Here is a 72089-nt window from a genome sequence, read left to right on the forward strand (position 1 = left end):
AGCTGAGCAAAAGAAAAGAAATGTTGATTCCTATAACTTCCACTGACTATCTTGAACTCCTGCACTTTTTAAATACCAGAATATTATCTATCTATCTACCTATCTATATCAGTGGTGGAATTGTCATTCATATCTGGTTCTATTAAGAGCAGTGTTTGTCATCAAGATATGCCATCAGCTCCAAAATGGTCATTGTCTTCACGATGACTTACAGAGAATAATGTGCATATGCAAGAGCAATAGGACAAATTAGGGCTGTACTGGCATGACAGAGTTCTACTGTCATCATTGCTTGTTAATTATTTCTTTGCTCTGCTGTGTAGAGGCAAGACTGTCATCAGAATGGGCATAGGTGGTGAGACAATTCCGGTTTAGTTGTGGCTTTACCATTAACATTTTAAATGACCTTGGGCAACTCATGAGCTGTCACAGATTGTGCTCCAGCTTCTATGAAACTTGAAACATATTCAATGTGAAACATATTCAATACCAGGGCAGACCAAGACAGAAGAATATCAAGTGCATTAGATCAGGACAGAAGTCCATCTAAGACAGTACCTGCCGATCCAGAGTGGATGTCTGGAGCATAACAGGCAAGCAATCATGACAGGGCTTTTGACTACTCTTCCACAGACATCTGTGGCCCGGTGACTTCTCACGGCAGAGGTGGCTTCTGTGTATGTACTAATCCTAGTCTGACCTTGGCTGCTCTGGTAACAAAACCAGTCTACTCACCTACAATACCAAAAAAGTGGTCCTCCTCCTTCTTTCCTGTCTTCAACTAAAAGTGTTCTAGAATTCTCAGTGAAGTTTTCTTCGTGGGTACTGGTATGCTTTTTAAGTCTTTGCTAAATCTCTTCTTTTGTTCTTGGAAATGTTCTGCTTTCTAAACTCATGGCCTTGGCAGAGGCTTTGGTTTTCTCACTGAAATGTTCTCCTTTGCAAGACGCTCAGCCCTAATGTTCCTAATGTTTTTCAATTAAATAGCAACCAGTGGAGCTTACAAGGTCTGGGAAACAAATCAGACCATGCTACTGACACTAGGTAGATGTGGCTAATCTATAATAAACCAAATTAGTATCCATTTCATAATGCCCGGGCCTTCTGGGATGCTTTATTTGTTCCCAAACAGCTGTCTGTCTATTGAAACATCTTTGCTCCTTCTATCTCATTTGCAATTTACCCTTTCCCTCCTTTATAGCTCTAAATACAGGATCAGAGAGGGCTTCAAGCCAGTGTTAAAAAGCTTAATCTGACTTCAGCAAGAAATCTCATAATTTTAAACTTTAAAAAAGACGGAGCCTATATCTAGAATTTTCTAGAGATTTAGAAAAACGGCTGGGTATCTTATCAGAATCCTACAGTTCATTCCCCTTTGCACAGTCTCCATGAATTAAGTCAGGTTTTGAACTAGGCTGAACCTAGGCAAATCTGCTGTAGTTTAACTGGACTCATTAGCAGTTTGCCTGGTTGTTGCCAAGACTGCTATCTTTGTATGTGGAAATGCCTACAAGCACTGTCCTGTGATGGAGCTGCAGGCAGGCCTGGTGAGTAGCAAAGAGCCACTCTGTGTACACAGGAGAGAAAGAGCACAAAGTTTAAGTCCTTTTTCTTTTTACTCCCTTGACAGATTTTATCAGCTGAGGAGGAAAATTTTGGATGGTGTATCACAATTTTGTGGCTGCTTATAGGTTCAGTGACATGTACTCCTACCTTGTGTATCTGAGCATAAGAGCTGCACAGCTAAGCACTCTGCTGAACTCACTGCAGTGCTAACAGTTGACAACATTAGGACAGCACAGGACTGGAAGCAAAATAACTGAGCCATGGTTATTTTGCAATACTCACTCAAGGAGAAACTATGACTGAGCACACTTTCAGTTTCAGAACAAAACAATGCAACTCTTCTCGTTATTGGATAATTCCAGTTACAAAACAGCTTCAGCATGGCTTTCCTTCAAATCAGGTCTAGCTTTGACATTCATGATGTGTGGAAATAACGACATTTTTCCTTATTATTGGTAGAGGATATTTCTTGTTGTAGTTTCATAGGCCACTACTCTTTTTATAATCACTGTTTCCAAGGAAGAAGCTTCACTTCCTCGTGAGTCGCAAGGTCTGTTCATTGGTTTCTGTAGAGACATCTGTCCCTTGCTTAGGTTTCGAAGTGCCTCAAGGCCATGACGGTAAACCTAAAGATATTGAATCATAGAATGTTAGGAGTTGGAAGGGACTTTTAGTTCAATAATGGACATGTTTGACTTGTTGCATGAAGACATACTGAAATATGAACAGAAATCCTCAGAGTAAAAATACTGACACATTTTCCATTTTGAAGCAGAACCAGGGTAAGGAAGACTGAAGGAGCCGGGGCCCTTTTCCTCCCGTCTAACACGCGTGTTGCCACCAGAGGCCGACGTGGCTGGATTACCACCTTTTTTTTTGGATCCCTGTCGGAAATAAGGTTTTTTAAAGCCAAAACGGTTGAAACCCGAAGGTGGGGAGGTGGTGTGAGACCCGCGCCCACAGGGTGCAGCACGGCTGAAGGGGCGTGCGCGGGGCCTGGCGGACGACGGGCGGTGCCGCTGAGGGACAGGAGCAGCGCGAGCGCTTCCTGCTCCGCCCCGCCCCCGCCTCCCGCCCCGCCCCGCAGCTCGCGCATGCGCGCGGGCGGGGGCACCTGAGGGCGAAGGGGCTCAGCCATGGCGGCCTCCGTGATCTGTAACCGGGTGTCGGCCGGGCTGAGGGGTAACGGCTTCCGCGCCGCGCTGGGCACCGCCACTGCGAAGGTAGCGGCCGCTCGGGAGCGGGGTCGGGCCGGAGGGGGCCGGGGCCGGCGGGGGTCGGGGTCGCTCCCTGAGGAGCGGTGGCGGGAGGAGCGGCCGCCTTGGGCAGCTCCCGCCGCCGTCCTGCCCTGCCCTGCCCTGCCGTGCCCCGTCGCGGCGGCGGGGCTGGCAGCCGTGGGCTCGCCTTTGGCGTACGCCCATCCGCAGCTGCTGCTGCTGTTCGTGGCAGATCTCCTTTTCCTTGCTTTCCAATCCCCCTTCTCCCAACCTTCTTGGAAATCCTAATGTTTCCATCTCTGTCGTCACCTTACTCATAGGAGGGGTCAGTTTACTGTGTCAGTAAGCTGTTTTTTTCCAGTTCACATCTTCCCAGTCTCATGTTTCCTGGGAATGCCTTTTCGGGATATGGCCTTGTTTTTGGCTGCAGAAGCGCTGGAGAGCAGTGCAAGGAAAAGAGCTAGGGAGACTGCAGCGGGTAACTGCGTGCGACTTACTTCTCCTTCCCCGTACGGAGGAAGGTCGTTTTGAGTTCCCCTCTCGTGTTACGCACAGCCTGCCAGGGCCCGGCGGGTCGGTCAGCGCCAGAAACGGCAGCTATAGCGGGCAGCGCGTCTCACTTGGGTTTGGTGCCAAGGAAAGGGCCTCCTGTTTGCAGAAGGGATCCCTTGGAGGTTAAATAAGCTCTGTCGATTTGCTAGCTTGAAATGCCATAGTAAAGCTCTTGCATTGTCTGCATTCTTGCTTTATTCAAAATGAAACAAAACCTTAGAAATGCAGTCTGTTGGAAACTTCCTAACTTCACCACTGATTTTTCTGGGGTTTGTGCCAATGGTATGTGGTAAAACCCAAAAATCTAAAATTTTGTTTGACTTTGGTTTGTAGTTGTTTTACATTGAATCGTTCAGTTCTAATCTATATTGATGGATTATCTGAATTCACTTAAGTCTGCTGTTTTGTGTCTATGTAAAATTAAGGTCTTGTTTCTACAGTGAAATACGAAAAATACAGCAAACATTTTTACTTTTACTGTTGATAATTTTCATGTTAGGAAATAACATTACTTTGGAAGATAAGTCTTTGTCATCTGAAAGTCCTTAAATAGCTATCCCTTTTAAAGAGGCATTGCTCGTGTAATACCACTTACAATGTTTTATAATAAAAATTAATTTATTCCTGAATTACTTCAAGAATTTCTGATAGGTATAGAGTTCTATACATCACTTCTGGGAGTGAAATTGAGACCCATTCACTATTCCCACACTGGAACTTCCTAGATTGACTGTTGAGCATGTTGTATATTACTTGGCATTTGGATCATAGCTAGTTCCTTTTGTTTCATAGTAGTTGTATGAAGGTAAAATGATCTGTTTTGTAGCAAACTACATTCACCACCTACAGGTACTGAAAGTAGTGTAGCTTAGTTTCTGCTGCTGCCACCCTTCCTGCCCCTCCTTCTTTGTCAGATGAAGACAGTCTACCAAAACTTTTGAACAAACCTATTCTGTGTGCTTTTCTCTGTTCTCTACGTTTCCAGAATTCCTTAAGGTTCTTTTCCCTACAGATAGATTCCTTTAAGTATTTAAACGCTAACTAAATATTTAGGGATATTTTAACACTGCCAGACCTGGTCACTGCTTGTGGCTTCACCAGCTCTGTGCCGCAGCCCCAGTAAAACCTCACAAAACCCAATACCAGACCTGACGTGAATGGCTAATGTGGAAGGGTAATGTACAACAAGTATAAGATTATGTGTTTGCAGGTACAGGATGAGATGTTTGCATTAGTACACTGAACTGTGCTTTTTTAATATGTAGGCTTTTATAACCTAAACAAAGAGGGCAGTTTTCCACAATGCAGTCATATTCCTTGTTCTTTTTTTTGTCTTTTTCTCTTTTGTTTTTTTCCTTTTCTTTTTTTTCAGGTGTTTGGTGGAAGTCCAGGAATACTCAATAATCATGGATTTCAGGTGCAACAACAGCAACAGAGGAGACTGTCATTACATGAATACCTGAGCATGGGACTGTTGCAGGAGGCTGGCATTTCTGTTCCACACGGACTAGTTGCCAAGACACCAGATGAAGCTTACAAAATAGCAAAAGAAATAGGTATAATATTAAAGAGAACATATACAGTATAGGCAGGGGATTGATACAAGGTGTTACTACTTTTTCTGTCTTTCCTGGTAAGACATTTCTTGGAGTTCTGAATATACCTTCTCTTTAAGAGAGCCTTTTGTCTGAAACAACTTTCTTGCAATTTGAGCATTTACTTTGGAGCTGCCACTTTCTTAATTTGAAGTTTGCTGATGCTTAAGATTTACTCAGTGCTCAAGCACATGGTGAAGTCAGTTAAGTGACCTAGTTTTAAAGACACTCTTGGTTGTGTATAGAGACTTGTTTATGAAGGTAAACTGTCCCTGAAATTCTAATGGGGAAGGACTTGGTTCTACTTCCGTTAAAGGCTGTGAACATGTATTTCAAGCATCATCATTCCCATATCCCAAGTGCTGCAGATACTTTTCCTGTAACTTGTGAGTCTTGTTTAGAATGAGTGTAACAGGTGTAGATCATATTAGCCTAGACTAACACAACTACCTAAACTTCTTTGAGACGAGTAATAGACTCAACCATGTGCAAATCCTGGATTTCCTTTTGCTCTCAAGCCAGGTTAGAGGAAATCTTCTGAGAGTTTCAGTGGGGGTGGCGGCAGGTAAGGCTTCTATAGTCCCAAGTTCTCATCTAGAGTGGAAGATGCAAAGCATACTTACCTTTAGGCTGCAGAAGGAGAGTAAAACCCTATTCCTCTGTTCTGGTAGAATGCAGCTACTTTGTGCAGGAGGGGAGGAGAACTCTGATGGCTTGTTAGATGCTAGATTCCTGGCTTGGTGAAAAAACATCCATTCTTCTTTGCCTGGTGCTTAAATACTTTAGAATTGAGCTTTAATTTTGGACTTGACCCTGTTGATTTGCCACTTCAACTACTATGTGTCTTGGTAAAATTATGTAATTTAAATGTAATGTAGAGATCAGCTTGTATCATTTGAGGCATTAATACTGATTTTTTTGTTTTTACCCTCTGGTTTAAAGCTTTTTTCCCTCCTGGAAAAAGTTCAGTAGACTTGTCACACAATTTTAATGAAGAACATTGTTGTTGTATTCCACACTCCATATGCAAATGCCTAAATCTCTTTTCACTTCCATTTGTAGTGATTCCTGAGGTTATAGGTTTTTTTAGATTAATTTCAGTTTCATGTGTAAATTTAATGCAAGAAATGAGATCTGGAAAAGAAGGTATTTTTTTTTTTCTAGAGCAAGTCATGCTGCTTTGTTATGTAGAAGGGAATTGAAAGGCTGCTTTTCCTTCTCATCTTCTGTTCCAGAAATTCAGATATTGTCTACCTGCCTTTGTTTTGATACAAAATTATGACATCATTAATATGAAAGAAAAGTGTTAAAATACTTCTGAAAATGGTTTAAAATGCAGACCCTCACCTTGTGTTTGCTGTGAGCATGTGAGCATGAACTACAAAAATAAGTTATACCCCTTATTAATATCTGCACAGACTTTCTGCAAATGAAACAGGCTTTTGCCTGTGACTCCTTAATAGGCAGCAGGGAAACTCACAGGTCAGGATTTTTTTTTGTTTGTTCCTTCTTCAGAGAACAGTCCTATAGCAAAGCAGGTATGTCTGACTGCTGGTTTAAAGCTCTGTCTTATCCATGTGATGTCATAGGTCTGCCTTATATCAGGAGTATGTGACCCTGTGCAATTTCTTGGATGTCAGAAAAATAAACTTGTGAAGTGTATGAGTTGGCATCCTTTAGTAAGCTAGAGTAAGGGAATTCAGGACTTCTGGTTGTCTGCCATATACTTTAAGTATCTAAATGGTGGGTGTCAGAGGGTTGGGACATCCCTTTTTTCTATAGTAGCTAGCAACAGGACAAGGGGTAATGGGATGAAGCTGTAACACAAGAAGCTCCACTTAAACATAAGAAAAAACTATTTTACTGTGAAGGTGACGGAGCCCTGGCACAGGCTCCCCAGAGGGGTTGTGGAGCCTCCTTCCTTGGAGGTCTTCAAGACCCGTCTGGACATGTTCCTATGCAACTTGATCTAGGTGACCCTGCTTCTGCAGGGGGGTTGGACTAGATGATCTCTAAAGGTCCCTTCCAACCCCTACCATTTTATGATTCTATGACTTTCTTTGGTACTTGAGGAAGGAAAGACTTCCCAAAAGGAGAACACACTGAAGGAGTTTGAGTTTTACAGGCATTGCTCAAATATTTGTCCAGAACCCATTTTGGATGGTGACAGGTTATCCTTTGCTGCAGTGTTTTGGTTTTCTTTGTTATTGTAACTATTTCCCCACTAGTTTTCATTTACTATGTACTTAGGAAAAAAAAACCCAAACCAAATGTCTTGCAGAATGAAAACTTTTCACTTTCTCTTTGTCTACCTGCTCAGTGTTTGTTTTCAGTTGTGTAAGAGTTGTTGTCAGTAGCTATAAGATTATCTTTTGTTTCTTTTTATGTGTGAAACTGGTATTTCCAATGTTTGTCGAAACTGTTAGAGAGATAGTTGGTGATACTGCTTGCTATTTTAGTGCTGATCTATGTGCTTCTGATAACCTTTAGTCAGAAACATACTGTCTGCAAACTTGAGTTTGCCACTGGATATTTTTCCTTCTGCTCGTACGTCACCTAAGTTAGAAATGGGTAATTTTTTTATCCTACTGCACAACAAACACAACCTTCTCATTAACAGATATTATCATAGTTGAGCTGTGGCTGTAACTATATCAATATTAATCCTGTTGTATGAACAAAGCCAGAATTTAACCACACTTAGGATTGTTAAGCCTGCAAGGTAACTACCATGTGGTAGAATCAAACTGAGGCTTAGGAATGTTGCAGTTTGTCTTAGTGCACCCTTCTAACTAGGCTCTAAGTATTCTTTACATAACAACAAGAGTGTCACTTGTTAGTGAAGAGTGAAACTTGTTAGAAATTTATTCAAAATTATGCTTACCTTGAGGTCTGAAGCCAAAAGGTTGCTTGTAGTCTTGTACTAAATGTTTTTTCTGCTAAAGACTCAAGTGTCCTGAAGGGAGCAGATTGTTTACCTCTATGTGAAGTAATCTAGAAATGTAAGTGAAGTAAAATACAGTATTTGAGCTTGCATTTTTTCTTCCATATATATATTTTTTTAATATTTTTAAAGGAAACTGAGACTAAATCAGATGCTGTGAGCAACTGTTGAGCAATGATGGCAGATCTCTTATGATTTGCATCTTCAGGAACCTGCCTGGATGTGTTCCTGTGTGACCTGACCTTGGTGGCCCTACTTTATAATAGCAGGAGGATTGGACTAAATGATCTCTAAAGGTCCCTTGAAATCCCCAACGTTCTATGAAGGGAAATTGAGGGGTTTTTTTTCCTATTTAAAATAAAACCTTTCTACCACAGGCAAGAGATTCCTTAAAGTGCTGTTTTCCACTCATTTTTCTGTTCTAGGATCCTGCAAATAATTTTTTGCTTGTATTTTTTTTGCATCTTGGGAAGGTTGGCCATTGTGATTATTACAACATTTGGTTTGCATGTAGCTCTTTCTTTTCATGTTTGTTTGGCTGTTGAGAGTCATTACTGAAATTTGTTACTTAGCTGCTTTTCCCTATAAAGAGCCCTCCATCTTATTTCAAGTAAATAATTATCACTTACTAGTTGATGAAACTCTTACTCTTTAAAGTAACTACTACTGAGTAATTCAATCACAGGTAATGACATACTTTTCCTCCAGTAGTTTGCCATCAAGACCTCTAGATTTCATTTGTGCCACTAAAAGAATGCATTCTACTAGAAGTTCAGAAGACTTGTATCTCATGAAGCCTTTACTTTTTTTTAAATCAATATTTTTGGTCCATTGTGGGCTTTGCAATATGTTGTACCTCATATGTTACACCAGTGTGTCACTTCAAATTTAGAAAATATGAGCTGAGTAAATTCTGGTCCAGAGTGTTGCTAAGAGGCTGCAGCTTGTGTCGATGTTTGCCTCTGAGTTTATGGTTTGCTCTCAGCCTGTGCGTGCATTCCAGCTACCACTGCTACCAGTGCTCATTGAGAAGCTGATGGGTATTTGTTATTAAGAATGTGACTAGTGAACCTAAAGACTGAAAGAACAGGTGCTTTGTCAGTGTGACAGCAGAAAGCTCAGCAGAACACACTCTTTGAAATGTATGGTGTTGCTGTTTAAGACAGAATCATCACTGTAACTGAAGTTTTGATGCTTCCTGACACCTTCCTCTGTTAACAGTTGTCTGGAAGGGAGTGACATATTGTATGCCTGTTAAAAAGCATATATTTCTATTCTTGATGATTTGAGAGGTAGACTTAGGAAGTGATTAATATCTTGAAGCAGCTTTTGTGTTCCAGTAGTCTTGTCAGGTTTTAGGATAGTGAATCCCATGTCTTTATGCTCATGGCAGAGTGTCAAATTTTAGTAAAATAGATGTGTAGAACAGGTGTTGAGAAACTTAAGTGTGTAACATTTCACCTTTCTACACCAAAGTTCTTGAAAGAGATTGAAAGCAATGAAGTCTGCTATTGCAGTTTGAGATGTAGTCCATCTTGTCAGTGTGACATAAAGAATCATCTTTTTTGGTGTACTGTCTGCAGAATTACTCAAGTAATTGGCTCAACTATATTCTTGCAGACAGTTCTGTGATTAATAGATGTTTCTTTTCAGACCTTTAAAGTTCTCTTCTATGTAATTAAGACCTCTTAAGTTATTTTCGATGTTGGTATTTTATATTTCTGTTGCTTAAACATACAACCTGTATCTGTTAAAAAAAAGTAATGTGTAAGTTTGAGTAGAGTTATAAATAGATTTATTTTTGTTTTATCTCAAGCTCGATTTAGTCAGAAACCAAAGTTTAGTGCCACATGTGCAGTGATTTTTCTTGGGCAGGGTATGTACTTTTTTCCTAGCTCTTCAAAAGAATAGGTATTCCAAGTGGTGAGGCACAAAAGCAGGAATGACTTTCTCTTTAGTGTATGCCACACCTTTCTTGGTAGTCTGTGATTAAGTTTTTTTCTTTTAAGTTTTTTCTTTGTCACACTGAAAGATCACATCTAGTTTTTGTCTCTAATTTTTTTATGCTGTTCTGCTGTTATCAGTTTTCCCCATTTGTGAATTATCTGCTTGACTCTGTTAACTCATGTCTTTTAGGTTGTCTGTAGAATCTGAAACTTCAGAGCATTTGTTCAGAAGCTCTAGGACATTGATAATGATCTAAGGTGGCAAACTTGTGCAGAAATCCCCTAGGTGTTTTTCTCCCCTGCCCTGCTGTAGTAGTCAGTGTTAAGAAGTTTTTTTTTTCCAGTTCTCTTCCTACTTAGAGTTTAGCAACTGCGCAGCAACTTCTTCTTGGTGTTTCCTCAATTGCTAATTGGCCTGGCCTTGGTCAGTGGTGGGTCCATCTTAGAATTGACTGGCCCTGGCCCTATCAGCTACAGGGGAAGCTTCTGGCAGACCTTTGTTTTAAAGAAGCCACCCCGGTAGCCCCCTCCTGCCACCAAAAACTTGGCCCAGGCAAAACCACTACAGTGGTCATAATCACTAGAGAACTTGCAGTAGAAATCTGGAAAGCAATCACTTGAAATGTGGTGAACACTACTTTTTTTGACATGTGAAGTTTATATTTTGCTCCAGCCTTTGCTTTCTTCTATAGCACTTCAGTCCTTGAAGTTCTGATACCAAAGCATGATGTTGATAATAGTCCAACTAATTCAAATACTGACTGCTGTATTTTAATTGCTTAAGCTGTTGCAAAAGCAGACTTGTCTTGTTGACTGATGAAGAAGTTGATGCTGTTGATTAATGTCAGGAAGTATTTGTGTAGAAAACAGTGTTTTGTAATAGTGAAACATCTTGTTCACTCTCCTGACTGGCACATAATGAAGAGCATGACTGCTGAAGTAATTTGCATGCAGTGATTCTTCAACCATTCAGAAGTTTCAAAGTATAATTTTGAAGACAAATTTTCAATCACTATACTTCTTAACAAAAGACACAGTATACTCTGAACAAATCCTCTTCTTGTGTTGGCAGAGTTCGGGTAGGCATACTCTATATGTTGAGACTTCTGTTGATAATACATAGTTACAAGCCAATCTTTTCCCTCTCTAATTCCATTATATACAACTATAATATTTAAAGTTAGACCTTTTTATTACAGAAATTATTATACTATATACCATTATATATATTATATATTAAATTATAGAATATATACAATATAATAAATAATTATAATATACAATACACATATACAAATACATATAAAGTATAAATTTATTATATACGTTAATATAAATTATAAAAATGATATATTACATAAACCAAACTTTTTCTTGTTTCACAATGTTATGAATGGAGAGATGTTCTTCCTGGAACTAAAACCTGTTAAATACAGAGTAAACAAGGCAAAAGTTACAGGTCTCTGCCTACCACCGAAAGTAAGTTTGCAGTTGAATTGTAGTTGATTATTTGATTGGCACTCATGTTATTAACCTATCACTTGTGCTGTTGTTGGTTTTGTCAGAACACATTAGGCTTCTGTAGTTATCATGATGTTTTCAGAACACAGAAAGAAAGTACTGCTGCTACAGTCCATGTTGGGCAGAGAAGTGGCAGTTAAAGCAAAATGACTGAAAGTGGAATGGAAACTTTAAAAGCAGAACACTTTAATAAAGTCTGTCTGCCTGCCCTGATCATCAGACTTTCAACTTGCACAGAAAACTTCAGAGATAAAACAGAACAACAGGACTCTTAATAAGCTTGTAAGATTGTATCTTACATAGGTCAACACGTGTGCAAGGAGAAAGAGACCTTTGTCCCACTTTGAAAGCTTAGATTATGGAATCAGAAATTATTCCTTTCAATAAATAAATACCAGTAGTGCTAGAAATGAAGATCAGGCTTTTTCTTGACTGTATTACAATTTCATTGTCTAGTTAATAAACCATTGTGGAAGGTGGAACTTGTAGTGTTATTACTGTATAGTTTTTTGCTGTCTGGGACAGATACTAATGTGTTGTTCTGCTGATTTTAGGGACCTGTTCTCATTGGTATCTACTCTTTATTTTCTAAACATTTCCTGATTCTTTTCAGGCTATTTTATTTGCATATGCTTTTAGTGATAACTGCCATTAATATGGAAATACAGCTCTTAACAGATGCTTGTTCAGAGTTTTGTGCATAGGTCTGTAGCTTGCTTGCCTTAGATGTTAGCTATACTAAAGGTTTGTTGTTTTGTTCAGTGCCTCATGTTAAGGCTCTACAGTTTCTTACTGCTGCTGAAAGAAGATGTTCTACTTTCTGTCTAGCTCACTTCAGTGTCCCTGTGCATGTCCTTGCTACATGGTGCACAGGCTGGCAAAAGTACTGTGTGCTGGATTAGCTTTTGCCTTCAGTGGAGTCACTTTTCTGATACACTTCAAAGCATGGCTATGCAAATGCTTACGCTGGCACAAGAAAGCAGACTGGAGTGAAAAGCTGAGGACAAGAGGTAGGATTGGACTTACACTGTTAGTGTAGAGTTGACTGGTGTAAACTGCCCTTGCTTTGTCTGTTGATATCTGCTGTAGGGCAGAAACAGATGTTTTTCATTGAAACAAAAGCTTAGCAGTATTTCAAAACAGCATAAGCAACAGAGAAGGGCAAAATTGTTAATACTGAGTAGAAAACTTGTTAGCTGCTGGTTTCCAAATTTCTTCTTGTCTTACTGTTTATCAGCAGTTCTGTGCTTTGTCAGATTGTGTGACAGTGCTGCAACTGTAATGCTGCAGATGAGGTATGTGAGCAGTATATATGTCCTCTTCTTTTAGGGTCATTTCAAATAGGAGCTATAGGAGAAAATCTTTATTGAACAGTAAAGTTTCTGCATGGGTTAAGTTAAGGTTTACTTGGACCATGTTATTGTAAATTTTGTTTCAGGTACATCTGTGCAGCATAAGTGCTTGTAAACATAACTGGTCAATTAACTCATGAAACTTGTTTTGTGTTTATGCAATCAACAACCAGTTTCTTGAGTGCTGTAGGAAAACAGCTTACGAATCATTGATATCCTGCTCATTTAATGCACAGTTGTTGCATTCTGTTGTGTAAGGAATAGTCCAGTGACAACTTTGGTATGGCCAGAAGCAATTGCAAAAAGATTTAAGTTGGCACTTTTTTACATCTATCAAAGGAGGAAAAAGCAAGACCATGATTACAGTCTTTAGCCATGCAAACTTTTTCATATGCCTTTATATGTTGCCAAAGTGTAATCATGCATGATAATTAATTCTTAAATGCCGCATGGGATTGGGTCCGTGGGGTTTCTAACCAATGCTGTGCCTCTCATGCGGTCAAAAAGAATGTGCTATTTAGGGAGTTTGTTAGTCTGGCTGTTTTCTGCAATACATACCCCTCATTTCGTTCCAGAATTCTTAATTGTTGTCTTTTTTTATATCAGAGGGAACTGTTGTAAACTTCTTTTTCAATCTCCTGTTCTTCATGTCTCTTGTCAGGCTTCACTATGTTCTGTGTAACAAAGAGTCTTTTTTCTCTTGCACCTTTTTACAACTATCTTCCTTTGTTAGGTGGCTTTTGGTTTTGGCTGAAGTACAATGGGAAAGGGAATGTATGATGTAGTTGTGTATTCTTGCTCTGTCCCTTACCAGGTATGGCTAAAGACTATAATCATGTTCTTGGTTTGTTCTCCTTGGATAGATTTAAAAAATTGACAAGGTCTTTTTCTTCTTGTAAGGGAAGCTCTTTGTTTCAGTTGTCATCCTAGTTTCCAGTCTTTCTCATTGCAAGCTACTTGTAAGATCACAGCTGGAACATTACGTTTAACTGGGTATGATCTTAAAAGAGCGTTACTTGGCATCTGGTTCTGACTTGTTCAGATCTTGATCTTTACTGCTACGACAGATAATCGCTACAAAGAAGATGCCTGTGCATCAACTTTATGGCTTTCCTGAAAACTTCTCTGCAGAAGCAGCTTTTACCTTCTAGACTTGTTGTAGGAGATAAAAAGTAAAGTAGAGAAATAGGACTCTTTCTTCTGAAATTCCTAGTGCACTGTAAAATAAACCTCTTAGTCCTCAATTCTCAATCTATCATATGTAAAACTTCTGTAGAAATAGTAAAATAATGCTGTGAGTATTTAAATATTTGAGTCACTTCAGAGCCATATGAAGGAGCCCAGATGGGTTCTCTATGAGCAAAGGGGCAAGTGTGGGGTTTGGTGTGGTTTTTTTTTTTTACAGCTCTTCACAGAAATGAAAGTTGTGCTTCCCCAAGTTTTGTGTTTACGTGTACATACAAATAGATCAAACATTATTTTTATACTTGAATGTTACAGGACATGGCTTCATTTACCTATAAAGCTACTATTTATCATCTTATTCATACATGAGGCTTAGTGTTTCCTAAAGCAAAACTAATTATTTACTTAAATATTTATTTACTTAAGTATTTATTTAGAGTTTTGTTTTGTGCGGTTTCTTTAAAGCATGTTTACTTACTTTATTGCCAGTACTTATCATATATAAAAATCAATTATCTCCAGAAACTGAATGAAGGTCAGTGTATTCTTGTGTGTTTATAGCTTTCATGCTGCTTATGCCAAAGAACTTCATATCAGTTGTGAATTCAAAGATCTGTTCTTGGGCAGACAGTCAGGAATTGAAATCTACAAGTAGCTAGTTGGGGGTAGTAACTTGAACATTCCCTTCCCTTCCTTTATAGCCACCCTAGCTTGTAGTATTATGCAAATTTCGTTCTATCTGGCCAGGATGCATGCCAAAATAGGAACTTACACAACTCTTTTGTGTCTGCCGAAATGTTTTTCAGTGTGCATAGCTAGTTTTGCTCAAGTACTGTAATTTTCTGTAGGATTTATCCTGATTGCCTTTTCACATCCAAGAGAATAGCAAGTTCTTCCTTTGCCTGGAAGGACGAGAGTGGCTCTGCTAATGGTGATGTGAGGAAAGATGGGATGTGCTGCACAAATGTGAATGGGGCAGCTCTTGACATCTTGCAGTATAGCTGCATGCTGTAGTGTATTTAGTGTACGTGAACTTGAATAATAACTGTGGACTTTGTTTTTCTTCTTTCATCACCTTAAATTGCTTGATGAACTTCTTTTTTTAATTTGCTTTTTGTCCTTCAATGACACTACTTGATTTGAATTAGATTCCCATGCTTTGCTGTTTAAACCTTAATGCATGGTCTCCTCTACCTAGAAGAAGATTTTGTAAAGGATTTTCAAACAGTTAGAGTCAAATAAAGGGCTTACTCTACCTACTCTGGGAAAAGTAGAGATTTTCTTAGGCCTCTGACTTCTGCAAAGGACTCAAGCTTATGCATCAGCGCTCTGCTGAATGGAAGCTGTAGTGGAGCTGCAAGTTTACTTGGTTAAGTGCTGTAGTTACATATAATTGCTGAGAAGACACGTTGCAGAATATTTGTATTTATTTGAGGAAAATCTTGGATTATGATTTGTCAGACCCTCAAGTTTCATCTTGTTAATAGTTCGTGAGATACCATTTCTTATGAGGTGCTTAATCATTTACGATGCAAACGTATGTTAAAGATCTATCAAAACACTTGGAAGTGTCTACACTTTTGGATACTAACTCACCAAGGTCTGTTCACAAAACAGACTAAAGCTACAATTTGTGGATGGTTTGAGACTTTTAGAATAAGCTGTGTGAGTTACAATGAAGTCTTTGATTCATGTATTTGGACATTGAATGGGAGATGGGGTGAGGGTGGAGAAGGGGGGATAAAATGAAGACAGCCTATATTATTCTACCTGGGGTAATTTGTTTTGGTAGTCACAGATGACAAATTTTGGGTTTTCTTTTGTTCTAGGTTCAAAGGATCTTGTGGTAAAAGCACAGGTTTTAGCTGGTGGTAGAGGAAAAGGAACATTTGAAGGTGGCCTCAAAGGAGGAGTGAAAATAGTATTTTCGTAAGTTGTTTCTAAATTATCCAACCAAATGGAAAAACTTCAAAGTTTCACGTGATTGAACTTATTGCTTAGTTTAAAATCAAGCGTTTTAATTATTAACCTTAAAAAAGAAAAGATTTCTTTAATGCTACTTCTGTTTTTCCAGCAGTTTCTGTGTCACATTCTGAGCTTCTTTTATTCTAGTCCAGAAGAAGCAAAAGATATCTCCTCCAAAATGATTGGAAAGAAGTTGTTTACCAAGCAGACAGGAGAAAAGGGCAGAATATGCAATCAAGTATTTATCTGTGAGCGCAGATATCCCAGGAGAGAATACTATTTTGCAATAACAATGGAAAGGTCTTTTCAAGTGAGTAATATTAGAAGCAGAAGTAAACTAATTAACTGCTTAGAGCTGAATTTAAAAAAAAAAAAACCAACAAACCCACAACCCACATCAAAACTGTTTACTGTTCTGGCTGCTTGCTTTTGATAATCAGAAATATACACGAGCTACATTTTGTTTCTTTGTATCTCTGACTCTATGATTGCCTTAATGTTTAAATACTTTAAAAATGTAATGCTACAATTTAAATTTAAGGAATAATAAATGAGTATGGGTAGGTTGAACTGAAGTTCAGAGTCATATGACTAAAGGGGAGATGGGTGGAATGACGGGATTATTTTCATTTTGGTTTTAGTTTGTGCTTATCTAGCAGGTGCTCATACTAGAGTATAGTTTAAAAATGCAACTTTGTGTGTGTATGTGTACACCCTATTTAAGAGTGTGGAATAACATAAAAATCTTTTGGAATAGCCAATGGTTCTGGATAAATCAAACATCCTTTTCCTCCAACGTGTAGAGGTTCCCAGAGGTGCACAGGTGTGTCCCTCGAGTTTGAGAGTGCTGGTAGACTTCTCATACCAATACTCTTTAGGAACTGGTAAGAAGATTTGAGCCTAGAGGTGTATCTTCAGAGCTTCCAAGAAGATGAAAGCCATAGTGTCTCCTGCTTGTATGTTCTGCATGTGTGAATGTATAATATTTAAGGCTTCATCTTAAGCCCATGTCAGTATTTGCTGACAAGCTAGTGTTCTATTACAGAACATAGAGCATGAATTGTTAAATAACTTCCAAGACCTACTTTACCCTGGCTTTGAACTTTACTTTCTGAAGCTCAACAGAAAGTGATTTTGGTCTATCCAGATGCTGAAGAGATTGCAGAGATGCTGCTCCTGGTAATTAGAGGGCTGTCTCTAGCATGAGTATGAAATAATTTTTCTGTGGAGAAATAAGGAAACTATTCTCTTATTTTTGTTGTTGTTGCAAAATTAGTATTTAACTGTTGTATTTGTTCCTTCCTCTTTAGTCTTCTTGCTGATAGGAAAATATCAGTTGTGTTGGGTTTTAGTACAATTATGTGACTTGGGCACCTACATTCTGTTGTATTCGGTAACAGAGCAGTGATGATCCAAATGTTATAGTAGGCACCCCAAATATACCACAAGGTGGCATTCAAATACTGGAAAAGGCTGGATTTTGTAATCTTAAAGTCTTGCAATAGACAAGCATCCTTATGGAAATAAAATTTACTGTAACTGATTTAAGCAAATTAGATAAAGAAAGGAAACATATTTTCCTGACTTGTTCTTGCTCTTGTATAAAAAACCCAAATCTCATTAGTGTAGATTGATCATAACTCTGCATTATTGTCTTTTGTTAGAGATATGCTTTGTTTTTGCTGTTGGCTTTATAAGTCATGTTTTTAGATGTACTTGTAATTGCTGTAATTTGCCTAGGATGATTATGATGAGGAAATGCCTTTCAAAAGAAGCAAGTGTGAAAGTTGAATAGCATACATTGTGTATTCCTCATGTTCCAAACCTTTTCCTTTAAGGAGTGAGGGAGAAGTCTGAAAAATAGTCAGTTGAAAGCAGAATTTCATGTCTGGGCTGTTAGTTGCTCTTAGGGACAAGACTTCTGTTTTAAGCAAAACTGTTTGTTTTGGTGAATTCTGTGGAACAATGAGTTATTTTTATATGTTTGTAGTTTTCTGACTGTTCAGGATATGAATATCCAAAAATGTTAATTGTCTTGAACCTTGCTATTAGTTGTACGGTGATTCACCATCTGTGTTTCCATTTGGAAGGACAGTGATGGGAGGAGAGTGGTGTGGCTATTAAACATGTTGCCTGAAACGGTGTCACACTTTCTGTAACTAATTGTCAATAGTTGTAAGGATACTTAATGTTTAAGACCTGTGCTGATATGAAACACTGTCTTAATGCACCAACTGCCATAGTCCATGCACAGTGATGGTAAGGGAAGATGATACAAGTGTGTCTTTTGCTGTAAATGGGAGGATTGTTCCCATGGGGAGAGACTTTTAATTTTCACGGTAGTGAGTCCTTGATGCTTTTTTTTTAAATTTTAAAAAGCATCTCTGCTGCAGACGTTATCAATTCTGGTTTCTTAAGTCCTTTTGTTATTGAATAATTGGATGCTGTTTTGTCAGAACTCCATGACTTACTTTCAGTGATGGCTATAGTTATCGAGCTTTGTGATCCTGCTGAACAGTTTGCAGTAATTTGTCACCAGGTTCTGCAGACCTAGATTTGTCCTTGAAGTTGGAGCATGGCAAAATGAAATAAATGAGCGCCTGGCATTTGATTTGTGTATGGGTGAGTGGAGAACGGGGAGATGAGAAGGCAGTTCTTTTTCAGGTGACAACCTAGAAGATAAAATGTTTATGATTGCTAAGTTGAATCTTTCTATCAAAATTTAAAACTAGTAAGTCTCTGTCAATTGCCCTGTTGCTACAGTGTACACAAGGTAAAGTTTCCCTTGTTAAAAGAAATTGTATCCAACATACACCTTTAAAATTTGGAAAGTGTTATTGAAAGGTTTTATATAGATAAATTGTAACATTCTCTTCAGAACATACAAGTAAAATGCCCAAATTATAAAAAAGTCCAAATAATAAGGTTTTATTGCTATGAGATATCTTACAGGAAGAATTGAGTTTCAATTTTGTAGTATAAAATTACTTACACTTTTTTTTCCTCCTTTTTGTTCTAGGGTCCTGTGCTGATAGGCAGTTCTCAGGGTGGTGTTAATATTGAAGATGTTGCTGCAGAGAATCCTGATGCGATAATTAAGGAGCCTGTTGATATAGTAGAAGGCATAAAAAAGGAGCAAGCTGTTAGGGTAATTGTTAATATGGAAAAGTACACATTAGTGAGGATGGGAGGGTTGCTTTTAAATTTTGTAAAGTATGTGTGCATTCAACCTACTGAGTTGTCTTAAATCCTTTTGACATTTTGAAACAGATTTGAACTAGATATTTAAGTATTTTCAGGGGCTAGTCAATGTAAATGTAACTCTACATGTCAGTGCTTTAGCTTTTAAGTAGTTTTGTAAAGGCATATGATGCTGACTTCTTACTAGCTCTTTTTTAGGACAGTTGCAGTATTTTGTCTTGAAAACAGTATTTTCCAAACCCAAGAGGTACTATTTTTACAGGAAGACAGGAGAGATTCTATGTGCACAAATTCAATTGACAGGGAAGCAATAGCTGAACTGGAACATTTGTAACCAAATCAAACCCTGACTATCGGTTAACTGACATCTAATCTTTGACTTTCAGCTTGCCCAAAAAATGGGATTTCCTCCTAACCTGGTGGATGAAGCAGCTGAAAATATGATCAAATTATATAATCTCTTTCTGAAATATGATGCTACCATGATAGAAATAAATCCTATGGTTGAAGATGCATCAGGAGTTGGTAATGTTTCTTCTTCATATTCTTTATGTAACAGCTTTGATCTTTTGTAAGTCTTAGTTGCTTTGCACTGCTAAAACCTCAGCTGTATATAGCAAGAAGACTTAGCATTAACATGATATATTGAAAAACAAATTTAATAAAGCAAATACATTTAGGAATCCACCCATTGTAGATATCTGCTCTTGATTGTGAATAGGATCTGAAGTTTAAATAGCTTCCTTTTAAATCCTTTTTTTATTTGTTTAAAAAGAACACATCATCTGCTCTTGAATGTTTGACTACTCAGCATAAGGCATTCCTGGAAGCTGGGTCTTTTCAAAATTCATTAATTGAAACTTGAGCCATCATGTGTATTCAAAGTTGGTACCTTCTAGAATCTTCTGCCTTTATTACTCGAGCATCAGAGTGGCTGATTGAATTTCAAGTTTGATATATTCAAAGACTGTAGGTGTGTAAGTGAGGTTTTGATGTTAGCAGTTTTTTTAGCATATCCAGTTGCAGAACAGTGAGTTAATATTTGATCGCAGCCAATTCCCCTCTCACCGAAAAATAAACCTGTGGAGAGCATTTGTAGTTGAACTCAGGTACAGCAGTTTAAATTTTAAACATGAAGGTAGCTCCTTCATTGAAGCTTACAATTGCTGTTATTGTGGGGTGTTTTTGTTGTTTTTTAATAGTACTGCTTAAATGAACAGAATAACAGTATGGAGCAGTCTCTCCTAATCTGTTTCTTGTGCCTTGCCATTTTTATATCATCCCTAGTAAGAGTTGGAAATGAAGTCTTACATATGTACAGACAGAAATTTAGTTTTTATGTAAAGAATACTCTAGGTTTTTCACGTGACCAGCATATCTGACTGGAAGTTACTTGTATATGTATTCTTCTGATACATGTTCTTCCAACTTGAATGTTTTTTCATTCTCTTTCTGTGTGCTTACGTGCATGTGTGCACACACACTGTATATTTAACCTAAAACCAGGAAACTAAGAAGGATTAAAAAAACCCCAGAGACCTTCAGGAGGGATTAATTTTATGTTAATTGCTGGAGCACAATTTACCCAGATTTTTCAAACAGCTTGTTGTAAGCTTCTTTGTTTTGAGTGTCTCAATAGATGCAGTTATCTTCCCTTTTTGCGCAGTTAAGGAGACTTAACTGATTGTACGGGTAAACTGGAGAGAAACTTGTATTTATGTGCAGTGCTAAGTGTGTCTTTTCAGTAAGAAGTTTGGACTGAATGAACTAGCTGCCAAGTTTGACTTTATATACTTGAACATATTCATGTAGCAGTTAACCTATGGTATTAAATGATTTTTTTTTCCCCTTTCAGTGATGTGTATGGATGCAAAGATAAACTTTGACAGTAACTCAGCTTATCGTCAGAAGAAGATCTTTGACATGCAGGATTGGACACAGGAAGATCAGAGAGACAGGGACGCTGCAAAAGCAGATCTCAACTACATAGGGTTGGATGGAAACATAGGCTGCTTAGGTATGGTCTACTTAATGAATTTTAAATGACATAATGGAGTTATACACTGAATTCCTAAATGTTATCTTTATTCTCATGTAGTTAATGGTGCTGGTTTAGCTATGGCCACAATGGACATAATTAAACTTCACGGCGGAACTCCAGCAAACTTCCTTGATGTTGGTGGTGGTGCTACAGTGCAGCAAGTGACAGAAGCCTTTAAGCTTATTACCTCTGATAAAAAGGTGAGGGAAGAGCTGGCATATCAAGGTGTCACACAATGGTTGAACGGGTGATGATTTGAAAGACAATGCTTAGTGTGTGTGCTCCAGAAAATGTTTTTATAAGTGTAGAATTAAAGGCAGAAAATGGGGATGTTGGCTTAATCTTGGTGATAATCACAGAATCTTAAGGGTTGAAAGGGACCTTGAAAATCACAGAATCTTAAGGGTTGAAAGGGACCTTGAAAGGTCATCTAGTCTGACCCCCCTGCCAGAGCAGGGCCACCTAGAGTAGGTCACACAGGAACTCATCTAGGTGGGTTTTGAAAGTCTCCAGAGAAGGAGACTCTACAACCCATCTGGGCAGCCTGTTCCAGTTCTCTGTGAACCTCACAGTGAAGAAGTTTTTCCTTGGTTTTCTTTGGAACCTCTTATGTTCCAATTTATGCCCATTGTCCCTTGTTCTATCATTGTCCATCATTGAGAAGAGCCTGGCTCCATCTTCCTGACACCCACCCTTTAACTATTTGTAAACATTAATGAGATTTACCTCTCAGTCTCCTCTTTCCAAGCTAAAGAGCCCCAGCTCCCTCAGCCTTTCATCACAAGGGAGATGGTCCACTCCATCATCTTTGTGGCCCTGTGCTGAACTCTCTCAAATGGCAAATAAAGACCAGATTTTTTTTTTCCCCTTTTTGAAAAATACATCCTTTGGCTGTGTACTGAGTAGGCAGTTTTGGGTTCTCTCATTGAAGTTACAGCCAGAAATCCTTTCAGAAATCTTTGAGTCAGAAACTTCCCTTGCCTGCTGTTGGAACAGAAATCAGTATGCAGATGGGGTTTTTTTTTTCCGGTTGTTCTTGTTTTGAACCTACTTTGCAGCTGGGTCTGTTTTGTGCATAGAGTTATGGAGATGAATATTCACTGTACTGTGCACAACCAAGTTTCCAAGGTAGCAATTAATACTAATAAAAGATAAAGTAACTTTGTAATGGGCTTGGAAGGGCATTAATATTTTATCCTATCAAAAGTTTATCAGAAGGGTTTGAATAGTATTGAAATAATAAATTGGTTGAAACTAGAGGAAGACAATGCAAGGACTGAATTGATGGTCTGCATAGAATGTGTTTTTTCCAGTGGGAACTCAATGGCTGTTTGGGACTTTTTAATATTTTTCTCTCTTTTTAAGAAGAGGTAACTGAAAAAGGTGAGAATGACTTGCAGGACCTGGTAGTGGTATGCTACTCTGCACTAGAATTTCAGGTAGCACTTGCTCATCTTCAGAAAGGACCAGAAACAAATGAGTGATGTTACAGAGGAGCTTAGTCTCTTCCCTATTGTAAAGATTTTTGTTAAAAAATGTAGAGTGTGGTAGACTCTTCAAGAGTGTTGTAGAATCACAGAATTGATTAGGTTGGAAAAAACCTTTATCAAGTCCAACTGTTAACCCAGCACTGCCACATCATCAGTAAATCATGTCCCTAAGCACCATGTCTTTAAATGCCTCCACTTCCCTGAGCAGCCTGTTACAATGCTGGACAACCCTTTTGGTGAAGAAATTTTTCCTAGTATCGAATCTAAACCTCCCTTGGCCCCAGCTTGAGGGTGTTTCCTTCTGAGAGACCACCGCCCAGTTTGCTGCAATGTCCTTTCAGGTAGTTGTAGAGAGCAATAAAATCTCCCCTCAGCCTCCTTTTCTCAGACTAAACAGCCCCAGTTCCGCCAGATGCTCCTTGTAAGACTTCTTCAGCGCACTGAGGGAAAAGTGGGGAATACGTGCACAGAGCACCTGAATTGCACAGAGCAGAGGAGAAAAAACAAGGAAGAATCTGGGGATTGTTGATCTGGGACAAATTCTTGCAATGCAAACTCTCTGCTCAGAGATGGACGGAGGATGTCCAAACAGACTTCTTAATACATCTTTCATTTTTTGCTGGCCTTCAGCTGCTTACTATTTTAATAAAAAAATTGATGACTGTAGCTAGGATTCCTGATCGTGAAAGTGAAACAGCAGTAAAGCCCACTGGTGTCTTGGGCTACACTCTGGCTGGCGCTCTGGGTTCAGCTCAGGGGTTGTTTGAACAGCTTTCTGGGGTGCCAGTCTCAGTTGCTTCTACCCATTAGTAGCAAGAGCAAGAACAGTCACACAGATGAGCTAACCTAATTGCAAGATAATGAGAACCAAGCTACTGTTTATTAACGAGCTGCACATCAATATTTTGTCAAGTTTATTCCGTCCTCCAAGGCTGGCTGCCTGTTTTTACCCCTACTTTATTCCATCTTTCACGTTTGACCACAATCTTTTTACACCTCCTTTCCACTACTTGAGTAGGAAAGACTTTCACTTTACCTCAGGCTTACTCTTCCTCAATAAAAGGTATTTCAGTTAGCTTACCTCTAAACATGCTAGCTTTTAAGTAAGCTGTACAAACAGTATCTTGGGTATGAGTTTTTTAAGTTTTCTGTGTTCTTTAGTATGACTCTTCAGGATGTGGAAGTACTAGTGTGGGAAGTATGTCATCTGGAATAATGTTAGAAATGGAAAGATAAACAGATAGCAAATTGAGTTGTTAAAAATGACTTTACTGAAGTTTCTTCTGTTTTCATTGCCTGAAGAAAATCAAACATCTCTCCCTATTAATTGTGCTCAGAATATTCTGAAGTATGTAGAGTACTGGCTTTGTATGGAAAATGGATGTGTATCTTTTCAATAGACAGAATACACACTGTGAGTAAGAGAAATGGCTATTGCCTGCAACTCATGCTGGATTGAAGGCCAGTGTAGAGCTTTCCTGGGACAGACATTTTTGCAGTAAAATAATAGAATCACAGAATGGTAGGAATTGGAAGGGACCTTTAGAGATCATCTAGTCCAGCGCCCCTGCAGAAGCAGTTCCACTTAGATCAGGTCACACAGGAACACATCCAGGCAGATATTGAAGATCTCCAAGGACAGAGACTTCACAATAGGGTGTTTCTGAAGTAACTGTTTTTCTGTGTGTGACTTTCTAGAACTGCACTTCTGTTGCTGATGTTCTCTAAGACAGAAGAATGTCTTTTGCAGGGTTCTTCATTACACTTGTGGAGCTTGAATTTTGCTTAGGCTGAAAGGCTGAGTGATGCTTTTATCTAACGTACCTCTGGCCTTTTTTAACATGAATATTATTGATTCTGTAGGTACTGGCTATTCTGGTAAATATTTTCGGTGGCATTATGCGATGTGATGTGATAGCACAAGGCATTGTTATGGCAGTAAAGGATTTGGACCTAAAAATACCTATTGTGGTACGGTTGCAAGGTAAGTGTGCTTCAGCACGTGTTGAATGTATTCCTGTCCATATTGACAAATGTCAAAGCATATATATTGAGTGGCAAGTTTCATGTAACCTGAAGACTATGGTAAAATAAGGCAAACCTTCCATTTGAATTATGAGGATCAGTGAGTTTATAAAAAAGATATTTCCTAGTCTAATAACTATTACAGTTGTTGTCTTCTAGATTTATTCACTATGTTACTTTTGGAGCAAGCTTCCTAGAGAACATGAGAATGCTCTGGTAATAGTAGTCTTTTGTTCAATGAGTGTCTTTTTATCTGTTTCTTAAGGTACACGAGTTGATGATGCCAAAGCTTTAATAACAGCTAGTGGCCTCAAAATCCTTGCGTGTGATGACTTGGATGAAGCTGCAAAAATGGTAAGAGAACTGACTGTGAATATTCTTTCCAGACCATAGCATCTGACACAAAATGTTGAAAAGGTGAAAATAACATACAGTTAACTAAAGATAGCTGGACCTTTTTTGTGTTCCAGCTTCATCCCATTACCCCTTGTCCTGTTGCTAGCTACTATAGAAAAAAGGGATGTCCCAGCCTCCTGACACCCACCATTTAGGTATTTGTAAATGTTAATAAGATCCCCCCTCAGTCTCCTCTTCTCCAGACTAAACAGCCCCAGTTCCCTCTAGCCTTTGCTAGAGGAATAGCTAAGGGCTTAGCTTTGTTAGTTGGAAAAATATAACACTTTGATAGACCCCTATATTTCAGTGTGAGTGATCCAAACCAAACGTAGCTGGTTATCCTGTTGCCTCATAAGGGAATTAGATATTCAGACCTTCAGACAGGTTATTTGTGGGATTTTTTTTGGTGTTCTGTTTTGCTTTGTTTTCTGGGCTTGAAGCTCTAGAAACCAGCAGCAGTGTCTTGCTTGATGGAAGAATTTACTTGGGTTGACAGTATGGTCTTGTGTTTTAAGGAAAAGTGTTGAGTCCTGCTAGGCTGATCAAGCTTTGGTTAGGTCAGTGGAAGTCTTCTCTAGCAGTACATGTGGGTCTTGTATTATGTACACAAAGTAGAGCTTTGTCATCTAACACTGCTGCTGAGTCTAAACTTCTCAGCTGAATCATAAAGCTGTGCAAATGGAGTTAAAATTACTTTTGTTATCTTAAATTATCTCTTTCTATAGAAGCCCTTTTTGAAAGGGTTATAGTTGCTGTTGTATATTGCCTGTAAGTAGTTCTTGAAACAAGTTTGTGTAAGATGGTGCCATGAACGGCATAAACAAATGGATGAGGATAGTTAAGAGTAATAAGATGAGCATTTGGAACAGTGATTATAGTCAGTCATGTTAAAAACATTTTTTTTCTATCTAAATATTCAATAGATGACTGTAAATCATTGTAGCTAACTAGTATTCTGGATGCTTTTAAAGTTTGTGTGGACAAGAAAAACATACTGCGAAAATTTGCAGCAAACTAGAGAGTATTTGTTGGATCTTGTATCATGGGGAAATGTATAGTTCTGACTTTTTTTCCTAAAGAACCTCTTTTTCAGTTATAGTATTTAATTCAAAGCAGGAAATAATTTATAGAGATTTTAAGTAGTTATCCAATAGAAGTTGGGGCTTGAAGAGGTATCAAAATTAAATCCAGAAATGCTTGAAACAAAAACCTCAGAGGAGAAATAGCTTTCAGACATGTAGAATCTCTTGTGAGTGAATACCCTGACACCTCTCAAAAAAACAAGGTGCCATATTGTCCTGGTTTCAAATGGGAGAGAGTTAATTTTCTTCCTAGTAGCTGCTATAGAGCTGTATTTTGGGTTTAGGTGAAGAGAATGTTGATTACACAGGGATGTTTAGATTATTGCTGAGCAGTGCTTGTATGGCCTCAAAGCCTTTCCTGCTTCTATCCCTGCTCTGCCAGCGAGTGGGCTGGGAGGGGTGTGTGTGTGTGCACAAAAGAAACTGTGAGGGAGTGTGACTAGGACAACTGACCCCAACTAGCCAAAGGGCTGTTCCATACCACAGGATATCGGGCTCAGTATATAAACTGGAGGGAGTTGGACAGGGAGAGCGGATGGCTGCTGGGACATTGATCAGCGAGTGATGAGCAACTGCATTCTGCATCACTCGTCTTTTTCTTGTCTTTTGATTCTCCTAGTTACTATTGCTGTATTTTATTCTTCTTACTGTTATTATATTTTCTTTTAATTAGATTATTATAGTTGTTCTTAACCCATGAGATTTGATTTTCTTTTCTTATTCCCCTCTCCATCCTACGGGAGGCCTGAGGAGGGGGGAGTGAGTGAGTGGCTTCGTGGTGCTCTGTTGCCAGCTGGGCTTGAACCATGACACCCATAAACTTTAAAACTTGTGGCATTTTACCAAGCTATTTGATAGTAAATGAGAACCAGATGTTGTATAACTGTGGGAGATATTTTCTAAGACTTGACTGATACTTCATTTAAAAGTAATTAAGCAGCACTAGATTAAGTGATAAACCTCCCACCTTCACCCCCTTAAAGTCTTGCTGATGATTCTCTAGGATTACTTTGTTTAAAAAGATTGTTCCAGCTAACTCAAAATTGTTTTGAAATTTAATCTTTATTTTCTGTTTTTCAGGTGGTGAAACTCTCTGAAATAGTAAGCTTAGCAAAACAAGCTCAAGTGGATGTTAAATTTCAATTGCCAATTTGATCAGAGAAGTGTCATGCCAGTGTCGTTAGAAGTTATCTGAAATACTGTGTTCTGTGGGATATTTTTCTGTTTTTTGTGTGTGGAGGTTTTGATTGTTGGACAGGCACACCAGCTGAAGTACCTGGTCTGTAATGTTAACATTCAGAATGGTCTGAGTTCCTGTAAAAGCGTGTATTGCAGATATTTAGTCCTTCTTAGCTGTTGTTCTCAAGCCTCCAGCTTCTGCTGCAGAATGTCACTTGCAATATACTTCTACATTGTCCAAAGTAAAGCTTCTGGTTGAAAAATAATTATTCTGAATAAATTCTGAAGTAACTTTACTTGTACATTTCTGTTAGCCTTGGTTAAAAGTAAATATGACTAGATTATCTAATTGTCCATGTGGAGAAATGTATTGAAACGGTATTTTATATTGGAGACAGTTCTACTTAGCAGTATGATGGACATCAGCAAACTGATCGTTATTTATGAACAGGTACATTTAAACTTGATCAGAAACATTTTTAAAAGTGAAGTTTTGGGCAACTCCTGGACAATGTGTTTAATCACTACAAAATAGACTGTAGCACTTAGATTTTCACAATTTCCAGTCCTTACAAAAAAGCATCATGTAGTTTTATATATGAAAAAGCATTTACCAAACTTCAAGGAGACAGAATACATAGAGAATGAAAATGTCTATTGTACATTGCTAATAAAATTGTACATCAATAAAATGTCTCCCAGAACTTTCATTGTCTCTTTCTTTCTATTTGATAAATTACATATACTCGTGGACTAAACCATAGTTTAAGATAGCAAGCTAAAAGCTTTTTAGGAGTAAACTTGCAGTGGAACATACGGGGTTTTTTCCCACCTTGAATTTCATTGTATGTTTAAAAACATGTGAACTTGAAAAGCTTGGACAGATATCACATGTAAGTGGCCTTAACTGGTCTCTGCACAAACAAATACACAGGAAAATGTGGCTTTTTAGGGAAATGTTGCTTGTGCTAACAAATTCAGTATTAACCACTAATTTTTGTCACCTTACAATGCTGTTAATTTTGACATTAGGTGGAACTTGCATGCTAATCTATTCACCACTTTATTTCCGAACAATGTAAAATTACTGTTACTCAGTTGTTTGTATTTTGTAGGGTATTTTGTTGTTTAAAATGCCATTTTCTTGGCTGATGGCATAGTTTTTATCAGGAGATTGTAAAGACTTGTCTCTGCTGGGATTTGAAATGGAGAAATCATGTAATCATGAACTAAGGATTTACAGGGATTCTGTGAAATGTGAAGAAACTTACAGTCAGTTGTAAGTGGTTTTGAGGTAGGTAGGTTGGTAAATGAAGCAACTTCAAACTAGTGTGGTGTATTTCAGTAGTTTTTTGGCAGTACTAAAGAAAATCAGCAGGAACTAAAACTCACTCTGAATTTAAACTGGATTATTTTTGATCCCAGTTGGTCTTTCACAACCGACTGCAGTGTGCTGTTGACCTGGGTTTGTGGGTATGCTTCAAAATGCTTTTATTCAATGGCCTTGAATGGATTTGCAGAGGTAGCTAGTTTGAATAGATTTGTTAAGTGTTGAATAATTTAGAGACTAAAATGAATTTCTAGCATGTGGGTTTGCTTCTGGCCTTGGTTTTTTACTTCAGAAAAAATCTGTGTGGAATGATATTGTTCCACGTTCATATGGAGGTATAATGGTTTTTTTTTAACATAGCCTAATTCTTTCTAAATCAGAAAGAAGAATAAGAAGATAAATGTGATCTTATGTGGCCAGAAATGACAAATGTCTTTTAGTACAAATGCTTGACTAGAATGGAGGCAAAACAAGATCTTTCCATTAGTCCAGAATTGCCTTATACCGTGTTTCAGCTGTTAAATGTTGTTGAGTAGGAGAAAGGAAGCCAAGGTGAAGTCATTTCCATCTTTAAGAAGAATGGAAAATACTGACAGTCTCAGTAATGTATAGACAAGTAACAGGCTTGAGAGAAAGCAGTGGCTTGCTGTTAGGGTAATTCAAAAGCCCTTGGGATTCCTGTAACAGGAGGAAGAATAGATGAGGGGGATACGAAGGTGGCTGCACACACTTTCTTGACTATAGCGGTCACACCTCTTAACCCTAAAATAACAATCTGTAGAGTAGAAGAAAGTTGCTTTAAGTTACTTCAGCAAATGCTTATGGCTTTGTAGTTCAAAAGTGAATTTCCTTTTGGAAACAGCAGTGTGTTAAGGGGTTGAATATGGTGTCACAGATAGGATGAGGAGTGGGAACAGTAATATGAAGGACTGTGCCCAGGGTGGCATGTTGTCAGGGGTGCCCCTTTACAAAGGTCTGGAAGGGATCTGGAAACAATATTTCTCGTTATATCCCTTCATGAAGAAAGAGAATTAGTGATTGATTTGTGTTAAGTTCCTTGAAATTAACTAGGCACATGGAGATTGCTATAATTAGCAAGGTTCTAGAGAGACCTTCTAGAATGATGGGTCCTCTTAATTATGTGCATGTTTTAGTCGTTCCTCAGACTGTTTCACCTAATTCAAAGTATGTTGCAACCAATGAATAATATTGCATTTGGTGTTTAGTTAATGAAGGCCCACAGCTGATGTAGGAGCTATCTGAGTCTACTTAAAGCCTTATAAACAACCTCCTTACCCATACTGTATTGCAATATTAATAATCAAAGATGTGTAAAAATGGAAACTTACTGAAATTAGTCTATACAGCCAAAAGCAAAGTCTCTAACAAAGTAAACAAGGCATGAAAAAAATTGTAAACAGCTTGCAGGTAAGAGCTTCAAAGGAACAGGGATTTGAATGGCAGGAAAAGCAGTCTGTGTCAGATGACTTGCTGCCTTTCGATACAGTTGTCACCAAGGCAGAGTTTTGTAACTCTTTTCAGATTACCATAAAAACAAGATGCCTTTTTTTGTAAGAACAGTGTAACTGCTTCCAACCTTGAAATTCAGAAATTGGGTGTTCTCATGTCCCACAGCAACCTCAGGTGTTAGATGTGTGGCGTGTTGGGGCCACTGTGCTTGAAGACAGCTCTGATGCACACTAAGGAGGAATCTTATTTCATAAGTATTCAAAAAGATTAAGTAGTCTTTTTAATGGGTAATCTACTGAACCAGTTTCAGGGGTTTTTTGTATTAAACCACTTTCTACTGTGATACTTCAGTGAAATAATTGACCTTCATGGAAAAAGCAGACCATAAGATTCCAAATAGTATTAATACCATTGGTGGACATATTCAGATTTGATTAAAACCTCAAGCTAGAGGTCCAATGTTGAACGGTTTGAAAGAAAAGATAGAAATGAAGCTCTGAAGGAGCTGGGAATAAAGCTATATTTCAAGTTACTAATAGGTGTAATGCATTTAATGTGGGGGAGGCCTATATAGCAGCTCCTTGAAGACCTCCCTGCAGCAGTTTCACAACAGTGAAATTGCTAAACTTCAAGTAGATAGTAACTATCTTCCTACCCTGTGCAGGTGGACCAGTAGCCCTAGATGTAATGGAGGTTTAACTGCAAGGTAATAGCACTATTTAAAGACAAGTATTTACATTCAAATGTCAATCTGATACGAACAAAAGAGGCAGAGGTAGTGAATTGCCACTGTTTTGTAGTGGGGAATCCATGCCTGGGTTTACCAAGGCTGCTTGTGAATCACAGTGTTAGTCTGTCTGATTACCTGACAGACTTACCAGCACAGGTGGTATTGCTAATACCAGCTATATCCCAATCATGAGATGCTACAGTGTAAGAAATCTCCTGGATAGTGTTTTGTGCAAGATGTATTTCATCTTTGTGCAAGAAGTTTTCATCTTGGGAGGGGAAGTGGGGAAGGAAAAAAAGTGCAGCTCTACCTCCCTAGTGACCAGGGACTGGGACCAAGGGATGGGAGGAGATACTAACTACCCATTCTTCCCAGCAAGTTGCCTGACAGTCAGTTGAAACTTCAGGCACCTGGGAAAGAAAGATGAGTTTATCCCTAGATCTAATTTGAAGCCAGTCTGGATAGGCATTGGCAGGCTTGGCATGTACTTGCTGCAAAACCTTTATTATGAACGGGAAGTACTGCTGAAATGCAGTTACTGCCATTCTACACAGCAGGGACTGGCTGCGTGGGTCAGGTAAAACGTTTAGCTGGTAGAGGATGCCTGTGAGAGGTATAATGTGGGTAAGCAATAATGGTGTGTTGCAAATAGACTCTCCCAGTCAGCAGCGATGTAGGGTTTGGAGTATTATTACTTGGTGATAGACACAACTGAGGCAAAACTACTCCAAAGTGGCAGTGGCTGTGCCCTGCAGTTCCTGTTCTGCAGGTGAGTTTCAGCATATTGGGTGCATCTATTTTCATTTGAGCTACAGAGCTGAAACACCCTGCAAACTAAACTGCTTTTTTTTTTTGACAAGTGAAATAATTAGTTTTGTAAGATACTATGTAATAATTAAGCAATCCTTAAAATGTAATGAAAGACTTTCTTCCAAGTGTGTGTTGAAGTGCATGGAGTGTAATGAAGGGCCTATACACACAGGTGTTCAACAACTTGCTCGGGGGGTTTTTCCCTCTCCCGTTTAGAGACTGTGGAACGTACTCCCATAAGCAGGTGATGATGAGAGAGTTAGATGTTCTTCCCCTTGAAGAACAGGGAACAGAGAAGTAAAGTCACAGGTGTGGTGGGTGATACAAAGCCAGTAAACATTTTTACTCACAAAAAGAGAATCTAAAAGACCGTATTACTGAGAATTGATTTTTTTGATGAAGTGGGGTTTTTATATATCCTAACTTCAAACTTCATGTGTTAGTGTGAAAGAAACTCTATAGGTATCTACAGAGAAGGAAGGAATGGTGTGTGAGCAATACAAACATAGCAGTGGAGATAATTTATTCCTAATACAAAACTGTGTCCACAGGGCAGATAATTTTTGGAACACCGTCTTTGATTTTACAGTCAGTAATTAACTCTTTGTCTATGGGAAAGCAGAAACAACACAGGGAAAGAGTCTGAGATGCTATATATTAGACTCTCCACCATTTATTGTTTCCTTAAGGGAAATCTAGGAAGGTTTATTTTATTATTCCCCATGCCCTGTTCTGAACTATCATGCTTGAGACTAAAATTATCTTTTTGGTCTCCATCTGCTCAGAAGTTCAAAGACATTGTGAGGGGCCTTATCTGTGTTCCTGTTCCCTACAGTTTGTGTCCCCTGCTGTAGCTTCTGCTGCTGCTTGAAGTCTTCACCAGGCTGTCCTTTCCTTTGCAACGATGGCTGATTCCTGCGAATGTTGAGGTGCAATATATAGGGGGAAAAGAGGAGGGATCTGAATGGGTACAGCCTGAATAAAAGACTTTGCTGCAAATAACGTGGAACTACTATTTGTATTGTTTTTATACTTTACCCAGATTCTGAAAGCAAGAGCAGGCCAGTAGCTTTATATGTGTGTGTATGTGTATATCTCTGTGTATCTATAAACATACTGAGGGTGAGATTAATATATATGAATTTGGGAACAGTATTTATCAGTTTACTGCAGTACAAAGTACACTGTGTTCATGGTAAGTGTTCTCATTATCCATGGCCCATTTAAATGGGAAAGATGTGTTGGTTGGAGGAAAGAGCCAGTATTGCCTCTTGTTTTGAGCATCACCTGAGATAGGTGATGTAGCTTTGTTGCACTATGCACTTCTCTGCTACTACTAATTTTGTTATTTTGTTGTCAGAGCTGTTATTAGCTTTGGGAATGAGCCATGTGCTCAGCACTTGGCATGTTCAGGCTGCAGAGAGAATGGAATTGTGTTCACTGAAAAATAACACTACACCTGAGGGACAAAACCAGGACTTGGAGGTCCTCAGTCCTGTAAGCTAGCAGTAAGAAAACTCCTCCCTCTTCCCATACTTTTGACCTTTCCTATACAAGGCAACAGCAAATCTGAGCCGTACCTGGTACTGGTTGTGAGCTGATCTTGTGGCTCGGCTGGGTCTAGTGACTGGCTGGGCAGGTGGACAGCATTCATGGTCCTTGCAGTGTTGGCTCGTGATGGAAGGCCCAAAGCTGCTTCCTTCAACAGCAGTTTTCAGTCTTTACTGGCTGCTTTCTTCTTTCTTCTGAACTAATTATCTAACTTGTTCAGGGGAATAGCAAGTATGCTTCTAATGTTTTCTTTATAGTCACTTAATTTTCTGTGATATAAAAGGTAATCAAGCTGCAGTGTTTACCTCACACTAGAAAGGACAAAAAAAGAGAAGCTAAATCTAGGGAAACTTGCAGCTGTAACATATAGGATGATGCTCACATTGTTGTCACAACCCTTCAACCCCTGGTCTCTCCAGAATGTCCTCAACCTGTCATTGCTGTGGCAGGTCTGTTGCAGTCTGGATCAGCTTCATGACTGGTGTCTGCAGTGATCAGACATGATTACCTCCAACCCCTGCCATTTCCTTTCCTCTGGGAGCAGCTGAGGCCATAACCTCGTATCAGACAGAGTCCTTGAAGCACCAAATCACTTGGAACAAATCTATTTCAGAGAAAATGGATGTAAAGCTGCTCCTGTCCTTGGTGTTCTTGGGAGGAAACTAATGCTAGTAAAGCACAGCTCTCTGTCAGACACTCTCCTTGTCAGCTTTATACTACCCTTCTTTAAAAAAAGAAAAACCTCTCTCTTCCCTCCTCCTCTCCCCCCAAAAAACCCAACTCTAGACTTTTTATCTACATATTACTGTTTTCTGGTGTCAGTTCCTTGCATCTAGAGTAGCTTAGCTACTCATTCTGTGTTTAAAACCAACTGCTTCCTTTACTTGTCCTTTTCCTTTGACTTCTCTGTTGCTTTTTGACAGATTGTCTATATATATCCACTATGTCACTTTGCTGATTGATTGTTTTTTCCCACACAGCTGTCTGTCAAGCAATGCTTTCATATGCCAAGTCCAGTACAAGTCATTCCATGACTCCACTTTCCTAACCAATGCATCAATTCTCATATCCTTAGGCAGTACCTACTATATTGTTGTCTTATGCAAAGGGGTTTTTAATCGAAAATTCCTGTTATCAAGATGTACTGGGCTGGAGTTAACTTTCTTCAGGGCAGCCCACACAGTGCTGTGATTTGGAGTTGCTTTGACAATTGCTGAGCAGCACTTGCACAGTGTCAAGATTCTCTCCATTTCTCACTCTGCATCCCTTATCAAGTGGGCTGAGGATGAGGAAGAGGTTGGGAGGGGACACAACTGCGACAACTGACCCCAACTGACACAAGCAATATTTCATGCTGTATGACATTGTGCTTAGCAGCCAAAGTTAACTTGGAATAGGTATATTGTGAAGAACCACTTAAGTCTAAGTTAAAACATGATTTCTCCTAGAGCTTCATAGCCATGCCTTAAAGTAGAAGTTCCTATTTTGTTTGGGGTTTTTTTTAAAGTATTAGGCTGCTGCAGTGGCTGCTGAAGTGATCATCAGGTCAAGAGAAAGATGTGTTTCCTACCTACCATTTAGTGAATCTCAGCTGTTAGACAGACATGCTGCATATTTGTTTTGAAGTTGAATGTTTCAAGGGGAAATGATCACCTTAACTCCCCTGACCTGGGGCTTGGCACAGACTAGGCCCTTGAGATCTGAATTGCTTATTTTGATAGCAACTTGACCTGTGCTTGAGCGTGACCTGCCCATCTCAGTGTATGCCTAAGTTTTGCAAACCTAGATGGTGTGGTGTCAGGGAGTGTTTTCTCTCTCATTGTTCATTTGCTTGACCTCCCCATCACATACTAATTTTTTTACTATCTTTGTGGTGAAGTTGCTTGGATGTCCCAGTGTCAGCCAGGGCTCTGTATTACTTAACCGTAGCACATAAATGAGAATACACAATTCCACTCTGTTTCTTTCCAGTTCAACTGGAATAAAGGAGGAGGAGAAGACACATGTCCCACAGAGTGTTGGGGACAATAGTAGGAACAAAGTGCCTTCTTCCCAGCCCCTTCCTTTTAGCTGTTTCTGTTCTCCTTGCCTTTCATTGCAGATTACTTCAGTATTTGGTATTCATCTTTGCAAGCCAAGACGTCTCCCAACAACCTTCCATTTGTTTATTAGCCTTCTCCTTTAAAGCTAAGACTACCTTACCTTTGGTAGTGCTCTCTCAACCAAAATCCCAGCTAGCCTCCCTTGCTGGTGGGTAACTACTCCAAGCAGTTGTGATGTGTACAGTCTTTAAATCCCATTGAAGAGCTACTGCCTCCATCAGTCCAGGATCTTATGAGGCAGCATCATTAAACAAGTACTTTTTTCAGCTCAAGAGAAGCCTGGATCTGCCTCAATGTCATATGAATATACTCAGCAAAACACTCTGGAAAATAAGCATACACAGCTTTCAATAGCCTTGGATGACTGGTGCCAAACCATCCACTTTCCTTCTGTAGTAGAGTAACAGGTCTCATAGAAGCCACAGGTCATGTCACGTTGTTCAAGCTCTGTGAGACTTCTGACACTGTACAATGCAATACTTTCCTATGCAAGCTGGAGAGCTTAGTTTAGTGAAATCAGTAGCAGTTAGGCAGTACTCACAGTCAGGGAACAGCAGTTCACTGCAGTGTGGAAGGATCCAGGGAGCGAGATTTTTGCTGTGGTCTGTCCTGGGAGTTTGACTCTATCTGGTGATTTCTTTAGTAGTGTTTGTAATGGGAGGACATACTTACTAATTGTGTAGATGGCACATAGCTTAGAAGAGGCTGCACATGCACTTGAAGACAAGAAAAAACCCCAAAATTAACTTACAGGGTGAAATTTGAGAGGCAAAACATGAAGCGTTTCACCTGGACTGTGGTAACAAACAGCAGGGAACCATGTGAAAGTTAGAGAGCCATGGGAACCAGGGAACCATGCTGAAGACAGCTTGACTTTCATGGTGGTGTCTATGTTCATAATTAAAAGTCAGGAATAGACTTGCATTGACTGTTCTTTGAGCCATCTTCCTCCAGTGCAGATATGTCTTGAAGAAAGCTAGTTAGAGCAGTCCAAACCAGAGAGGCAGTGATCTAAAATGTAACCAAGGTGGGCAATAAGGAGTCCTCAGCTTGATTTGGTTTAGCAGAGCAGTTACACATTAGATCTTGTATCTCTCCTGAGCATTTCCCTCCTCGTTTGAAAACACTTCCTTGTTCCTATCTGGCAGAGGAATCCAATTGCCTCCCTCAAGTTTTCAGCCTCTTTGACAGCAGAAATTAAATTCCTTCAAGTCCTCTGTGAGAGCTGCTCTCTGAAATCCCATCTGCACTCCCTAATTGCAGAGGATTTAAAGGGAGAGAGAACCATTGTGATGTAAAAACAACATAATGCAGAAAAAAATGAGAAGGCTGGAACTACAGCTGAATGACCTTTGGGTTTAGCTGCTTCATATTTGGATTGCATTATCTGAAATTTTACTGAAGTCTTTCCTGCCATCCCAACTCATATTGCTGTGCTGTCTTTCACTGTGGGAAGTTGTGACATTGTCAGAGGGCAGCTGGCTCTGCCCTGGCGCTCTGCCTGTGCCTTCAGCTCTCTGGCCACGTAGCCCTCTGGACAGCACGGCTCAGGTTTTCCTCCTTGAAGAAGTGTGCCTGGCAGCAGAGTGTGGGCACGTTGCCTGCAAGCAAGAGCAATGACAAGGAGAACATGACATCATTTTCTATCAGCTAACAGTCCAAAAGCTGAGAGGTTTGCCTTCTCTTTTATATAGTCTATATTGCATTGCCCTGTGTTACCTATTTGCTGTCTCATTGATTTACGTACTTCACACAGGTTAATGTGGCTTCCTACACGTCAACCCATTGTCATTGCTCTGAAAAGTGCAACTCGGTTTTAAGTATCCTGGTTCTACTAGTTCCTGCCTGTAATTATACAGCTGCATCCATATTCTGAGTGGTAGCACAACTTCCCAAGCTAGATGTGTGGTTTTCTGCATTTAAGGGTTTTTACCAGCTCATGTGCTCATTGAAGGATCTTCTGTTGGACAACAAACTGGCCCTGAGCTAGCAATATGCCCTTGCAGAAATGACCAACAGCCTCCTGGGCTGCATTAGGCAGAGAATCAGCAGCAGGTCAAGGCAGCTGATCATTCCTCTCTGTTCAGCAGAGATGAGGCACATCTGGAGTGCTGAGTCCAGTGCTGGGTTCCCCAATACAAGAGAGAGATAATAGGCTTTCTATTGTGAGTCCAGTGGGAGGCCACGAAGATGAAGGGACTGGAGCAGCTCTCACTTGAGGAGAGGCCTAAAGAACTAGGCCTCTCCTCAAGTGAGAACTCTTCTTCCTCCTGAAGAAGAGAAGGCTCAGGGGATCTTATCCATGTGGATAAATGCCTGTTGGGAAGAGTAAAGATGGAAACTCTTCTCATTGCTGCTTAGGGACAAGATGTAATGAGCACAAACTGAAACACAGCAGATTCTCCTTAAACATAAGACTTTTTACTATGAGGTTGGTCAAACACTGGCACAGGTTTCCCAGAGAAGTCGTGGAGTCTCCAGTCTTAGAGGTATTCAAAACCTGCCAGGACGTGGCCCTGAGTGACCTCTAGGGTTATTAGGTGACAGGAGTCTTTGTGAAAAAGAATTATTGATGCACTGGTAAATTCACCTTGAAATGAGGAATACTTTTCCAATGGGACAAATGGCTTTTTAAAAGTAATGTTTGTTATTTGTGGTATCCAATTTACCAGTTTTTCCTACTTGACCAAAAAAAAATCAGCTTGAGGTGTGGGATTTTCACACCACTGATGTCTGTAAGATCCTTACTCATAAATGAAATCTTCCAAAATGAGGCCCAGGAACATTACTTGCAATGAAACATTTGTTTTAAACATATTCTTAGATTTTTTGTGCCTACTTACAGACATACTCTCTACCTCCAAACTTTCAGATTTGTGGGTGAGCATTTTCCTCATTTTTATTGCACCTAAACAGGAGGGAGGGAAAGGCTGCAACCTGTATGGCAATTGCTCACCTGGCCTATGTTTTTGATTCCTATTCCAGCTACTGGATCATAAGGACAGACAGACAGGGATTCCCAAGGGAGGTGTCAGCTCTACTTTTCCATCAGAAGAGGGACTGAAAGGGGCACTTGAGGGAGCTATTCTCCTTCCCATGGAAGCAGTGAGGAGAAGGAGTGTCCACTAGCCTCTAGAAAAAAATCCTAAATGAAAAGAATAAATTTTAAAAGTGACAACCATTTGTTTTAAGGAAAAAACAATGCTATTAGAACTCTGCAAATAGGATAATTTGAAATGCATAAAGCAAAGCTGTGCTATGGGTAGATCTTCTCTTGCTCATGCTGGAGTTAATACTGGAGTGATCTAAATGTTATTGAGTTAAAATATATTCATTATAGATTTTGAAAGTCTGCTTTCAAGATGTGAGAGGTTTTTTTGCACAGAATTGTAGAGCGTATACCTGCCTATACTTACAGGCAGATGCTGTAAGGAGGAGGAAGGGATAAAAAGCTAATATCAGTGGCAGGAGGCCAGTGCCCGAGTCTCTTAATAATCAGAGGGGAAAACTGAGCTTGATCAAGGTGAGCAGCAGCCTCACTCCAGGTTTTCTAAAAGTACCTGAGATCTCCCAAGTCAGGCCTGTCCTAAGTGTGCATTTAAGAGGAGCCTGTCTCTACTGATGATAGAAGAGACTGTTAGCATTAAGCTTGATGCTTTGATTTTAGAAGCTACCAGTGCCTGGCAGCATATTTGGGGAGCAGAAGCCCTTTGCTCTTCTTTGGTTTCACTGTGAATGCCACCCAGTTACTGAAGAAATGTCTGGTACTTGCTAGGAGTGGAGATACCAAGCAGCAGGAGCAGAGGTAAGCCCTGCAAGATTGTCTGGTCAGGTGAAGATGTAACATGATACTCTTGGATGCCTGGGAGAGACCAAGGCGGCTTTAACATGCCAGTCCCTTTGCTGGTGGAAACTGAATGACATGCCAGCTTCTAGTTAAAGCAAATAGAAATTAGTTAATGGATCTGAACTAGAGAAGTCTTTCTTCTTCCTTCTTCAAACAGATTTATAAGGATCGGTTAGGAAAACAAAGGAAAACTACACTTTGCTGTCTTGTTCCAAGAGCATATCTACTTCTTACTCTGCAATTGGCCATGCTTGATTGCCCAGCTCACACTTTGCATTCTGTGACCGATTAAATATGCTAGTATTTAAAGTCTTTGAGGTCTTCATGGGATTCCCTTTAGATTTAAATCTTCCCCAGGTCCCTCCTTTACCCCTATTTCTGATGGGTCTTTAACCCATGGTGAAGGCCCTGCCTTCTCCATATATGAAGCACTCGTACTCCTGTGGCAGATCAGGTGTCCTCTTAGGTTCTCAATGAGATTGTGTAGAAATCCTTAATCCACCGAGAGCTGAAAGGTTCTTTTGCAGCTGAGAAGGCAAGATGGAAACAACAAAGTGAAATGCCTTCACGATCTCAACCTTAAGTCTCCTACTACAGTACGAGCTGGAAGTCATACCTGACACAAGAAGATAATGTCAGTGGTTTACTATTACTAGCTTCTGGCTGAGACCAGACATGTTGGTACCCTCTTGAGTCATGGAAGAAGCAACCAACTGGGGGTAAGTGTCTTCTTGCCAGACCAACTCTGTCTCAGAGGGATATCTACCACAATAGAACAGGAAAAGGATTGTGGTGGCTTTACTCCTTCAGAACACAGCCCCTGTGTTGGCAGGACCTGGGAGACAGGCTCCCACCCCTGACTGCAACTGGAGACCAAGCATCTTTGCTGGAAGGATGAAGGCTTGGAATCGAAACCCACTGAGGCAGATGTGCATGAGGGTGCTGGAATTGTGCTTCACTGGCCTGGAAAACCGAGGCAAAGAGATTGGTTCCTAAAAGAGACAAATGTGTTGTTTTTTTAAGATAAAAGTAATTTCTCAGCTGTCAGTGACAGCTCCTATTTAGGAGGATCCTGTTTTGTAGCTGCAAATGAAAAGAGCTGCTTGGCAGCCAGCCAGTAGCACAGCCACTTAATTTACCAATGAAAACTTTGAGGAAATAGGGAAAGTTTGCTAGAAAGCAGGTCTGCAATACAGCAGACTGTTGTTCTCCTTCATGCAACAGAAAATCCAAGAAAAAAATTGGACATACACAGAAATATACTTTGTGTACCCAGCTTTACTGAACCATACAAGATCTAGCTGCTAGAGTAGCTAAAGTACACAGAGTAACTTTGCATTTATCATGGTGCCTTCTCTCCTGAGTGACATTGTCCATGACTGACAGCTCTTGGACCATCTGGAACTTCCCTGGCTTTAAGGCAGTCAGGCTTTTGCTCTTAGGGTAAGGATAGACTAGTTTTAGTGTGCTATACCTGCAGATCTGCCAAATAAATAGATAGATAAGAGATATTTTCCTGAATGTCTCCTATTGGGATGCATCTCACTGTCTGGAAAGGCAGTAAAAAATATCCCTACAGCAGATCTTTAATGTCTGGGTGTAAGTACGAAAGGACTCTGATAGCAGCTGCAGGATGAGGATTACAGCCCTGTGGGCTCATCATCCAAGAGATAAAACCTGTCAGCTCACAGCATTGCTGAGAGGTCAGAGACCACATCGGTGGGACACTCACACTGAAGCAACAGGGAAGAGACCATTTTATTCATGATGGTTCTTGCTGTTAGAGCATGCTTTCATTTGAAGATCTTCCTCATTAAAAATCCCTTTCATGCTGCTTGCTGACACCTTTATGGACTTTGTGATGAGTCCACCAACAAATTGGGCTTAGAAATGTAAATTCCCATTGAAACAATAACCACTACATGACTCCAATGACATACATGTCATTGGAGGACCTTCCTGAAGCAGAGGCTCACAGGGCACTCCATATCCTTCCAGTCTACCTCAGTGTACCCTGGCTGATGGAAGAAAGAAATTCTGTGGGTTTTTCCTCTGTCCCAGCATTAGCCTTCTGTATTGTTTAATCACTGGTGATTTTGGAAGACCTGGGTACCAAAGTTTGCTTTCCACTCTCCTACACAGTCTTCCAGGCCTTTTATCCCCAACAACTCCAGCTGCCTCCTCTTGGCCCACACTGCCACCTAATGATTTCTTGAAACTTTCTGTCATGTCCTTTGGCATGTCTAGCCTGAGATTCTGCAGCAGAGGAAAAATGAAAACTTAAGGCAGCATTAAGTTAATTAAACTTACCATCAAATTAATAGCACAAGGAATACTGTGCAGATTACATTATTCATTTTCATGTTTTATTCAGTAAAAACTCCATTTTTAATGCCTTTAGTGTTACTGGAGGATTTCTACTTTGCTAGAGTTCAATGGCACGTGGGGTTTCTGGGGTCTTCTACATAAAGTCAGTGTAATAATTACTCAAATGGTAAATTACTCAATAATTACTTAAATGGTAAAAGAGTCATCATTAATAAAAGAAATGAGAAATCTCTAGTTTCCAGGAAAGAAAAAAAACCATAGTCTAAGATGGAGGATTAAATTCCTAAATGGTTAAATGCATTACTTTTAATTAATCACCTTTCCTGGTATCTCATTTCCTAGAACTCCTGCTATTCTGCCTAGCACCAGTTTTGTGCTGTTTATATCTTAAACATATTTTTTAAGGGCCCCAGTGCTGAAGCTTTGCTACAGCGTCGTGATACATCCCAGAGTTATCTGTGCAACTCTGTTCCTGACCACAGTGCAGGAGGTTGTTATTTATGAATAATGAAATGAAATACTATGTGGTACGAGGTTAGGACTTGCAAGGCTGTGTGCTCCTTCAGTTTGACTCTTTAAGTGCAGCCAAGCAACAGCCAAATAACATGGTTCAAAGAGCTACGGCTCTTGATTCCAAGGGGTCTGTGGGTTATGATCTGAAGGAACTATCACAAAGTGGAATTATGAGGACAATAACCAATGCATGCTTTGGAAAGAGGTGGTAGGAATGTAACTTCCCTTGGAGAAAGAAAGGAAATTAATGAAAACTGAAACCATGGCACAGAGACAACATTATTAAGATGGAAGACATAGAATCACAGAATCATAGAATGGTAGGGGTTGGAAGGGACCTTTAGAGATCATCTAGTCCAACCCCCCTGCAGAAGCAGGTTCACCTAGATCAGGTCACATAGGAACATGTCCAGGTGGGTCTTGAAGAGCTCCAAGGAAGGAGACTCCACAGCCCCTCTGGGCAGCCTGTGCCAGGGCTCCTTCACAATGAAATAGTTTTTTCTTCTATTTAAGTGGATTTTTTTGTGTTCCAGCTTCATCCCATTACTCCTTGTCCTGTTGCTAGCTACTATAGAAAAAAGGAGATGTCCCAACCTCCTGACACTCACCATTTAGATATTTGTAAATGTTAATAAGATCTCCCCTCAGTCTCCTCCAGACTAAACAGCCCCAGTTCCCGCAGCCTTTTCTCGTATGAAAGATGTTCCAGTCCCCTGATCATCTTGGTGGCCCTGTGCTGGACTCTCTCCAGCAAGGAATCATTAGGAAGTGTGCAGCTATTGCTGCAACACATCACAAGGGAGAAAGGGAGCTTCCTTGCTTAATTGTTGCATTTATTAAAGGTTATTGTTGATATGGGAACAGGTAGACCTTCAAGGAAAAGGTATTGCTGGATGACAGTGTTTAGTTTCACCTTATTGTTCTAACTTAGTGCCTTGCCTGGTTCAATGTTCAGAGGTGCAATCGAACTCAGCAAAGCCATCTGTTTTTCTAAATCCCTCTGCTCAGAGGTAGAAACAACCAGGTATCCCAGTCTCCCAGTAGTATCTAGTAGTACTAGCAGTAGTCTCCTAGTATCTCAATCCCCCAGATTCCTCAGGATTGCTGTATCTCACCATGAGGCTTGATAGTTTCCTGTATATGAACCTTCATCTGTTTCTCTGAATTTTTTACAGACAACATCTAGATTTGACAGCAGGGGGGAAAAAAAGGAAAAAACACTCATTCAGAGTGCATTAAATATTCCAATGCCTTACTATTAAAAAGAGAAATGTTAAAAAGAGAGCTACGTGTCCAGTATGCTGGGTCTTGGGTCAGCGGTGAACCTTCTGGGAAAGAAATATCTACAGGGAAAGATCCCCAATGTCTGTGGTGACTGAAGCTGGAAAAGGAGGAGAAGTGCTCAAGTTGCTGGGGTTGGCTTTGTGCCACTCAGCTGCTTGTGCATTTGGGAAGCTGTGTCTGGTATCAGTGCAGTCAAGCAACTTTGATAGCACCCAAAGAGCCTTGGGCACAGTGGAGACCCTTCCCTACACCCCGTTCAAGTTGCATGGTGAAGAAGGGCTCTTGCAACACTGTTTTTCTGCCTTCAACCTGCTCTCTCCAGTGGGCCTTCATCTCCCAGATTGTGGATCATTTGTGTCTGTGGAGATGTGCAAAAGTGCTGTGGTCAGTCTGGCAGGGTTGGATGGTTTTAGGGGTGAGACTGCAACAGATGTTGGGTTTGCCAGAGCTGGAGAAGATATTCTTCTAGATAAGCTTCTCTCTTTCCTTTTAAACCAGAGCCTTTTCCAATTCTCAACTGCTTCATGAATTTTTATCTTCTGTACTGACATCCCTTTAGCACAGAGGTTGGTAGACCTTGCCAATATGCTTCAAGCCAGAAACCTAGGGAGCATCTTTAGCATCAAAAATAAACCTCTGTTCCTGTGGCTGTTTGAAGAAAGGTGTGAAAAGCGGACTTTCGTGGTGTGATATTGAAGTGCTGCAGTGCCCAGAACAGAGCTGCTGTCTCCGGGAGGGGAATTCACAAGGCTGAGTGACACCTAACCAGTGAAAGAGGGAGAACCAGGTGTCTCAAAGCAGGATTAGCATCCTTCATCAGTCTGAGTGAGGAAATGAGAAAGAACTGAAGATATTCCTGAAATAACTCTACCTGCCTCTGTGGTATTTATACCTGCTCTTTGATATGCTTAAGTTGGGGCCTTCTCTTCTTCTCTTTAGAAGAGAGGGTGTGAGAAAAGATTGAACACTTTTAAGTGACTGATTTGGGCTCTTGCTCATGAAATGAGAGTTTTTAAATTCTTTTTAACTTGAAAATGCTTGAACATATGTTTCCCCTTTCTCATTTCTGCTAAAACTTGTGGACAACGATAACTAAAAAAAACAATGATGCACTTGAGGTTGGCCATTTACCCCGTGGAAAAGGTTGGCACCAAAGGCTGTGTTATAATAATGCTGCAACTATAACGAGATTTCAGGAGACGAAACCTGTCAGAGCAGGAGACAGAAGGTACCTTCAGCAGATCTCCTCTGTCCTGTGTTCTCAACCAAGCCCAGACCTTCCTCAACGTCTACATGTATCAGGAAGTTTAACTCAAAAACTGAGGGCTCTCAGTCCTAAGAGAACAGGATAGGATGACTAAGCCACAGAATGTGATACTGGGTACAGTTGCTGGAATGAGAGTTTGTCTCAGGAGTTGCTGTGGGTCTGAGCAGGAGCTGCTGCCTTGCTTAACTACAAGCTGGATCCTTGCACAGAGGGAAGATACTGCTGACAGCTGCTTGCAGGCATTGACCCTGATGCAGGTACCTGCTGGAGTCAGGAAGGAGTGGGAACTAGGAGGTTCTCCTGCATTTTCCTGTGCCTTTTGCTGGTTCTTCAGGCTTTGCAAGGCTCCCATGTACAGAGTGACTCTTATCCAAGTACTGAGCTCCACCTAAGCAGACAGCATCAGTAACATCCTGTGGCAAGAATGTTTACCTGAGAAGCAGCAGCCTAGCTGCAGGTGTTGCAAGGAAGCAGTGGTACAGCATGTGGCTGTACACTGGCCTGGTTTGAGTGCTTACACAGACAGAAAATCTGCCATTGAAAAGTAAGATAAACATGTTCCTATGTGACCTGATCTAGGTGGACCTCCTTCTGCAGGGGTGTTGGACTAGATGATCTATAAAGGTCCCTCCCAACTCCTACCATTCTATGACTGTATGGTTCTATGACACACTGATGTAGTGCTTGGGGGTTCTCAGCATTTTGCACTTGAAAGCACAACCATCCCTTCAAAACAGAAATGTTTTACACAGTATCAACTCAGAACTATAAACCCATGTTTATTTTACAGAGTGCTGTGTGAGATCACTGACCTATTAGGGTGATATTTTTCATTTATTTGCCACATAGCATGACTTGATTTGAAATGTGCAACTTCAGATACCAAACCTGCCGAAGAATGCAATTGGTGTGGGATGCTCAGAAAAGCCACGTCAAATGGCTGGAACACGGGTCTTTGTCTTTGGACAAAAAGCCTGTGGTGCAGGTGGCTCACTGAAGGACCTGAGCACTCTCAGCTTCTGCATGCTCATTCCTCAACATGGCTTCACTGGAGGGTGGGAGAGATCTGCACCTTCTGCATCCAGAGGTTACAGAAGCCTCTGGAAATGAGGATTTTACAACAGGAACTGCTTTGCCTTTTGCATTGCTGTCTGAGTAGTGTCCTCAGGAGAAATTTCCAAATGGCTACAGCTCATGGTCATGAATTATACAATTCCCTGCTTTCACATTGGGACTCAATAGCAGACATGGAAATCCAAGACTGACAGTTCAAAGTAACTCTCCTGTGTCTCTTTTGTTGCAAACATAGGAAAAGAGGTAATATTATCTTCTTGAGTGGGCTGTTGGGCTGAATAAATAGATGCTTTTAGATGTAAAGTTCATACACTGGCATTTGTGGATGCTATTTAGTAATTAATTCTGTGAATAATAAGGCATGGCTGAAAGCATTCAAAAGTCTATATAGTAACTCAGGATGAGGCTTGGAGAGAGACTTGCAGCAATAATCATAAATGTCAGCACTGTTTCAGAGAAGTGGGCAGTGGAGGAGTGTCAATTAAGCTCTGGTTTTGCTTTAGCAACATTTGCCTTGTTTGGGTTGCCAGGCTGAAATTCAAGAGTCAACCAGCAGGCTATAATAGATGTATTTTCATTATGGCACAAGGAGCCTCTTTCACTCATATATTATTTACATAAATGGATGAACAAATAAGTGATCTAATATAGCATGCAAATGCCAGAATAACTGCACAGCTTCAAGCTATTCAGAGGCCAATACCAAGCCTCCACCATCCAGCAGTTGTCAAGGCAAGACTAAAATTTTGGGCTTCTGGAGTGGTGTAACCACTTGCCATGTTCCTTTTTACTCAAGCACAGGGAGACTGCTGGACACAGAGGTGCCAAATGTCTATGTGCTGAGAAGCCTTCAAAGTGTCTTCAGGAAGGACATTGAGATCCTTTCCATCTCTGAACCTCTATGTGCTCTCAATGTCAGAACTGGCAAGTCACCTTTGAAAGACAGAGGATGCTCTTAGTTGTCTGCCAAAGAAAAGAAATACAGATGTTATGCCCAAACCACCAGTCTGTGGTTGAGGCTAATGCTGTATGAAAAACCTAATAGAATTATTCCAAATTATTCCCCTGTTTTCCATATACCAGGAGTGTTTCTCCATTTTTATTTTATCTATGCACCAAATGTTTATTCTACCAGGCAACTTTGTGTTTGCATTCATTGAAAGTTTACCTGTTTATAGGTATTTTCTAGGATTTTGTGTATAAAATCTTAAACACAAATTCTCTGCAATGCTTTCTGAAAACCCCATAAAGACAAGACTATAAACTGCATTTCATGGGAGATGTTGGCTGGTGTGCAATGAGCAAAGCGGGGAGTGTGCAGTAACAGCCCCAGTGCTTCGTTGGAGAGCTGGATCCTGACCCTGCCTCTGCCATAGATGCAACACAGGAATGTTTTTCAGTTCATCATGTCCCTACTCACAAGTTCCTTATTTTCTGGAGAACTGAACTGTGACACACAGACTGCATGATAAGAGCTGAAACTTTGATTAGTGGGAGTCTCCCTGCCTGAGGACTTGGAATTTGCAAATGTCCTTTGGTGTCTTGTCTTGTCACTTCTCTCACTTGTGAAATGGGAAAATGCTCCCTTGACACAATTGGGCTTTGTGTGAAGAAATCAATGTGATAATGGTGGAGCCACACAAATATCTTGGTGGTGAAAGCAGGGCTTAAATACTGCACTGTGCCCTCAAGAATGAACTCTCAGCAACGGGAAGAGAACAAGTTGACTTGCTGTTCATAAGATGAACACCATCCACGCTGCCCAGTGGTTGAGGCGAGCGTCCTGAGGCAAAAAAAGCACCATCAAATTTTGTGATTAAATACTCACAAGACACAGGAAAACAGGAGGCATAAAATGCAGCTGGCACAGGGCTGCCTTTGCTATGTTATTTGCCACAGCTTCCCCAGGATGCTGCTGTACGTTCCCTGGCTGTTCTCCCTCAGGGCAGCGATGGGCACTTGAGGAAATGAAGTATATCTTAAAATGAGTTTCTGGGTTTATTTACTTGGTATTGGATTCATCTGTGTTCATATGGCTACAGACTGCCATATTACTGTATATTTGTCTTTGGTTTTTTACACACATTCACATCTGAAAGCTTTTTTTCCCTTAAAACTCTTCAGAAACTCTATGCTTGTTTTGATTTTTTAATAAAAACATTGTATAGTTCTTCACCTTGACTTTTGTGTTACTTTTTCCTTTTCCCAGATCCACCTGGACATGTTCCTGTGCGACCTGATCTAGGTGAACCTGCTTCTGCAGGGAGGTTGGACTAGATGATCTCTAAAGGTCCCTTCCAACCCCTACCATTCTGTGATTCTATGATAGCACAGGGCTAAAATCCTACCAAATTATTATTTCTTTGTCTTTTACAGCAAGACAGTTGATTCTCCAAATAAGGAAATGTAAAGAGGAAAGAACTCATGGTTTCCATCTGTTGTAAAACTTCTCACTAACATTGCTGCCCTGTAAAGCTGCACCATGCTACAACTTGCTCTGAAACACTGCTTAAGAGAGGAAGAGGAAATGGACTGCTTTTACAGAGTGTCTTTAAGGAGAAGGAAAATAAACCCCCAAGACAGATATTATTGCAGCTGGATGTAAAGATTTGATCCTGGTTAAAGATGGGGTGGAAAAGTCCAGTAGGTCCTATGCCCCAGCCCTTACAGGCTGCTGTCATTTTGATATGTTACTCTGCAGTACATGCTGACATAGTTTGACTGCTTTAGGAATTACAAGTTTTCTTTCTATTTTTAATGCTTTTCTTTTAAAAGATGACCAGAGCAGCACAGTGAACACTAATAAAAGTAAAAAAGGCACCCTTTAAGAATGCATTTTGTTTTGGGAAGGAAACAGCCTGGCTTTAAGCCATCATGCTCCATGGGAAAATGGAGGGATGAGAACTGAAGTTGTCCCTTGATATCACCAGCAAATTGGAGCAGGTCACTACCATTGCCTGACCGGTCATGCCCACACTGGAATCCCAGAATTGACTGTGGTGACAAAGCATATTGGTTGATGTATCCATTGCTACTTCCAAGTGTGCACCCAGATGAGTCTGATGGTACTTTTTGCGAGTCTGACACCATTTCCACTATAGCTATCTTCTTGAGATAACTCTACTACACCCTTTATACTTTCTGTTGCTGAGAGCAGCTCAGTTTCTTAAGTTGAGACAAAAGATAGAATCCTAGAATCATAGAATGGTAGTGGTTGGAATGGACCTTTAGAGATCATCTAGTTCAAGCCCCCTGCAGAAACAGCTTCACCTAGATCAGGTTGCATAGGAACATGTCCAGGCGGGTCTTGAAGACCTCCAAGGAAGGAGACTCCACAACCCCTCTGGGCAGCCTGTGCCAGGGCTCCCTCACCTGAACAGTGAAATAGTTTTTTCTTATGTTTAAGTGGAACTTTCTGTGTTCCAGCTTCATGCCACTATCCCTTTTCCTGTTGCTAGCTACAATAGAAAAAAGGGATGTCCCAACCTCCTGACACCCACCCTTTAGATATTTGTAAATATTAATAAGTCTCCCCTCAGTCTCCTCTTCTCCAGACTAAACAGCCCCAGTTCCTGCAGCCTTCCCTCGTATGAAAGATGTTCCAGTCCCCTGATCATCTTGGTGGCCCTGTGCTTGACTCTCTCCAGCAGTTCCCTGTCCCTCTTGAACTGAGGAGCCCAGAACTGGACACAGGACTCCAGATGAGGCCTCACCAGGGCAGAGTAGAGAGGAAGAAGAACCTCCCTTGACCTGCTGGCCACACTCTTCTTGACTGTAGCCAGCTACAGCTGCAGAGGTGCACACTTGTTTCTCTTCTCTAGAGCAACACAACCACTACTGGCAATCAGCAGAGTTTGGATTACCTGGCTTTCTTCCCAAGGTTTTAATGATATTAAAATGATGATGCTTTAATAACAGACATGCATATATTTTTATTACATATCAGAAGCTTTTTTGAGATTTTTCTAATCTTCCATGATTCACTTGGAGTGTTTTCTTGCACAGGCCTTCAAGGTTGCAAATCCGTGCTTCCCTTTGCACACATTACTTGGCCGCCTCAACCTCAGATGTTTGTTTCCATCTTCCCTGAAACCTGCTCATCTGTCCTTTCTACACTCTCCGACCTAGCAGAGCAGAGCGCATCTGTCTTTTATAGCTCAGACACAGAGTTACTAAAATAAGAGTAGTCACTCAAAGTTTAATTTTTTAAACTGTTCAGTCTGCTCCAAAAGACCTTTATAGAAATATTTCCCAGAAAAGACTACAACACTTTTCCTCAGGCCACCTGTGCCATATGTGAGCCAGACCAGCTAGTCTGTTTTCAGTTATTTAATAGTGAAAGATTTCTCACCAGCAGTACACACAGAGGTATTCATCATTCCCATATTGCCTGAAACCAAATCAGAAGTTACTTTGTTGTTTAGGAATTGTTACTTTAATTTCCTTTTCACTTAAACCACATATTTACTCCCCAGTGGATCAAACTTAAACTAGTGAAATGGAGCTTGAAGTCGAAGAGCAGTGAAGCCCACAGTAAAGCCATGCCACTTTTGTGGAATCAACTTTTTTATTCACAGAGATGGTTTGTGTTCAAACAGAAGCATCTTTATTATTTTCTCTTTTAAAAGATGTTTGTTACTGAAATGCAATTCACTCGTTCTTTCAGAAAGGCCACTACTGCAGATCACAAAGCAGTGCCATAATAAGACAAAGCACTTGCTCTCCACAAGGAAACCTAGAGGTAGATGTCAACTGGTGTCAGGTTGAAGCACTGTCTAGAGCAATCTCTCTTCTCTCCCATCTCTCCCTTGACCCTTTTGTTTGTCAGGAGACTCATGCTGCAAGATGACATGGAGATACATTTCAAGTGTTAAGAGCTAAAGGTCCTTTCCTTTAGCATGGCATAATTAGCCTCATCCATTTCCCTCCAGTTTTCAGTCTGCACAGGAGAAGTGCACTGACAAGCCCTGTGCCCTAGCAAGACTTCCTGCTCTGAGCTGATTTGAGCTAAATTTCCTTCATTCTGTACCTCATAGCCCTGTGAATTGAGCAGAGTTATCACTAGCAGCAATGCAACAGGATCATGGATGATGGAGGCTGAAAGAACTTTGTAAGGTCTTAGTCCAACCTGCTTCCCAAAGCATGGTCAACATTGATTTCATATCAGGCATGGTTTAGATTATTCTTAATATTTTCCTTCAGTGGATATTCTTCAAAGAGAATGTTACTGTTGAGTCTGGTGTTCTCCCCTATGTAAATGTGGACAAGCCTGCAGGACAGCAGCAATTGCCATTCAGCAGCTATTTCCATTGCAAAGATTAGTTTTCCTACTTGTGACCTGCTGGAGGGGCTGACTTTGAAAGCAAAACGTTCACATCAGAGCTGTAAGATGTGTCTCAAGCTGGCCACAAAGAGCTGAGACAGCCATGGTAGTGACCTGCTCTGTAAAAGTTTGTGCATCTCTATAAGAAAACTCTGAGTTACTAGAGAAAAAGTGCTGCAGGTTGTGTCAGGTCTTTCATTTGGTTTACTCCCACACAGGGTATTCAGAGATGGATGGTAAATGGAGAGATAACCGTGTCTTACCAGGTACAAGGATATATGATAACTATTTCAAGAACAGGTAGCTGATTTGATTCTGAATGCTGAATGCTTTACAAATTGTGTGTCTGAAGGAGAAAGATTCTCGCAAATCTGGTGGGAGGAAGCAGCTTTGATTATATATAATAACGATCAGTACCCAGTAAAAAAAGGAGTTTTGATGTACTAGGTTGTTTCTAGCAGTCAATCTATCTCTTATCACAGCCCTATGCAATGAGGTCATGCTCAATGTACCAGCCTGTTAATTCTGCAGACAACTGACAAAATCCTATGTGTTTATACCTCCTTCAGTAGGGAGCATTCCTGGTTTGATTAACCTAAGAGATAAGCAGTTAACTCTGGAACTATTGTGCTATTCTGTATTAGGGATTTTTCATTATAGGTAGTAGATAATAATAATAATAAAAAAGACATTCTAAGCAAAAGAGAAGAATTCTCTTTCTTCCTTGTAACTTTTTTAGAGAGCACAGCTATGTCCCTAGTTGTACAACATATTTGCCAAGACACATGCTTCCAAAAGTAATTGCTTTTAGAATAAAATAATGCAAGAGACCTGTGTAAGACAATTCCATACTTTTCTGATTCATCAGCTTTGAAAAAGAAAACCTTCTAACACAAAGTTTAACCCTTTCTCACCACGTCTGCCAAGATTCAGTGATTAAAGTGACTCAAATGAATATGCTTTATGTTTTTTGAATTCAGTTCTGGCTCCATTTCAAGTGCTCACATTCCCTTTCTCATGCTGTCTTGCTGTTTTTTCACAGACACTGATCACATACCAAATCATACCAGAGGACAAATGCAACGATTTTGTGATTTTCACCCTCACAGTGAAATAGTTTTTTCTTATGTTTAAGTGGAACTTTTTGTGTTCCAGCATCAAAAATATGTATAACATCTTTATACAATAAATTCATGAAAGACATCATATGCTTTTCTCTTTGCATGATTACATGGTTAGCACTATTGAGAATAAGCATCTTTAGATGTATGAAACTCTTCAGGAGTAAACTTACTGCACAAATTCACAATATTGCAGTGGCTGGAGAAAGAGATGGAGTGTTTCAGAGCTCATCTGCATTGCTAATAAGTGACTTTGTTAGCTGGTTTAATAAGGCTGACAAACAACAAGATTTTGTGCAACTCCCCTATTGATAAATGCATGGGACAAATGTCAGCAGTTGATATACTGTGGCAAAATGTATTCATCTTCTTTATAAGCCTTGAGCTGCCAGTCTTCATGCACAGCTTGCAAGAACAGATTTGATTAAATGATCTAAAAGGCTCAAGACACTATATTAGTATCTTCTAAACAAGAACTTTATTGAAGTCCCTCTGCTCAGGAATAAACACAAATAATCAAACAGCCTTTTGAGAGGCATGAATGGCTAGGGCCAAAAAAGTGATGTCAGACTACAAGAATAAAAGGTGCAATTTATCACACACTTTCTAACCAGCCTCCTTGGATAGGCCCTCTTCAGCTTTCATTGTGTCTAGATGTATTCTAACCAGTGACTGTCATTTTTCTACATTTAGTCTAAATTTTTTTCCTTTTTTCTTTTTTTTTTTTCCCCCTGAGAACAGAACACCCAGAAAGCACATTTATTTTCTATTTAAAGTTTTCACATGTTCCTGCCAGTGGGAATCTGTTAAAAGTGAACTGAAGACTTCTGCGAAAGTTGAGATTTAGGACTTTATCACTTAACTCATGTGGATCTCCCTGCAGGATTCCTGGCTCCATTACATGAAGTGCTATGTAAATTTGAAGGAGGACAAAGTAGTCTTCTTATTTTACAAAACAAAAACCTATGATCAGCTTGTGAAGCAATCTGGCTTTTGGGTACCTTCTGGGTTTCTTACCTTAGTTGTAGCTAACTTCCTCTAAACAATGCATTCCTATCCCCTCCCAGCAGGTAACTTCTGGATATTTAACAGTATTTCAAGATAGGTAGAGCAATGGAGGCAGGAATAGTCATGTCAGGCAGGCCAGTTGTGCATAGACGCTTTACTCTCTGTGTACCAGAGATTATAATAAAGTACTCTTGCAAAGGGACTGGGAAAGCTCCAAAGGTCAAGCAGTATTTTAAACTGAGGATCTCCAGAGAGATATAACCTCTGCCTGGTGTCAGTGCTGGATAAAACAGACAAGCTGATTCCTCTTTCTCTGAAAACCTTTGAGGATAACTGCCTAACTTTCTGTGCTCTAAGTAGAGAGCTCTGCTACTTATTTTAGGGGGCTAGTTCAAGCACCTACGATCTGGATGTGAAAAGGAACTTCCACTGCTTTTGTATTTATAGCCAAGGACAGTAGGAACAAACTAGCTGAGTCACATCCCTGCAATTTGAACTCTGCTTCTACCTGACAGTCTGTCTCGTTGCTGTTTTGAACCAGGTCCTGGAAGCGTTTATATGGCACCAATCATTATACAACTCTGCAAGCAAAGGCTTGCAGAAAACACTGTAGTACTTAAAATAGTGTGGGGGATTTTGTCTCATATCAAATATAATATACACAGCTATTGAAATAACTTGATGGTTTTCTTAATTTAATATGTGACTAATATTTGTGAACTGTGTATTATGCAAGTCTGTGCTTTGATTTAATGTCCATATATTCAAGACCCGCCTGGACGTGTTCCTATGCAACCTGATCTAGGTGAACCTGCTTCTGTAGGGAGGTTGGACTAGATGATCTCTAAAGGTCCCTTCCAACCCCTACCATTCTATGATTCTATGATTTCAGTCCTCATAAGAACTGTTTGTTATTTTTTGAAATAGTGTAAGAAAACATTCAGGTTTTTTGCTGAGGAATTAGGAAAAAAACCCAACTTTTTCCTGTTTTGCTAATTGGAATAGATATTTAATTAAAGTGACATGCCTTAGGCAAAACCTAATTAATACATCATCTCTTGACAAAATTAATGGAAGGCTTATGACAGCTGAGCTGCAGAAGGGACTGAAAATTTGTTCCCTGACTGAAAATTGTCTTCTTACGCATTTTTCATCTGACTCTTGATCATGAGTTTCTCACTGGAATAGGGAGGCTTTTTTCCTGATCATTCAATTTTAATGTGTACTGATGGGAATACCCTGCCAGCTTCATTGCTCAGCCAACTTTTCCATTTCGATCATTTCCTTTATGACTTGTAGTCTGAGCAAATGCTATGGTAAGACTTTGCAGTGGAGGTAGTAACTGGTAGCCCAGTTTGGCCAATGCTTCCTCAGACAAACAATTTTCCTGGTGGAAGGCTCACCTCTGGGTACATTGACCAGTGTGTGGGATGTGCTGCCTCCCGCCCTCTTCCAAAATGGGCTACATGTGTTTTCTATTCATGTGTCTTCTTGGGCTAGGGATGGACATCTTTAGCCCCTAGTCACAAGCCCTTGTCTCTTCCCTCTGTAACGCTGAAACCAGTAGCACCTGATTAGTAATTAAGACAACAGAAGGTGTTACACCATCATCACTTTGTGTGAGGTAATTCTATAACTATGAACATTTAACAGCCATATAGGACACTGTGATGTTGTGGTTGAAACCTTCTTCCTGTGGGATAAATCTAGTCTGAACTTTTCCTTTCTTGTGTCCTCTTGAAAGGAGCAAATTTGAGAGCTTGTCGTGGTTTAGCCCCAGCCAGCAACAGAGCACCATGCAGCCTCTTGCTCAACTCTTCTATGCACTTCCATCTTCCTTGGGATGGCAGAGGCTCCAGCAAGGTGGGAGGAAAAAACAGAATCAAAGACCTTGTGCACAGGGACAAGGGCAGGGAGGACTCACTGGCAATTATGGTTCCAGGCAAAACAGACACGATTACTCAACTTAGAAAGGAAAATAAGAACAGTTTGTTCTACTACCTACTAGAAACAGAACAAACAGAAAGCAAAAACAGAGCGGGATGATGAGAAAAATACAGACAGTACCTTAAGATCTTTCCCCCCCATCCCTCCTTTCTTCCCAGGCTCAGTTGTTCACTGCTCTCAATATCTCTACCTCCTCTCCCAATCAACAGCTCAGGGGGGCAGGGAATGGGGGATGTGGTCAGTCTCTCACAGATGGGCTTTGCCGCTTCTCTCTTCTCAGATGAGGATGACTCCTGGCATTCTTTCCCTGCTCCGATATGAGGTCCCTCTCCTGGGACACAGTCCTTAACAAACCTCTCCAGCATTGAGTTCTTCCCAATAGCTCCAGCTTCTGCTCACAAACTCCTCCAGTGTGGGACTACTCTGTGGCAGCAGCATTCTGGGCACCTTCTGCTGCAACACTGCTCTCCCACGAATTCACAGTCCCCTCCAGACACAGTCACCACCCCTGGTGTGGGGTCCTCTATGAACTGCCAACAACTATGAGCTTCATCAGCACTCTCCACAGGATGTAGGGGAGTATCTGCTCCAGCACACCTCCTCCTCTCTTTCCTCACTGATCTTGGGGTCTGCATGGTCACTTCTCTCTCCCTCAACTCCTTCCACCTCCACCCAGAAAAAGAAGGAAGACCCGTCCTCTTCCAGCTTCTTCTTAAGAAGTGATCATGGAGGTGCCTAATTGGCTCAGCCCCAGAAGTGAGTCTGGCTCAGAGCTGGGAAAGTTTTGAGTAACTTCTTACAGGAGTCATCTTTACAGCTCCTTCCCCATTACCAGGAACAGCTCCACACAAACACATGACAGACCTTCACCACCAACATGCTTGTCTCTGTCTTCTCCATCCTCTTCCTGTTCCTCCTAACTCCTGTCCATTGTTACCATTGATATAACTAGCCTTTCTGCCATCCTTCCATTGTTTCTGTGTGGAGTGAGCTGATCTGTTCACAATGGTGAGAGCACTTTCTTGTCTCAGCTCCTTTGGTGCAACCTACTGTCGTCAGGATGCTTGTGTGTATGAAGACCCACTTATTTATTGAACTGATATGTGTCTTCTGTGGCATTGCTACTCTGTCCTTCAAATGCTTTGTTTCACCTGCTGCTCCTTGAAGTGGTTTGTAAACTCCTCAGGGTGATAATCTTTTCCGTCTGATTTAATTTGTATAGGCTGTAGAGGAGCAGGAGCAGATGTTATTGACAGAAGTCCGAGACCTGCCAGGATGAGACTATTCCCACAGAGTGGTCAGCCGCTGGTGATGGATAGTTGAACTAGATTTGTTTTGTGCTGATTCTCTGTCAGGATCCTGCAGAAATGCATGTCTGTAATGCCATGGCAAGAAGTCTTTGTATGAGATAGATGGGTTACTTAAAAGTAGGCCAGGAATGAAGGAAAAATGGAGAAGCTGATTTGTCTTGCAGTATGTAGAGGTCATGGTGAATGACGGTGAGTGGAGAAGACACCAGCCTCTGTTACTCTGCATGAGAGCTGTTGGTTTCAGTGGGGTGGCAGGAACATGGTGGAAAAATCTAAGAGGCTTATACCCTAAGAGGCTTATCCCCTGCCTTGGACCTTGTATGATGACAGAAGAAGCTGAATTTCTCTGAACTTCTGATACTCCTCATGTAGGTGCCTTTTTCTTTTTGTGCAAAAATAAGAAACTGATGTGGACATCAAATTTGGCATTTCTTGGATTAGAGGCTTACTTTGCTTACTCTCAGCACTACATCCTACAGCTCTATCTGTAACTCCTGTTCCACATGTGCTTTACGAAAGAGAGATGTGTATTCCTTAGTGCGCAATGCCCATGAATTACTCCAAAGATCGTTGTCCACAATGATTTAGGACGTCAGGCTGAGACCCTCAGCTTTCACAGAAAAAGGAAAGAAGTCTGAGAATAGGAAACTGAAGAGGTGACAGAAATAAATGACTGTCAGAAAAGAAGGGAGGGAAAGGGAGGGGAGGAAGAAGGGAGAGTGACTTACAATCAAAGAGAAAATCAGAAACAGAAACTAGGGATGTAAGAAATATTAAATATAAATATGCTGGGGGCTGTTGTACCTTTTCTTATTATCACATTTCTATTTCATGCTGACAACAATACTTTGTAGTGGATTTGTTGGATCATTTCCAGACAATAGCTGGCAATCTGTCACTGGAGCTTTTACGAAAGCTTGTGCTATTTCTGCCCCTCTAGAGAACTTCACTGAAGATCTGGATTGTACTCTAAAGAACCTCATGCCTTCCCATTAGACTCTTAATTAAGGAGACTTAAGGTAGCTGGAATGAGTTTGCACCTTTAATTCTCATTAATTTCTCATTAATTAAGGAAAATAAAGTGGAAGCTGGTAAATACCATGATTTAGGATTTAGGATGTTTTGTAACTGTAACGAAGCATCATTGACAGGTTGCTCTACAAGCATTGCACTGAGTGTTTCAGGCAGTGTTACTCACCGGATGCTGTAAACCATCATTACATTCTCCTCCTGGAAGTGATGTAATTACAATTAAATTTAGCTTTGCTGACCCTTAGGGCAATCAGTGTACCTTGTGCAATGTGGGACTTTGGAAAGTTTAATATTAGTTTCACATTTCCTTCCAGGCTCCCACAGCAGTCAAAGCAGGGCACTCTTGTGTTCTGGCTTCTGTGGCACGCCAACACCTTTTTTTGGTAAAATTTTCTATACGTGTAACATTTCTTAGTTCCTGGATCCCAGAATGGGTGTGAAACATTCAGCATATGGAGAAGCAGAATTATTAGCACAGCAAAAGTGAGAGAAAGGTTTGTTACTCTTTGAGGCTTGCAGGATTAGGCAACGGGTGAAGTGAATACCGATCAACTCCAGGGCTGAGTTTCTGCAGTCCAGACGGCTGTGGACATATGGATGCTGTTGCGGGCATAGCAGTTGTCTTTGCCGCTGCTCTCATCCCTCCTCCAGGATCACAGATGTGCTATCCTAACCCATTGCAGGGTGGCATGAGGTGCTTCACACATAGATGGAGCTTTAGAAAATGATAATAAAGGGCCTAATTATTTCTTCCCACAGGTGTAACCAGGCAGCAAACTAGAAATGCTCTGAGAAAAGCCACTAGCAGTTAGATGGAGAAGAGGTGGTGAGCACAGTGTGAGAAATGTCAGTGGAAGAATGTGGAGAGCCAGAGCAGGGAGAGTGGGGAAGACAGTGTCTTCAGCATCCCAGAGAGGAGGGATTGCCCTGGCCCTGGATGCTACCTGCAGACAAGCAAGGGGGAATTTGGCATCCCAGAGACAGTGCTGCACTGCACTGGACTGCAGCACTGACCTTCTGTGCGTATGACTTCATGGATCTGCCTTCAATATAGCCCCTGGGATTATTTAGCAGCCTTTGGCAGGAGCAGTAGGCTAGTATACTGAAAAGACTTGTTTTCCAAAGACAATGTTCAGGTTGCATTTATCAATGTTGGTAACTCTATTTCCACTACAGCACCAAACCTGCCTTCTCCCTGATCCACCACACAGCATGAACACATATTTCTAGTTTGCAACAGTTTGAGCTATGTTTGTCAGTACAAAGCTAGCAACATACAGCACTCCAGGAAGAGGGAACCATGCAATTACTTGAAAAACAAGATGCTTCCATTTGCAGCAGACTTGGGCTGAGATGCTGTGTTCTGCATTACAGCATATATTATTATTGGAACAGTGCTGCTTTTACACATAGATGTAGTATTTAAAATAGAGGCACAGCTGGCCTATGGCCCCATAGTCCATCCGTGACCAGCACACCTGAGTTAACAGGCACAAGTTATTGTTACTGAAGCTCTTTACACTGTCTTCTCTCCAGTCTGCTGGGGATGAAACATTAGATGCTCTTCAGCACTGCAACTGCAAACAAACCATTGTGTTCTCATGTGTGGTCATGACCATAGCTGTATTCAGACTAAGGTACTGGGACTTCTGCAAGTTGCAAACTTTTCTGACATGCAGGAAAGAGCTGGTGAAGAGTAAAGCCAGGAGTTGGCTCACTCAGCTTTACCTAAGAGTCAGGTATTTGCATTACACTGGTCCTCTCAGTTTCCTCCATAATTCATGGCAGAGATAAGTAGTTCCAGTGAGAAGTCATCCCACCTGCCTTGGGATATGAAACAAGGAACTGCTGCCTACATAAATGTAGATGACTGGGGTAGACTGAACACCTACTTTCTAGATGGAAAAAGATGTGAGGAAATGATCTCTCCTGACTTTATCTTCTTGTTTGCAGACTGTCCGTGGCTGGACTGACCTTTATAAATGGTTTGTTCAGTATTCAGATTTTTTTCCAGTTTCCCTGAAAGGACTCCAAACCGTATTTGTTACCAAGATCTTACTTCTTTGAAAACACTTTCGAGGCTTTATACCATGTTTCGGCTTGCTGAATCAGTGAATACATAATTGAGTCAAGCAGATACAATAACAAGCATCGTTTCAGATGTATTAGCTGAAGTGAATCATGTACAATGGCTGAGCAAGTTTGTGCAAATCGCTGTGAGACCTATCCAATGCAAATGAAACTCTGCACATCTATGTGACCTGAGATTGTCCCCCATGTGAGTACATCCCTCAGGGCAAGGGGGTCTAGGTGTGAGAGCTGTTAATAACCTCATTGAGTACAGCCTACAATGCAGCCAGAAGGATGATCACTGCTGTGGTGCTGTGCTCTGTCTCTATGGGATTCAGTTGTCCCTCTGTCTGGGATGGCTTTTACCTTACTGGCAGGAGTAAACTTGAACCACTGGCACTTTTTCTTGGGCCTGCAGTCAATGTGATGGAAGCCTTTCCAATGTCTTATTAATTCAAGATGCTACCTGATCCGAAGGGGCATGGTCAGATGATTCCTTAGATACCAATACGGATATGAATTCCCCAGTGAAATTAAACACCTTGGCTGAGTTTTGGTTATCTTGTTTCCCATTTCTCAGCCTTGTCTGTGCTGCAGAGACAGCCATGGAGTTAGGACTGGATTCTGTGAAGCCAGCTGGTTCCCACTCCCAGATGTCTAGGCACTGGGAATGCATTTCCACAACAAATAAAAAAAGGAAGATTTCTAGAAGGGGAAACTGTAGGAAACGAGCCAATTGCCTTTATATTTTCTATTGGAGGGATTTGACTTTATTCCTAATATTGAGTCAATAACAAATCTTTGTATTTTGTGATCACAGCAGGCTTCAGCCATGTAGGCTTTGAGCTCTACATGGCTGAAGGCTCTACCGGTTCAGGAGTCCAGCATTCATGCATGGATGAAGTCAGTTGAGCGGCTTCAGAAAGGAGAGAACCTTTTCCATCTCTGTTTGCTCAGTGCTTGCAGGATTTTTTTGATTACCAAGCTGTGCCTTGAGTACTATCAGAGAAGTAAGCACTTGGCTAACAGCAGAGGGGTTGCTACACATCCGCTCACAAGGGAAGCTTTCAGGATCCTTTTGATATACAAATCATTCAGTGTCTTTTCTGTTCAGATTATCACCAGTCACAGTTTAGGAGGTATACCACAAGCTGTGCTATGAAGACCAACGGGCAGCAATGCTTCCTTGTGCTTGTAGATGTGCAAAGATGAACCCTTCCTCCCGCTTCCTGACTTCCAGCTTCTCCAGGAATTCAGTGATATGAAAGGACAAAAGATCACTAATGATGGCATAAGAGGAACACAACTGAAGGCGCTCCAAGACTTTTTAAGGCATTTGGTTTAGATTCCATTCCCATAAACAGTGTTGGCTCAGCCAACACTGATGGGAAAACACTCTGATGGGAAAGCAGATGTCTGGCACCAGTGCTCTGAAACACTAGGATAAAAAAAAATCTAACTATCCCAAAGTTTCAGTGCCAGAGGCAGAGGGCTAAAACAGAGGAGGCATTCTGTTTACAAGGCTATATTATTTCATGGACAATCTAATCTCATTTGTTTATGGCAGTGGTGTCACTCATCAGCCAGGCTTCAACTTTTTTCTAACCCTGGGACTGAACTGCCAATGGAAATGACTACTGGATGGTAGGTGACTGGGTTTCTTGGCTGTCCCATACTAGTTTAATGTTTTTGAGGAACACATTAAAGTCTGGAACATTTCCTCTGCAAACTGATATTCAGGGGAATTATTATGTTCTGTACCCACGCAGAGCAATCTCTTCACTTGTGTTATGAGAGACACTGTGTTCAAGGCTGAGCCACAACAGAGTGGGCTGTTTCCATGGGCTGAAATGTCTAGAGGAGGCTCTTACTCTGCTTTTGAAGGAGGAAAGTGATACAAAGCCTTCTTCCTTTTAGATACGGGCTTGGTACTTACTAGTGCTGCTGCACTAATACCTACTCCTAGGTTTACCCAGGGTAAATATTGAGTGATTACACTTCTGAGGTGGTGACTTCATACTTCTCCAGAGAAATTTGTACCCTGGTGAAGTGCGACTAACAAAGAACCCGATTGTAAGTTGCACACCTGACCCCCGGCATTTGTCTCTGTTTTCCTGTGGACACAAAGCAGGGTGTGATCCCAAGAGCCACATTTCCCAGTCAAGGAGCTGTGGATGGCTGGAAGCAGTTTGAAGCTCTACACAGTCTCCCACCATGGAGTGTGTTACCGTATGCCTCTCCATGGTGACTGGCAGCCTGACGCTGGTTTTCACTGCTGACAGTTCACCTTTTTAGTGAAAAACAGCTTTTGCTGAAAACCTCTTGCTTGTGGAAGTGTGTCTGTATACCTGCAGAGCTCCTAATAGAGAAATACTTTCCTGGATAAGTGTAGTGGATATCAGTAATTACTTTCTTTCAGCTTACCACAGTTCTCAGGACCAAGATTAATAAAACACTAACTTTCAGCAAAGGAGCTTAAATAAAGGATGGGTACTTCAATTTCAGCCTGCTATATTGATTAGATAACTCCATTTATTTCCCCCTATTCACTGAAATAGTTTGAGACTGTTGCATAGCACAGGCAGTTGTGCTTGAGATGGAGGGTTTTTGACTTAAATACCACTGAGAATAAATTTAAAGTGTTGTTATCTAGACATCACGGAGGGAATAAAATCTAGAGTATAAGCCCCCTACAGTAATAGAGACAGATAGCTCCCAGACATGGAGCAAAGAAGGAGGAGTGCTAGCTCTGTAATAAACACAACAGACTTATGCTCAGCCTAGCTACCATAGGCTGGAGTGAGACAGTTTGAAAGAAGGAGGCAAATGCAGGTTACGTGATTGCTAAAAGCACTAGAAATGAGAAAGAAATACTGATAACAAGGTGGATGCTGCAGAGCCTCTGAATGGATGAAACAAATGTGTTCTGCAAAGCAATTAGGAACTCATAAGGGGCAAACAAGGAGGATAGGACAGCAGAGGAGATGACTCAGTGATATGTAGCACTGGTAATGACATCCTATGAAGTGTCGTTTTTTTTTGACACCAACTAAGACTCCTTCTAGTTGTTTCTATTGCTGTATAATTTTCATCAGTAACTGAAAATGCCTTTTCACCACCTTACCCACTTCTATCTCAGGGATTAGGGAGCAGCTGAAGTTCTTCCTCTGCTTCTCTGACATTTTCTGACTTTCACACTTTTATTTAAAGAGGTTGTCTATTTCCCAGATCTCAGTGGCATCCACATTCAGAAGACATCAAGTGCACACTGTGCAAGATTTATATATATGCTCTCTATTGTCTCATGTCATCAACTTACAAGTAAAATGGCTCAGCTGAAAGCATGCAGATACAAAGCATGACTTTACTCAGAATAACTGTTTAAATGTCCCTTCCTCTATGGTGTAGTTCAAAGCAATTGCTAAAAACCTGGCATGAAAATGTTTGCTGACATTTCTGTGAAAGACCATTCTGTGGGCTGGAGGGTAAATAGCATTGTATTCCAAGTTTACTCACCCAATAAATAGTATAAATTGCTCTGTCCTGACAAGGTTTCATATTTGAGCACTTCATTTTGTAAACAATCCTTATCTCATCCTATCTCTTTTGCCATCTCCAAAACTTTTCAGGTGTACTAAGATCGTAGGTTAATCCTTGGAAACCCAAATGGGAAAAGTAGAAACATTATGGCATGATATGTGCCATACTGAAACAATGTAGAATAATCCATAAACTTCCTCGGGGAGGAGAACAGGAGTGAAGAAAATGTTTGAACACAGATGGATACCCAGTATTTGATGCTGTCAGCCAAAGTTTTTAATGTTTTTTTAGTGCAAACAGTTATATTTGTCTGTAAGAATGTAAATGCATGTGTGGGAAAAGTTTTCAGGTTGTAAAAGTCTGGCTTTTTTCTAAGTGTCTTCATCCTTATAGGAGAGAATAATTTGGCCTGTTCTTTCTATCTTCATTTAAAAGTGAGGTTTGAGAAAACAGAACATGATACTTGTGATGCTTTAACACCTCTCACAGTGTGTGCCCCCTCTAGCTCCCTAGCTTTGGCCAGCTTCAGCCTCTTAGCACTGTTGGGAAGTGCAGAGCACACAGGTGCTGCTGTAGGTGAAACCCAGAAGAATCAGGGGAAGGTTTTGGTTACCCTGAAGATATTATTTACCATCAACATGTATCAAGCCACTGAACTGCTTTTGCATCACAAAATAATTGTGAAAATTCTAATCAGAAATAATTCTGAACTGTCATGGTTCAAGCAGGTGTGAAGGCTTTGTCTCATGCAGAGTTTGTTTGGTGACATAAATCATGATGGTTGCTGTCAACCCGCTCTCCCCTCTTCCTTGTACCTCCAGTGGGAAGGCAATTTACTGGCTCACTTCCCATCCAATACTTTGAGATGAAGAATAAAAAAGAAGCAGAACTGTGTTTGAAACTTTTTGCTTTTGAAATCCTAGGTGCCTCTACAAGCATTTACAGCCAAGGGCATAGCTGAAGGCAGAGAGTGGAGAGGGGCCAATGATCTTTCCCTTTCTCAGTGTCATATCTGGGGGTTTGACAGCATTTTTTGTTTAAGGTTCTAAGTGAGAGATTAAAAGAACTCAGGCACATTTGGAAAGAAACCACATGAACAAAATATTACACAAGCTGCCAGTCCACTATTCTAAGGGTCCACAGAAGAGGGAAACAACCTGAGCTGAGGAACGGCTTGATTCAGGAGTCATCAGGTGGATGCTCTTGCTAACACATGCAGCCTGTCAGTCCTCTCTCTGCCTCCCAGCTACTGCTGGTGCTTTTTCTAACTGAATGACAGATGATGTCTGAAAGGAGGGGGATGAGCTGTGTCATATTTCTCACAGTGCTGCCTGCACACATAACTAAACACCTCTCTCTTTGCCAGATGACAGCTGTGCAAAAGCATGCAGGGCATTGCACAGTCTCAAGATTTAGAACAGGGATAAAAGTGGAGAGACAAAGAAGATGAGAGAATAGTATTAGTTTAACATGGGAGTCATCACCACCTGGCAGGATGGGACTTGCTACCATTACCCATGCATCCCAGCAAAGAGTTATTAAAAACAGAGAAGATCAGGCCCAGAGAATACATATCATGTTGTTTCTCATCTCATTAAATGCTGAAGTATCTGTATGATTGTGAAAAACTTGAGAGGAAAGTATTTTGCTTCTTCAGAAAGTTTATATGTGGGCTTGATTTCTAGTTTTTCTTGAAGACAAAGGAGCGCAACAGAAAAGCACCACAGATGAAATGGAGCTGTGTTATTGCAAAAATAATTTAAACCAGAGGCTAACTGGGTTGGAAAGGATTTCATAACAGTCCTACTTTAGACATGTTAGCCTTCTTGAGAATGGCCTAGCACAAATACTTGAAAATTGCTGCAGTTGTTCAGTGGTGCTCTTTGTAGTTCAGACCTGCTTAGAATAAGCATCTCTTTTTTGTCTATCTGATCCCTTAAAAAGACATATTTGGAATACAGATGTAATCCTGTCAGTAGTTGTAGCAAGAACAACACGGACTCAAATCTCTGACAGGGCCAGTCCATAGGCAGGACAGAAGTTTGCTCCCCACCTCTGTACAATGTCCCACTGTTCATCCATCTCTTCTGCACTAATGAGCAAGTGCTTGTTCTGGTTTGGCTTTCAGCAGTGCTGTTGAACGGTTTTGTTGTTCTCCAGAATACATACCTTGACTATAATGATCCAAACAGGAATTAATCATCATTAAATGAACCAATTAACATCATAGAAAGTCTTTAGAAGCAACTGTTACATATGGCTTTGGGGAGAAGAAGGGACTGTGTAGACACAGAAAAGCCTGAAGTGTTGTAGAATCCTGTCTGTCAGACAGAACTTGGGATGTGTGCATAATACACAAGCAGGCTGATATTGTCAAGGCTTTTCAGTACAAGTTTTGGGAATGACATCTATGGGCTCCCTGTGTGTGTGGATGGAGAAATAGAGAGCAGTAAAAAAAGCAGACCAGAAAGAAGTGATGCATGTACAGAGGGGTGACACATGGAAGTCTCCCAAGTACCACTAAGTTCTGGACACTTGTGGTCTTGTAGGATCTGTGAGAACTGGCAAACTCAGGATAGCAAGAGTTGGCCAATCTGTACAAGGCCACCAGTGCAATTCCAGTTGGTAGCTTGGACCACTTCCAAGGTGGCAATGGCTCCTATATGCAGAATACAGGACAATGTATACACATGTGAGGAAGAAGACTTCCTGGAGATTGCTGAACACCTACCTGGAAGCCATTGGCATATCAATATGGCCATCATGGCTACAAAGATGATGAGAGGACTGGAGCTTCTCTCTTATGAGGAAAGACTGCGAGATCTAGGGCTGTTTAGCCTAGAGAAGACTGAGGGGAGATCTTATCAACACTTATAAATACCTAAAGGATGGATGTCAAGAGGATGGTCTCATTTTTTTTTTCTGTAATGCTCGGGGACAGAACAAGGGGTAACAGGCACAAGCTGGAACACAAGAAGTTCCACTTGAACATGAAGAAAAACTCCTTTCCTGTTCAGGTGAGGGAGCCCTGGCACAGACTGCCCAGGGAGGGTATGGAATCTCCTTCTCTGGACGTTTTCAAGCCCACCTGGATGCATTCCTTTGTGACCTGATCTAGTTGGACCTGCTTTAGCAGGGGAGTTGGACTGGATGATCTCTAAAGGTCCCTTCCAACCTCTACCATTCTGTGATTCTGTGATTAGCTTCTGAGTGAACTGCTTAAATGGGCCTCTCAAATGGTGTTCCAAATCAGCTACTACAAGTAATTGTGTGTGTATGTGTTTATGAATAAGTGAACAGTAAGAAATAAAAAGAATGTGAAGAAATAAGATAATGTATTGAATTAACAAGTGGTTTCTATTAATAACATCTTGAGTAATGAAAGGTTTTCAGTAAGTATCTGTTGCGATCTATGTCTCCTGACTTGATCCCCTGTCAGAGAAAAAAATAACTTACAGCATATAGACAGCCTTCTTGGTTACACTATGACAGTAGGAATTCTTGTTTCTAAGCGTCAGGTGAAACAAAACACCTGACCTTGTTGGCTCCTCCATCATCTGTATTTGTTCATCATCAATGCACTCCGGACATCTCCTGGATTGCTTGTGCCACGTTGTTCTGTCAGCAGACACTGGTTCAAGTCCATGAGTCCTTGGACCTGCAAATCTGATGATTCCTCTGGTTGTCTGAAGAAAGCCTCATTTACATCTTCTTAGTTAGACCATTTGCAGTATACACTTGTAACAACTTTGCCCATGTTGGACTGCCATCTAATCCCAATTTATAAATGCTCATCTGGTTCCTCATCCATCCCTAGGCAGAGCTCCATGCATTCCTGTGTTCTCACATAAATGGCAATTCTTTCCCACCATCCCATATTCCAGAAAGAGCCTATCCATCCACCGCAGCACTTCAGCCACATGAGCTATTCCATCACATCTCTGTGATCCTAGGGAGATCATAGCTCTGTAATCACACACAGACCCCTAATTCCTCCTCTTTGTTCCCCATGCTGTGTGCATTAGTATATAGGCTCTTCAGAGAGGCACCCAATCATTCCAGTCTCCCAGAAAAGGTATGAGAGCTTTCCATGTAATACTGCCCTGTAGGCATTTCTCTATCTGTGTGCATACATTTGGGACAGGACTCTTTCAGCCCTATTTTGTTAGTCAGAGGGCCTCATATCCGCACCACCCTGAACTTGCTATCCTGGTCCACTGCTTCTTTGCTTTAGTCATCATCTCCTTCTGCTGTTTTTCCCAAGTTTGAAGCTCTTCTCACTGTGTTGGCCAGCCAGTTGGTAACAATGCTTTTGCCCCATTTAAGTGGGCCCCATCTCTTTGTAGCAGTCCTTGACCCTTAGCAGATAAGGCAGAGGGTCTGCTGTTGCTGTCTCTTGCACTTTTCTCCTGATGCTTCTAATAGCAGAGTTCAAACAAATAGAGATGTAGAATAATTCAGGTTGGAAGAGATCTTGGGAGGCATCAAGTCCAATCTCCTGCTCAAAGGAGGGCTAGCTTCAAAGTTAGATCAGAAACAAAATGCTAGTTATGTTCAAAACAGCACATTGCAGGTTTCACTTAAGCAGCAATGAATGCAATTCCTAGTGGGTGCTGTGTGCTTAAATTTTCAAAGGGAAAAGGAGAAAGAACTTTAGAAAACAGCAGTTATATTTGTCTCTTTCTTCACTTGAATTTATCCTCCTAAGCCTTGAAAAAGCACCTGGCTTTGCCTTACCTGGGGATCTGGAAGCAGCGTGGAATTGAAGAATAAGGTCAGGATAAAACAAATAAACAGCCTGAAAGACAGAATAGGCGGTTTGTTTATCTGTAGATGTAAACAAAACAATGAAAAAAGACCTGGAGAGAGGGTATTAAAAAACTCATCTCAATCTAATGACATATATTCAATCATATGTGAGTAAAGCTGTCTCCTCACCTCTCCAATGAAAGGGTTCAGCTGAAGTCTTAAGCATCCTTACAGAGGGGGGAAAGCAAATTTTTCTTGGTGTGTGTCAGGATGTGCATCTTGGGCAGGATATTCATGTCTTACAAGGTCCTTGATAGTTTTCTTCTATGATAGGTTCCTTCCTCAAAGTATGTTTTCAGAGTTAAGGAGACGTGATTTACCTTCAGTAAACAAAATACTCTAACAATTTATAACTGTATGAAGGTGGGATAATTTGATGTAGAAAGCTGGGTAGTGTGATTACACGCAGCATGGGGTAGCCATCAGGGCTGACTTTAGCAAACTCATCTGTATGTGAAGGAAACTGGATTTTTTGTTGCTGCAATACAGATACATGGTGGAGAGTCATGAATATTAGGGACTCTGTCTGAGCTCAGATAACAGATGTGAGATGAACAACAATTCTCACTAGTTTGTGGAAAAATTGTAGCTTGTAACAAAGGACTGGAAAAATGTAATCTTAACAAAAAGAAGCCATTTTTTCAGGCTTATAGTTTTGAAGTCTATTGATTCTTATATTTGGTGCTCTGAATGTTGCACAGATATTTATTTTATTGCTTCTTAATATTCAACAAAGTATTTATCATCTTCTTCATAGGATAATATTTCAAGATACAATAAAATGCAGTATCTCGTCGTCCTATTGTAATAGATAATTTCCATTTCTATAGATGTATATTTCATACATATGTATTTTTATATATATTTTAAAAATATATCCTCTTTTTAAAACATACTTTAAAATCACACTTTGAAATATATCCATCAGCATTCTATCCATCTTTAGTGTGTAGGCTCTGGTTCTTAAATGCACATCCAGCAGCTGCTTCCACACTTCTTGTATATAAACTAGTTGCCAACCTTTGGAGATCAGATTGTGCTTCACAATTCATCAGTTCACTGCCAGAGCCTAGGTAATCTATCACTATAATGACAGGAGTGAAAAATATGGCTGTGGTAAAGCTTTAGGTGTGAGTTAAACTTCAAGAATGTTTCTGAACAGTATTGAATTCAGGTCCTGGTTAGGTACACGGCTGACTCAAAATTTCAGCATATATTCAAGTATTTCTTGAACTGAAGTCTCCAGGGGTCTCAATGTGAAGTTAACAGAGATCCTTCTAGGCCTCTTAATATGTATATATATTTTTGGAAACCTCTATGTATTCATAGCTAGCATATGTTGTTGTAGGTACATCATTATAGGTTGTCCTCCCAAAACGGAGTTTGAAGATGTTCAGGTCTTTCAGTGGGAACAACTTGAACCTCAAAACTCCAGCTGTGACTGTTTCACCAGTGTAGTTCTAAATACCAACTATTTGTTTTTTTTTTTAATTTTAAATTTACCTAATTATTTTCTAGTAAAAAAAGGATTATTTTTTGTTGTAACAATTAGGAATGGTAAATGGTACAGTAAGCAAATGCTATGAGTTTATTATACCTTCTAAACAAGAATTGTAATACTTTTATATGCTTCAGGAACACAATTAAAGGAGTAAATTTTCTCTTCCCTTGCTCCCTTAAATTTTAATTACTGCTAAAACCTGATTACTTGAACACAAGAAGGCATAGAGCAATAAAGGCTGTTAAAGGAAGAACCAAACTGTTGAAGTGGCGTGTGAGTTGTAAATGTGCTTGCTTTTCCCTTTGCTGACAGGCACTGAAGCTAAATTTTAGCAACAGTCTGGCCATTTTCTGAACAATTTGAAGCAATTCCCAGCTGCTACTTCACTTTGGGTAACAGAGCAGTTTACATGCAGCTGTCTAGGTGAATTGTTTTAATGTCTTCTTGGAATTACTATCTTTCACTTCACCGAACCAGGAGATATAATTACATACTTTATAACTAACTGTGTAGCAAGTGAATATTATAGTAAACACTTGGATATTTTAAGTGGCTTTGTCTAGAGTTAGGCCACTTCTAGGTCCCTTCCCCATACTTAGTACCTAGGAGCTCTGTAACTTTATCCAAGGCAAACAAGAAATCTGACAAGCTTTCAATATTTCAAGCTGATTGCTATTTTTTATATGCCCTTTGCTTATGAATCCAGAGAGAGAATTTCCAGGTGAAAAGATTTCCAAAGGCTGTCACCTTGCCAGCGATAGCTGGAGCACTGACTGTGACAGCATTCATTGCACTGCAACACACCAAGCACCAGCTAATTTAATATTCTATATTAAGACTCCAGTTTAAACTCCCAAGACCTGATCAGCTTGCTGAAGACTATTTCCCGGCCCAATTTTTTTTTTTTCCCCTATGAGTTTTAATATATCACTAAAGTTAAGAATTTACCTTTCATAGATTTTGTAGTTGTGAATGTTGTTCGTGCTCTGTAGTGGATCTGTGTGTTGCAACTACTAATCAAATCCCATTGTATACAGAAGTGATGCCAACCATGTTTGAAATTTGCACACCTTAAGGGTTTTTATGTTTCTTTCTCTTAAATGTCTAATTATTTTTGTGTGGGAAATGATCAGGGAAGTGCTAATGTAGTAAAGTAATTTTCTATTTCTGTAATTTCCCCAGCCTGTCTTTTGGCAATGTATGTTGTTTCAAGTGCAAGACAAACAACTTTCATACTAAAATGCTGCTAGGTACTGTAGAGGCTTTTTGAGCTGGGAATGCAGGATCTTCTATGAAGTGCAAAGGTTACAATAAAGGACCTCCTTCCCTACATCTTGCTACTGATTAAATAAAATTGTACCATTGTCAGAAGTGTCCTATGCTTCATGGATTTCTTATGACACGGATAAGTCGTGGTTGCTTGTCCTCTTTAATCATAACTATCAATCTCAATCACTTCCCATCATTTCTTGTTTGAAAGGGCTGATATTAATAACCCCACATAGTAGGCAATGAGAAGTATGAATAAATGACACCATGATTATTTCTATCTGCCTTTTCTCTTTTTTAAAAACAAGCAGGACTTGGTGTGTCCACACTTTGGTGCAGGCAGTGTTGCTAGGCTACTGCTGAGCTGGCTGGCACACGTGGGCAGCATAATTCAGCTGTGAGGATCAACAGTACCTGAGATGCCAGCACATGTGGCTATCTCCTTTGTGTGCATGGCTGAGGTGACATAACACCTGAGGCCTGGAATGACATAAAAGGAATGGAAGGTTAAGAACAGTGAAAACCAAAATTATGTACTGCTGTTATCAAAGAAGTAGGCTCTGAGCACTGCCTTGTCCTATGTCCTCAAAGATAAAGTGCTTACACTATTACAATCTCACACAGATAGCAAACAGTCCCCCTTACTAGCACCAGGACAAGCTGGTCAAGCAGCAGGTGAAAGACCATGGCTCTTCACCCCATTGCCAACCCTCTCAAGCACAAAAAACCACTGAAGATCTTAGACATCTCAAGTGAGACTTGGGCAACACTTTTGTGCCTGAATCCAAACCCACATATCCCTGTTGCCAGACAGTAGGAAATCCAGAGATATGTCCCTCCTGCCCAGCTGAGCAGTAGCACCTCCTGCCTCTGTCCTGGAGCTGTAAGTATAAAAAATACTCCCCAAAAATAGAGCGGACCTTGCACAGAGTTACTGTAGCTAAATACATCATTTAAACAATGCTTAAGTTCTGGCACCTTGCTTTGGTAGCTGTGCCCCCACATGGTTTTCAAGGCAGTGTTTTCACCAGTTTGAGAGAAGCATGAGCTAAGCTAGGAATAGCCTAATGTGAACCTTCTGAAACAGGATCAGAATGACTCCTATTGACCACGTTGTAAATAGCTCTAATTGAGCAGATTTTGAGCTGCAAAATCCACTTGCAGCATGCTTGGTGTTGGCTGATAGCACAAGTTTGAGAATATAAACTAATTAATTTAGTGCTTAAGAATTCACCAGGCATGGTTATTCGAATGCAACTTTTTTTAATTGTTGAGAGGTCTCATCAGCAAGTTTAAATTCTCAAGGAAAGCATCCCAGACACTTTTTTGTGTCTTAGTCACTAACAATGACAAGTAAAGATAACAATAACAACAAGTAATTTAATTACAAAGGGCAGAGAATCATCTCCAATGTGCTTGTAATTTGATATATAAGAGCATACATCCACACCTGTCCTAGGCTCAGTCCCCAGACACAGTGAGTACCGTCTTGGGGCACATCCGAGTTTTCCAAAAATGCTTAGTGACTCCTCTTAGTAACCCCCAGTCAAATGATCTTCTAAGATTTATAAGAGCAACATCATCTGTTTGTCAGAT

General features: G+C 40.5%; 1 protein-coding gene across 1 annotated transcript; it reads left to right on the plus strand.

Moving 5' to 3' along the window:
* Window positions 1-2657: 2657 nt before the first annotated feature.
* Window positions 2658-27949, plus strand: SUCLA2 (succinate-CoA ligase ADP-forming subunit beta). The gene is made up of 11 exons (XM_061994752.1): window positions 2658-2789; window positions 4708-4891; window positions 15708-15807; window positions 15991-16153; window positions 18863-18991; window positions 19431-19569; window positions 20900-21061; window positions 21143-21285; window positions 24439-24559; window positions 24866-24954; window positions 27159-27949. Exons 1-11 carry the CDS (start codon window positions 2703-2705, stop codon window positions 27231-27233), a joined length of 1392 nt encoding a protein of 463 aa, XP_061850736.1. The 5' UTR covers window positions 2658-2702; the 3' UTR covers window positions 27234-27949.
* The last annotated feature ends 44140 nt before the right edge of the window (window positions 27950-72089 follow it).

Source organism: Colius striatus, chromosome 1, assembly GCF_028858725.1.
Source record: "Colius striatus isolate bColStr4 chromosome 1, bColStr4.1.hap1, whole genome shotgun sequence".
Lineage (NCBI taxonomy): Eukaryota > Metazoa > Chordata > Aves > Coliiformes > Coliidae > Colius > Colius striatus.

What these genes read in the sequence shown, in the direction of transcription:
- SUCLA2 (XM_061994752.1), top strand. Translation starts at nt 2,703, where the DNA reads ATGGCGGCCTCCGTGATCTGTAACCGGGTGTCGGCCGGGCTGAGGGGT. An exon ending in GGAGTGAAAATAGTATTTTC is followed by an intron (nt 15,808 to 15,990) that starts GTAAGTTGTTTC and finishes CTTTTATTCTAG; the next exon opens with TCCAGAAGAAGCAAAAGATA. An exon ending in TTATTACCTCTGATAAAAAG is followed by an intron (nt 21,286 to 24,438) that starts GTGAGGGAAGAG and finishes TTGATTCTGTAG; the next exon opens with GTACTGGCTATTCTGGTAAA.